This window comes from Sprattus sprattus, assembly GCF_963457725.1.
Source record: "Sprattus sprattus genome assembly, chromosome: 4".
Classification (NCBI taxonomy): Eukaryota; Metazoa; Chordata; class Actinopteri; order Clupeiformes; family Clupeidae; genus Sprattus; species Sprattus sprattus.
The window spans coordinates 26304840-26376539 of NC_137923.1; the positions used below are offsets into that span (position 1 = coordinate 26304840).

A 71700-nucleotide genomic window follows, 5' to 3' on the forward strand; every position below is an offset into this window, starting at 1 on the left:
CTGAATTGCTTAAACTGTGAGATGTAATTGCATGTTTACTGTAAGATTTGATTGCATGTTATCGAGTAATATTTTTCTGAATACTTTAACATGATGACTGCTGAAAATACAGCAGACATTTTTTTTTGTTATGATTTTCTGAGATCTTGCTTGAGTAAAGTTCGCGCCTTCAGCAGGAAAATAATAACTAGGCGAACCAGTTAGCCCAGCAGGGAAATTTTCCCACCTGCAAATTAACGACAAATGCAATGTTTCCCCCCGGGCGTTGGACAGACCATGACATTTTTTATGCTGTGGCAAAATCCACCCGCGGTAAACAATAAGAGGCACCCAGGCACACTCGCTATCAGCCACGAACACAACGCGCGACATTCTCGTGAACAACATGTCAACTAAACTACGCCCAAGACACACTGAACTTCTTTGCCAGTGACCACCGACATACATATGTCATCCTAAAAACAAGTGACATTTAGGCCACTAACATGCGAGGAGACAATGCGTGGCCTACGCTACAGGCTTAAACCACACCGCACAAACAACCGTTAAAAAACGCCATAAGGAAAAAAACACACAGTATTACGTCACCTATCAGTTTGATATGCTTTTTTGTGAAGATTAGGATTGTGAGGAATAGGACTGAACAGGCTAGTGAATGCACAGATTTACACCAGCTGACTGTCACCCTGCAGAGTAGCCAATACTCTCCATTTTGCAGGTCCCCGATATAGTATCAAAATCAGATTTGTATTTATTGCCAAGGAGGTTTACACCTACCTGGAATTTGCTCTGGTGTATAGGTGCATACAGTAAACATAAAAACCTACAAACACAATAAGTACTACACATAAGATAACTACTTTAGATAAAACACAGTACATAGGATACAAATATATAAAAATTGTATGTAAAAAAGTTAAGTAGAAGGTAAAATGCAAAATGCAGGGCAGGAGTGCAAAAGTGAGTGTGCAATGTGCACTGTGCAATGTAGTGTGTGTTAACGTAACACGTAACGTTTAGCGTACAGGCGGCCCACTTATGTACTTTAGCCACTCACACAGAAGAACCCCCGGAAAGGTGATCCTCTCTCTCTCTCTGTCTCTCTCTCTCTCACACACACACACACACACACACACACACACACACACACACACACACATACACAAGCACGCACACAAAGGGGGAGAGTAGAAAATGGGAGAGCAATGTGCAGTGCCCTCTTATGGCCAATATGATGACTGTCGTGAACGCCCAGATAGAGAGAAAACAAGAAATGCACAAGCTTCCTCATTTCTGTATGACTGCATAGATCCAACAACATGATAGGAAATGACGACTGAGATGTGACAAGATAGTGGGTTTATTGGATGGGTCTAGCAGGCCACAGCCTATTTATCTCACCTCAGTAGGCTGAACCTGTAGCTCAATCTTACCATGACTCATTGCTTCTTCTCTGTAGTTGCGTAGACAATGTTTCTAAACAGAGTACAGTCAAAGGACAGCAGTCACAATATTAGCCCATATCGCCACCACACAAATGCCTCAATGCCTAAAATACAATTTGTTGCCAATCTTTTTCTGAAATCTAGGACGATTCAGTCCACAGTTAAGAGCCACATCTGTGGATGACCAAATCTGCATTTATAAATCGGAGAAAACAGCCGTGCCATACAGAGTCCCACAATGATTCATTCTTTGGGCCCGTTCTGTTTAACCTATACATGCTTACTGTTAGCCAAATCTTTCAAGAGCACAAGTTGGTTTATCATAGCTATGTAGACGACACCCTGATCCATTGAGCTCTCCCACTGAATGGCTTGAACCCATTGAGTCATCCTGTCTGTGCCAACGAAAAAGTGGATGGCTGGATGCAACACAATTTCCTTCAATTTAATAAAGACTGAAATTGTTCTGTTTGGGAACAAAGAAGGAAAGTTGGAAAGTAGTGCCTACCTGGAATCTTGGGCACTTAAGACAGCAACCCATGTCAATCATCAAAGGGTCAGAGATTTTGTGCTTAAGGAAGATTTTATTTTTTTAAAGAAACGTATTCATGCCTTTGTACCCTGCAGGGTTGACTACTGCAAATCTCTCCCCACTGGCCTTTCCAAAAAAGTTTCCTTATTCACTTCCTACAGCTAATTCAGAATGCTGCAGCTAGAATTTTAACCAAAACTAAAGAGAGCATATTACTCCAATTATCAGGAGCACTGACCGTTACATACAGAACTGAATTATTAATATTACCTATTTAAGTCACTAAATGGTCTGGGCCCTAAATATATCTCTGAAATTTTTGCTGAATATAAATCTGGTAGGTCTCTTAGATTTGCAGGAGCTGGTTAGTTGTGGTGCCCAGAGTTATGCTGCCCACTGCTGGAACCAGCTTCCCATGGGGGATCAGATCTGTCCGCACTCTAAGTTTAAGTAACTTTATGTGTAAGTCTATGGTTTTTATTGCCCTTTGGTTTTTACACTGTTGCATTTCTTATCCTAGCACTGCTATTTATTTTATATTTCCTATCGCTAAAGTTTTACGTCCAGCTTAAAGTGTAAAGCACATTGGATGACCTCTGTGTATGATGATGTACTATAAAAATAAACATGAACTTGAACAGATTATTCTTGATACCATTCTTAGGTTGAGTATTCACATCATTAACCTTTATTACAAAAATATGAATGCACAAGTACATTTCAATGCAGAGTTTATGATACAGTATACAGATAGCATTAAAAGGTCTATTGTGTGTCAAACTGTGTGTGTGTGTGTGTGTGCGTGCCAGTATGTGTGCCTGTGTGTGAGTGTGTGTGTGTGCCTGTGTGTGAGTGTGTGTGTGTGCCTGTGTGTGTGTGTGTGTGTGTGTGTGTGTGTGTGTGTGTGTGTGTGTGTGTGTGTGTGTGTGTGTGTGTGTGTGTGTGTTTTATTTGTGCTCTGCTAGTCAAGAAAAATGTTTAATCTTGCTGACATCTACACACATGATTACCGGCATAATCTTCTCCTTTCCTGAACCTTTCACACAGAGCAAACTAACAAACAGATACTGAAGTCATCATCAAGCAATACATGAGTCAGCTTCATAGTCTAAACAGGGGCAAGTGACTCTTGTTTCAAACAGAAATAACAAAACCATATACTAAGCTTAATACTATTAAATATATACTACTTATACTACTTAATACTAAGCTGAATTTGGGGGTAAAGATGTTGCAAATCCGAAGAGGATTCACCAGGACACCAGAAGCGTTTCCATGTGTTCTGTGAGGTCCAGTCTCAGCCTAGAATTGGTCTAGATGGGGTTCAGATCTGCTATCTGGTCCTGATGAGTCCATCTCACACCTTCGGCTTCTTCACCTGGATGGTCTCATAGGTGTCCTGAGCACGGGGGGTCAATCCCTAGAAGGACAGGATAGTGAAACCGAGACAGAGAGAGAAAGAGAGAGGGAGAGAGAGAAAAGCAGAGTGAGGGCGAGAATGAGGGAGGGAGTGAGAGAGGGAGTGAGAGAAAAAAAAAGATAAAGTTAGAGAGAGAGAGAGAGAAAGAGAGAGGGAAGGTGAGAGGGAGTGAGAGAGAAGGAGAAGTACAGTCACACTGTCATACTGAAAATAAAAATTGTAACAGTCCTGCCAAAACATTAGACTGAAGCGAAAGGGTGAAGAATCCTCTGGCGTACCTGGTAGATGCCCTCCCCTGTTGCAGCCTGGCCCTTGAAGAAAACACAGACAATACAGTGGTCAACATCCAGAGACCAGAGGTCAACATCCAGAGACCAGAGATCAACATCCAGGGAGCAGCTCGTATTGTCGTATTGTCATCTGGGCCAGATCAGGGCCAGATCTGGACTCACATGCATTGCACAGCTGTAGTTCAACTGCTAGAGCAAGGTGCTTACACGACCTAGGCCATGGGAGAGATACCCAGGAAGCACCTATACTAATGTACATCTGCACTGCAATCACATGAACATAAATTTGAGGGTGTGATTGAATGTGACCACATTCGGTAAATCTGTGTTATGTGGACTACATTTATTTGTGAATCGCATGAAATGTATTTGTGAATTTTGAAACTCTATACACAACATTCCCTCACAAGATCCTGGTGGGACTGGTAAGTGGCATTGGATAAAAGTATCTACTACATGAATAATTATAATAATGAATAATAATAATACAAATTCTAAAGTATAAATGTTAATGTGAGGTTAGCCGCTGAGGAAGCTATTCAAAAACCACAGGGGCTTAAAGAAAGGGGAAGATGAACATGGCCGACCTGCGATGCTCTTCCGCCTTAGTTATTTCTAAACAGCCTGAACAACAAGTTCCTCTTTTTTTCTGCAAAGCTCAGCAGTCACCTCCCAAAACACACAGACATAGGCTCACAGTAGTTGTGCAACTCGAACATTTTCATCTTCAGTCTACCATTGCACATTGCCCAAATATGAAGTAGAGCTCTTATTTAGTGTGCTGACCAGCTTCAGCGATTCTACATTTTTCATTAGGTTTTCTTAAGGTCATTTGATAGCGTGTAGATTATTTGAAAGTGACCAGCTATCTTGTTGTTTTGGCATTGACCCTGGTGAAAAGGCGGCTACTGCTGTTTTTTAAGGTGGGGGTACTGCATATATGTGCATGTGTTTCCTGTGCCCCCGTATATAGTGGAGTTTAGCTTTGTATGCATGTGTGCACAAATGTGGATGTTATGAATATGAAAATGATCATCTCAGAATATGGCCTATTGCTGTTGTCAAAAGGAGTGTACAAGGTTTAGTACCCACACAATAGTCACAGACATACACACACACGCACACACACACACAGACACACACACACACACACTGGTTACATACCTCTGATTTTCCACCTGCTGCAGCGCGCATCTGTTGATAGAACAAGGTAATTTTACAAACGCACACACACGCATGTATTTATGCATGTTGATGCATACACTGGCATACAGATTAGACTGCAACACATCACAGCACACTCACTCATACACCCTTGCATGCATGCCACCACTCACACACACATGCATGCAACCACGCACCACACACATGCATGCAACTGTGCGCACACACACATGCATCATGCACACTACCACCTCCACCTGGGGAGCGCATCGATGTGGTCACATGCCCGCCACACACACAAACAAGGTGTAAACATACCCTGAGTCGACAGTAGAGGACTGTCAGCACAATCCCATAGATGACCAGGATGGCGTCCAGAATGTAACATAGTTTACCATCCACAACATTGGCTAGGAAAACACACACACACATGCATGCACAATTGAGCACACAAACACATACACACAGGTAAACACGTACGAACGATGAACTGAATGAATATAAACCGTAAACACATCATACAACACACTCTGCATACTACCCAAACATTGTCACATAAACACATAGTCACAACCAGGGACGTGCAGTCATAGGAGGCAGGGGAGGCAGAGCCTCACCTGTCATTTTGAAAAGTAAAAAAAAAAAATATTAAAAAAATATATTTTTTTTTGTATAATAATCATATATATTTATGTATTATAAAATAAATATTCATATGTCTCTAGTTATCTGTGTTACGAGTGTCATTTCTGCATGATTCCGATCATTTCGAGCATTTTTATTATCAAAATCGCTGAATTTGAGCATTTCCGGTTCCCAGTGATCAGCCAATGAACATTGGACGTGCGGTCAAGGGAGGCAGATGCATTGCAGTCTATGGGCAGGGTAGGCAGTGCCTCCCCTAGCATAGATATCTATAATAAAGGCTAGATATCCTGCCTGCGTTTCTGGCCGACGGAGCCGAATGTCCGCACATTTCGGCCATTTTGAGGACAGTATAGCTCACTCCCCCTTAACATTGTGTTGGTAGTGGTACTTTTTAAGTAACCAGAACTTGCTCAATTTTCAACCGATTTTCAAACGGGTTGGTTTGTTATAAACGTAAGATATTTCTTATGGCACTACATACTTATGAAGAATTACAAACATGGGGTTTCATATGAAAATAACATTGACAGGTCTCTGACAGGTCTCGTTTCAAGGGAGTGTTCAATAGAGCAGGTTGCACAAAATTCTGGCATCTTCATTGGCAATAAAGTCAGCAATTTCCTGTCGAAATCATAATGTAAGATGTTTAACAAACCAACCCGATTGGAAATCATGTGCAACTTCAGTTTTATTATGTGAAACTTAAGTTATATTGAAAAGAAAGAACAATTACTCGCCAATTGATGTAAAATGACTGATACACAATAGCCGTGATACACAATTAAGCTGCACATTTCAACATGTTCAAGCATCCAGAATTATTACCAAGGTAATGACGATTGTAAATCAAGTAATTTGTAAATCCGTCAAAAATGTTCGCGAGATAAACGATTGTGAAGATCTGACGTTACCTAACGTACCACTGATCCCTACCGGAAGCATACTGTCCTCAAAATGGCATCCTGTGCGGACATTCAAGAGTCCGCCATAATCCATCTAGCCTTTATCTAAGATATCTATGTCCCCTAGGATTGCGAAAGCACTCCAAACTGGGTTTTACGCATGCGTGCGCAAGCGTAGAACCTTTTGAGTTGAGCTGAAAACGCATTGAAAAATATTGCAAGGGAGGCACGCACTACCACGGATTCAAGAAGGGTGGCGAGCGAGAGGGCACTTGTTGGGTATATAATCTGACGTTGGATTTTCTTCTTCACTTCTCTACTTGAGTTTGACAGCGAAAATGGAAGATTGAATTGCTAACCTGAAGCTTTTCTCAAAACTGAACTTTCAGTCCAAACAAGACTGGAGGCATGTTGAATTAACTAAGAACGTTTAAGTATTTTAAGTTAACACAGTAGTATTACACATTTGCATTGGAGTATTTCACGTTTCCCAACGGGACTACATATTCATGCGCAACACGAACCTAAAGAAGCTAAAGGCTGTTGATGCAGGAAAGTTGCCTTGAAGTTGTGAGCAGACTAGGTAGGTGCTAATCCTGAGCTAAACTAGCCACTGACTGCATTCACTCAAGAAGAGGATTTCCACTGATCTATACTGATAATCGTGAGTGGATTAATTTTGTTTCACCTCAAACTGACGGTTATGAGCTCCAACGAAAGTGCACCAACTTTAAATTATACTGGCCAGTAGAACATTTTGGTATTGTGTGCTATGTATGCGGTGTTTAACTGTTTACATGTTAATATGTTGTTTAAATAAATATGGAATTGTTTTTTCGAAGCTGTCTGAGTTGGTTAAATGGTCATTTAAATTAGCATCCCACCACCGTAGTTATATTTTCTCCAGACAAAATTAAATGAGCCATATCATTGGTGGGAGGGCTACATACACTAGCTTGCAACTATTAATATCTTATTAATAACTCATCATAATACAATAAAAAAACAATCGTTTGAAAATAATGGTATTAGACAATAAAACAACGTTTTTTCAGTTCTGATCAGATGACAATTTTAAAACCATAGACATATATACATGTATATATTATATATATAGTTTAAACTAGAGCTCAAAATGACGTAATCACTTCCGGTTTCTGTGCCTCACCAGCTCCGAACCTCACTGCACGTCCCTGGTCACAACACACAAACTTGCAAAAACATACATGTTGCTCATGCATAGATAAGAGCACAGGTACAGACAACACACGCAGTGATCAGTCATCAAAGGCACTGTGCTATCCACACATATGACTGCAGTCTTTAAGCACACTGTGCTATCCACACATATGACTGCACACTACTCCATTCAATTTGAAACTGCTGTAAGCTAAGCTAAATAAGGTAGCTAGCTTCATGCTCTGACAACCACAGAGTGAATGCACACGCTCTGAAAAGTTCTAAAAGACACAGGCCTTACTACACCGCAGTCGTTTTGGGTGTGAACTGCATACTAATACATAACATAATGGGAGACGATGGCTGCTGCAGTGGCTCCTGAGTCTGTATGAACCTCAAAGTTTGCTTAAAGCAGCTTTGAAATGTAGCTGTGTATTGCCATGTTGCAAATACAGACATTCGTACCTCTTAAAATAGTTATTCAGTGTTTATGAATATGTTATAAAATCTTTAGGTAGATAACCCTGAACTGTGGTGATATTCATTGAACACTAACACACTGTTTCGCAAAGATCTGGTGCCTTTAAAACAGGAACTATATAGAGATGTAGTCAAACCAGATATCTGGCACTTCTACATATCTCTGCAATTGCAACTGAAATGTTCTTCTCAGAAATATCTGAAAAGTAACATTGAGTGACCTTAATGAGAAAATAATGAGAGAAATAATGTGTTGGTCATGTTTCCAGAGAAACTCAGGATGTTTTTAAATATGCATGTGTCTTGTTGTAAGATCATATCATCGCTACATTTATATCTATGTTTGTTGAAGCCCTATCTACTGTGACACACTCTCTTTTTCCCTCTCTTTCATACAAACACACACACAAACACACACACACACACACACACACACACACACACACACACACACACACACACACACACACACCTACATTAGCATTCAAAACTACCTTAAGTTACACATCATTTTTGGTACCACACTAAATGTATTACATGTGATATGACACAACAACACTTTACATAGGATATAATTAAAACACTAGTTCTTTAGTTAACCAAGGGTACACATACAACACGATAATGACAAACCGAATGTTTCAACAGCAGGGCTCCATCAACATTAGAAGACAGTTAAATAAAGAAACCCAAAACCCAGTGGTTTGTGTAACATGAGAAATAAATTACAACATTTTTAGGAACAGTCTCATGAGACACTGACCAGGAAATGTATTCATCCTTCCACTACCTCTCTGACTGAAGAAAGAGGAAACTCTTACCAGAGACGCCATGGATGTAGAGGGATAAAACCAGGATTACTTCTGACAACTTCATCCCTTTCTCAGCTGAAGGACAGAGATGAGAAGTACGGATGGATGGCGGTACAGAAGGAAAGAAATGAGAAGTACAGAGGATGGAGGAACAGAAGAATATTGTGACAGCAGATGATGGTCTGCGTTACACTGACAGTGTGTGTGTGTGTGTGTGCATGTGTCAAAAATCCTCTGCTTCCAGGAAGCTGTGGTCTGCATTAAACTGCCCTTTCAGTGAGACTTCAACACACCCCTCCTTACGTCACTGTCACACCAGAACACCACACACGCACACACACACGCAAAAAGACACAGACACACACGAAAAGTAACATACACAAGCACACACACACACACACGAAAAGTAACAGACACAAGCACACACACACAAAAAGACACACAGAAGCACTTATGTTTACACACAAGCAGGAACATACGCAACATGGTAAAGTTCACATACACATACGACACATAAACATTCATGCGCACAAACACACACAAACACTCACTTGTGTACAAATTCACTAATAAAAATCCAGACATACACACCAGCCAACCCACACAGGTATGATGATAGCACAGGGCTCTAATGGAAAATATGAATTGGGTTATGGTCACTCATAAGCATCTGTGTGTGGTGTGTGTGTGGTGTGTATTTGCGTGTATCTGTGTGTGTGTGAAAGAAAAAAAGAGGAACTCCACAGGAACGCGAAAGGACGGAAAAATTCACTCACTTTTTTATTTCCGCTTTTAAAATAAAAATTGCGACTTGCAATTCTGTATTCTGTACAAAGTTCATCCAATACAAAAAGACCACGTCACTGTGTCAGCCGGCATATAAAAGGTGTTTACATGAAAATTAATGTTGTTTTTTTTAAAGCACATACATACACAATAACAGAAGCTTAATGGCCTGAGCAGGATTCATTTGGTGTTTGATTTCCTGAAGTAGAAAGACACGGTATCAAAAACACACACACACACACACACTGAGAGAGAGAGAGAGAGAGAGAGAGGGAGAGAGAGAGAGAGAGAGAGAGAGAGAGAGAAAGAGAGAGAGAGAGATACGAACAAAATATTTAACCAACACAACCACACACACACACACACATAAGGTCATCAGATATCTTCTAATAATAAAATACTGGCTTAGAGGTACATCGTGTGGTTGTAAGTATACATCATTCTTCTCCTCCTCTTCCTACACATGAAAACACACAAAAAAAAATGTTTTATCCGAGCCCTGGAAAAAGGCAGGTCCTGGGTCAGATTCAGCACGCATCTGTCCTGCAGCTCAGAGGGAGCACTGTTCTCAGGACAGTCTTTAGGTCCGTGGTGGGGGTGGTGATGATGAGGAAGTTGGTGCTGGGCAAGAGGTGATGTCATTAGTTCTTCAGGGGTCACATGACCCCCTGTGTGGGAGGCCATTGATCAGACGTGAGCACAGAGCTGAGTGAGACAGGAGGATGACCACTTCCTTCAAACATAAATACCCATCTCTCTCTCTCTTTCAGTGTCTCTCTCTCTCTCTTTCTGTCTGTCACTGTCTCTGTTTCTTTCTCTTACAGTCTCTCTCTCTCTCCTTTTCTGTGTGTCTGTCTCTCTGTCTCTCTTTTTTGTCTCTTGAAGTCTTTCTCTCTCCCTTTCTGTCTGTCTGTCTGTCTCTCTTCTCTGCTCTATAATTTTTTTTATCAGTTTTTAGCACTGCATTTTCATCCCTATCATTATCTTTCCTTATTTCTCTTCTTTCCTTCTGTTTTCAGTCTCACTTGTATTAACTCTCTTCTTCTCCTTCTCCTCCTCCTCCTCATCCTCTCTCTCTCTCCTTCTCAAACAGAGGTCTCTGACTGCACTCTCAGTACGAAGCGATGGCTTTTCGGGCTCACAAACTCTTCCCTCAGCTGCAGGAAAGGGAGGGGCGTCACTGTGACAACTAGGGCAAACTGTGGGCGGTGCAAAGAAAAGCCCATGCCCCCGTGGAGGGAGGAGGTGACGGACAGCTCACTCTGAAGCTTCCACTCACACTCCTGCCTCCTGCTGGACTCCACTTGGTACTGCAGCGTAGGGCCTGATCTGAGGTAGCGCTCCATAAAGGCCTGAGAGGGGAACACAAGAAAGAGAAGGAGAGCGAGGGGGACACAAGAAAGAGATGGAGAAAGAGGGAGTGGGGAACAGATAGATGGAGGGGGAAATGAGCAAAGAGGGACAGAGAGAAACGGAGAATGGATTGACAGGGTGAAGAGAAGAAAAAAGCAAGAAGAAAATGTTGATAAAAGAGAGAACAAGAAGGATAGATAGTTAAGAGACAGAGAGATGGAGTGATAGAAAGAGAGAATAGGAGTGATAATTAGTGACAGTTTAGTGTGTTTGTGCGTGTGTGTGTGTGTGTGTGTGTGTGTGCATGCATGTATGCGTGAATGTATAAGTGTGTGTGTGTCCTTTAGGCTCACCTGCGGGCTGAGATTGTGTGTGAGGCAGAACTGCAGGTGTGTGAGGATGGCCTCCATGGTGTGGCAGTGCTGCTGCCTAGTGGTGCGGAGGTACTTCTGCAGCGCTCGGGCCATTGGGGCAAAGATGGCCTGGGCTGCCTCTCGCGGGTCCAGCGCCCCCTGCTGACGCTTGTGGGGCGCACCCAATGTGTTGCCCTCCTCTGCACGCTTCAGCTGGGAGAACGCCTGCTCTACCGCCACCACTAGCCTAGGGGGACACACAACACATCCAGTTCAGCCAGGATAAAAAGTCACAACACCCACCACAGCTAGCACTACTATTGCTAATGACAAACACCATTTGTTTTTACTGGCACCTTCAGTCTGGGACACAGATCACACAGATCATTCGCATCAAGGGATTGACATATAATTACATAAATATCTATATTTAAATACATGTCACACATATTCTATATCTTATGTATATACCACTTACTACAGGTAGCACTTTGACATAATCACAATTTTTACAACTGATACCAGTCTATGAAGATAACCTTGATGAGCAGTCAACTGTAGTCGTATGACTTATTCAGGTTCACTACAACAGAGAACTACTCCTGCTACTACTACTACTACTACTACTACAACTACAACTACAACTACTACTGCTACTGTTACTGCTGCTACTACTCCTGCTACTGCTACGGCTACTACTACGGCTACTCCTGCTGCTGCTACTACTACTACTACTACTACTACTACTGCTGCTGCTACTACTCCTGCTACTGGTACTACTCCTGCTACTGCTACTGCTACTACTACTACTGCTACTACTATGCACAAAGTGGTTGCTGTGATCCCACTGTCTGCTTTACACTTCCATCAGCTCTTTCTTTCTTCCTGGCATTCCTTTCTATCCACCTATCTCTCTCCCTCTGTCTCTCTCTCTCCAAGAATCTTTCTATCTGCCTGTCAGATTGGTAAAATCTGTTCCTGCCACACCTTCAGCTTGTGAACTCTGTACCCTGACTCAGAGCCACACGCTCCATTTAATATGAAGTGGAATTTTAAAATCTTACAATGTTTATTAGAACACACACACACACACACACACACACACACACACACACACACACACACACACACACACACACACACACACACACACACACACACACACACACACACACACCTGGCCTTGCGTTTGCGGACGCGGTGCTCGTAGTCGGCCTGTTCGTAGTAGAGCTCACTGTGGCAGTTTCTCCTCCACTGGGCGGAGGCCATCAGTTGTGGAGGAGGACTCGTGCAGTTTCCCATGCTGCTGTTCTCTGCAATCAATCATCCATCAATACATCATCCAATCACCAATCAATCAATCAATCAATCACAAAACAAATCAGCCAAGTCAAATAATCCATCACTTTATGCATGAATAGAATAATAGATGAATGAAATATTATTTTAATGAAAGCCTGCGGAATACTGCATTTGGGTGTGTACGTGTCTGTGTGCACAGTGTGTGTATGTGTGTGTGTGTGTGTGTGTGTGTGTGTGTGTGTGTGTGTGTGTGTGTGTGTGTGTGTGTGTGTGTGTGTGTGTGTGTGTGTGTGTGTGTGTGTGTGTGTGTGTGTGTGTGTGTGTTCTAATAAACATTGTAAGATTTTAAAATTCCACTTCATATTAAATGGAGCGTGTGGCTCTGTCCTCACCCTCCTCCAGAGAGTAAAGCTTGAAGCCGGTCATCTTGCGTGAGAGGATGGCTTTGGGCAAGTTAGGCAGGTTTGGGTTGTGGATGGGGAAGTCTCTGTAGTAGTGCTCCAGGACCCACAAGGCTGCACTCTGGATACTGCACAACAAGATCATCATCATCATCACCACCACCTTAAACATCATCATCATGCAGCAGCATACCAGTCTTATAATTATTGCACTGGTTACCTGTTCGTTTCAAAACAGATTTCAAGATTGTTTTTGTAGCCTATAAATCTCTCCATAGTTATTCACCTTAATATATAGAATATAAGTAATTTGGGAGCTTGTATTTGACTAGTAAGAAAAGATCATTTTCCCGACGCTTATCCAGTAACCCAGCTGATCTCCATGGATACAGTCAACCACAGTTTTGTCTTCTGCTGATATCGTAGTTGTATGTGATTATATGGGAATGCACAAACACTCTATATCTGTCTCTACCATTCTTGCTCCATCTTTTGTTGAATATGCTCTCTCACATTCTCACACTCACAAACACACACACCCACAAACACACTTACCTGAGGTGTCCCACATTGTAACAGTGGCTCTCTCCGTCAGTGCTGCGCGTGACCTTGAGGCAAAAGGTGCGTTGGTTCAAGGTCGACATCTCCAGCAGCAGCAGGCCCGCGTACTGTGTCCAGAGCAGGGCATCCGTGCATGCTGTCGCCAATCCCACAATGCCTTGCGGCTCTGCCTCCGCCCTCCACACCCCCCTGATGCCGTAGAGCAGCCAATGGCAGCCAGCGCAGAGCAGCACAAGGGCACGGAGCAGCCAGCGCGGCCTGGAGGGGCGTGGTAGCCTGGCGCCCCCCAGAGGCTCCCTCAGGAACAGCACCCAGCTGGAGGGCAGCAGTAGCAGCAGCTTCATAGCCAGAGCCAGGTGGGCCCCATCACAGAGCTGTGTGCAGAGGCCCTCCACCGACTCCTCCGAGGGGGCAGGGGTGGCTGATCCATCGCCTGGTGCCCCCTTCATCCATAGCACGCGGGGGAGCAGGATGAAGGCAGGGGGCGTGAGGAGGGGGGGCAGACCCAGGGCACAGCCTAACATCACCTGACAGAAGGCGGCCAGGCGCCTGCGACCGCTCTTACCACTAGGGGGAGCTGTGTGGAGCTCTTCGATCTCGTCACCGCCGCCGATGGCGCTGTGGTTGTCGTCGCGGGAGACGCTGTGCTCTGATGTGGCCGTGATGATGGTGGCGTTGTCGGCCCAATGATCATCCTGCGAAGGGAGAAACAGAGGGAGAAAGAGATGGAAAGAGAAGAAGAGAAGAAAGTGATGAACAAACAGAAGGCATCAAAGGAACAAAATCAGAAGGAATGAAGGTTGAGAGGGTGTGGAGTGTGGAAAGGGGGAAGCGGTAGAGGACAGAGAGAGGAAGCAAATAAAAGAGAGGAGGAAAGAAAGTGATGGTCAAACAGAAAGAAAGAAAATAAGACAAAAGATAAGAAAAGAGGGAAGGAGAGTTAAATGGAGAAAGCGCAATGGATAATTTGAGAAGACAGATAGACAAAGAAAAAAGGAAGTGAGACAAAAAGAGAAGATAGAGAGACAAAGAAAAAAATAGAGAGACAAAGAGAAGACAGAGAGACCAAGAAAGAAGGAAATGAGACAAAAAATAGGGAAGATCGAAAGACAAAGGGTGAAGAAGGAATAAAATAGAAATGGAGAAGGAATGACAAGTGACAATGTCAAAGAGAATGAAAGAGATAAAGACAGACACACACACACACAGAAGCGGTGTGTGTGATAAATCAGTGTGAATTAAACAGGTCAGTCCCACAAATAGGTCATCAATCCACTCTGGCTCTGAATGTGTGTGACAGAGCTGGTGCAGAGGTTTGTACGTCACTATATGAGGGAATGTGTGTGTGCGTGGGTAATCATGTGCAAATGTGCATGACTATTTGCGTGTATAAGTGGAAGTGTTTGTGTGTATCTGTATGTGTGTGTGTGTACCTTACCAGAAGTGTGTATCTGTGTGTGTGTATGTGTGTGTGTGTGTGTGTGTACCTTACCAGAAGTGTGTATCTGTGTGTGTGTGTGTGTGTGTGTGTGTGTACCTCACCAGAAGTGTGTATCTGTGTGTGTGTACCTTACCAGAAGTGGGGCACCCTGACTTTGTCCATTCTTTGTTCTGTGTCTCCTGTTGCTCTCTCTACTCTTTGACCGCTGATGTCTGTCCCTTCGGTCTCTATAATGCAGAACGCAGAACGCAGAACACACACACACACACACAGACACACACACACACACACAGACACACACACACACACACACACACACACACACACACACACACACACACATACACACACATGTCTTGGATGACCTGAAGCCTTCTGTAAGAGGGAACATTCAACACTGGATTTGTGTGTGTGTCTTACCTATGCTTTCTGGAGCTGTGTGAATGGGAGGACTTATGGGAGTAACCAGAGTATTGAGACTCGTTGTCCATATTTGGAGTGGGTGGGTTCTACATGCTCTGGAAGAGAGAGGAAGACAAAATGATGGTGATGATGAAGATGATTCGTTACACATCTACAGTGGGGAAAATAAGTATTTGAAGCCCTACCATTTTTGCAAGTTTGGCCACTAGCAAAGAAATGTGTGATCTAGAATTGTAATGGTAGGTGTATTTTAACAGTGAGAAACAGAATATCATCAAAAAAATCTAGAAAACTGCATTTTATAACATTTATGACTTTATTTGCATTTGATGCAGAAAATAAGTATTTGAACCCCCAAGCAAACAGCAATAATTCTGGCTCCCAATGACCAGTTATGTGCCCAAGAAGCACACAGATTAGTCCTCATTAGGTCAAGGTACACCTGATCTCAACTGGAGACGTTTATAAAAGAAACCTGTCCAAAGAATCACACTTCACACTTTCAACCTCACCCCCATGGGCAAGACCAAAGAGTTGTCCAAGGACGTCAGAGATAATACTGTAGACCTGCACAAGGCTGGAATGGGCTACAAAAACATTGGCAAGCAGCTTGGTGAGAAGCAGACAACTATTGGTGCGATTATTCGTAAATGGAAGCAACACCAAACAACTGTCAATCGCTCTAGGGGCCCTATTTTAACGATCAGAAACGCAAGTAGGACAGCGCCAAACGCAAGTAGCTGTGTCGGCGGCTCTATGGCACATTTGCTATTATAACGGCGGAAAAAACACACTTGCGCCCAGCGCAAATGTCAAATGGGTTGGTCCAAAGGAGGTTACTCAGCCATAGGTGTGGTTTGGGCGTAATATGCAATAAACCAATCAGAGCGTCATCTCACATTCCCTTTAAGAGCGAGGAGCGCATATTCCATAGCGGCTTGTTATTATAATGGCGGAATTACCTGGAGGAAGACCGTGAGGCCACCAGAACGTGTGTTACCAGAAACAATCACGGCAATATTTTCCCATGCTTGTTTGGAGAAATGTTTCTACTTTTCATTTCTCGTTTGCAACATATTTGAAATAAAAGTCACAAAAACATACTTTCCGATGTATTGGGTTCACCCTCACTGAATCACTAGGTTATGTATGCATGGTAATAGTATTGCACCCATCGGCACATGCAGTTCAACCTCACGTCTTCTCAAGTCCTCTAATCTATCCTCATTTATGTCATTGACACATCCATGATTCATGGCAATGTTGTGTAAAACACTGGGGGGGCACGTATGTGAATATGGGCGCAGTCTATAGCGCCAAGGACGCCAGGGAACCCATACTTCTCCCAGAACGCCTGCTTAGCCCTCTCTTGGCTGTCGGGTGTTACGGGAAATTTTATGAATTCCCCAGCATGTCGGACTAGACCTGACGTAACTGCATGTATAGCCGAACTTATTGCAGACTGTGATAGGGACAGTGTGCGTCTGTCCCCAGCTCATCTGCGAGAGAGTGAGTGAACGAGTGAACGAGTGAGCGAGCGAGCGAGCGTGCGTGCGTGCGTGCGTGCGTGCGGCCAGCCACTGATCAGGCTCTCCTCTCTTCCGATCTCTCCCTCTCCCTCCCTTTTCTCCTTATCTCGCCGCAGACTGTGATAGGGACAGTGTGCGTCTGTCCCCAGCTCATCTGCCAGGAGATGGCAGACATCAGAACCGCCATTACAATTTACCTTAATCATTTGGGTCAGTGTGTACGCTAGATGTATGCCTATTTTTAAAATATCTTGGATATGGATATCACAATGATTTCCTCATGTGGTAAATACTTTATTTTCCTTGTAATTATATATGGCTTGCCAAAAAATTGGTGTAAATCTCTCGTGTAGACGAGAGAAGTAAAGTGTAGCCTACTGTGCAGCCAAGCACGCGTCCTTAAAATAGCGTCTGAATACGCGCTAGGCGCTACAGACTCTACACAATGCGCCTCTGACATTAGACTAGGTTTATTCTGGTCAACGGCGCAGTGTTGTTTTGAAACTGCAAAATACCACTTGCGCCTGAAAAACGCCTTCTCTGTTCCGCCCCGCCCATGTCGGCGCAAGTTCATTTCGACGCGCGCCTCTGGAGGGAAAATCCCGCTGTGCGCCGGGTGCAAGATAGGAATGATACATGTGTTGGTGACAATGTCAATTGCGCTGGGTGCAAGATAGGGCCCTAGCTCTCATCCGAAAGGTGCAGAATAACCCCAGAACTACAGAGGGGGAGCTTGTGAATGATTTCAAGGCAGCTGGGACCACAGTCACCAAGAAAACCATTGGCAACACACTACGCCGTCATTTTTTGAAGTACTGCAGCACTCGCAAGGTCCCCCCGCTCAAGGAAGCACATGTACAGGGCCCTCTGAAGTTTGCCAATGCACACTTGAATGATTCTAAGGAGGATTGGGAGATAGGATGTGGTCAGATGAGACCAAAATCAAGCTCTTTGGCATCAACTCGACTTGCCGTGTTTGAAAGGGGGAAGAATGCTGAATATGACCCCAACAACACCATACCCACCATCAAGCATGGAGGTGGAAACATTATGCTTTGGGGCTGTTTCTCTGTCAAGGGTACAGGACGACTCCACCGCATCATTACATGGATGGGGCCATATAACAAGGAATATTGGGCTTAACCCTCATTCCCTCCCATTGAAAACGCAACCTTAAGGATTTGGAGAGGATCTGAAAAAAGGAGTGGACCAAAATCCCTCCTGAGATGTGTGTAAACCTGGTGACCAACTACAAGAAACGTCTGACGTCTGTGCTTGCCAACAAGGGTTATTCCACCAAGTACTAACTCATGTTTTGCTAGGGGTTCAAATACTTATTTTCTGCATCAAATGCAAATAAAGTCATAAATGTTATAAAATGCATTTTTCTGGATTTTTTTTGTTGATATTCTGTTTCTCACTGTTAATATACACCTACCATTACAATTCTAGATCACACATTTCTTTGCAAGTGGCCAAACTTGCCAAATCGACAGGGGTTCAAATACTTATTTTCCCCACTGTAGTGCACAGCATGTAAATCTTGACATGAATTGATACCTCATGAATTGATAGCTCTGTCTCCTAGTGCTGGGGCTTCCTGCTGGAGCTACTCTTGCCAGGTTACAGATATAGGGAGAGGCAGGGTAGGAGGCCAGGCTGCCATATACTTCAAAAATATGACTGTAAATGCTGACTAACACACACACAAACACAAACACACACACACAGCAAGTGCGGAGAAAAGAAGGGGCGGGTCTGAGATGCACTTGGCATCTACTGTTACACTTTTCTCTCCTCTTTCGTTCTTCTGAGTACTGAGTTACTGCAGTATATGGCCCACTCCACTCAAAGGATAAGGTTACCCATTCAAGTTAAAATGTGTACTTATGACACTCACTCACACACACACCCTCACAAAGCTAGGACAATTATAACCACATAACAAAATAATTCTCCAGATTGCTCAACTCTCAAGCCTCAAAACTCCAACTCTGCCACAGGGGGTACAGGTGTGTGTATGTGTGGATGTTCACAGGTGAGTGAGTGCTTGTCTGTGAGTGGGGAGAAGAGGGGGGGGAGAAAGACTGAAAATGTAGGATAAAATGCATAGATCTTCAGATCAGAAAAGCCATTCATCTGTTGTCATTAACGGGGTCTGCTGTGTCTCCATGTTGTTTGAGCCGGCTGTGTTTACACTGTTAAATGACCCGAGACAGCTGACACAATACGCGGCATCGCACGCCACCCTCTCGCCTACATAATGGGACTCGGGTGACATGTGACGCGATGCGACCGTATGGCGTCCACAGCTCTCACGTTTACGTTTACACTAACGGCAAAGGAGCTGCTGAAGATCTCAACGTGTTATCGGCGTGACAATCTAGTTTTCACTGGTTTATCCCCATGGCAATTCTAGGCTGTGGTCTAGTATATGTATCACTCTGTCTAGGGTGGAACTGGCTATTCCTCAACTTAGTCTATGTAAAGGTATTTCAGATGCGTTGTTGTGCTGTCAACGCAATAAGGGCGTAATCTCGAATCAAATTAAGAGATCTTGAGTTAGAGCATTCATTTTACTGTTTTGTTTGAGACCTTCCTTGAACCTAATTTTAAATATGTTCAGAGTAGCCTACTGCTAGGCCAACTGGCGGAGTATTTTACTCACACAGAAGAAATAAAAAAAATTGTTTGTAACAAACCATCCCACACTTCCCCCCCCTCAATCATCCGGTCTGCAATCAAATAAATAAACTGCATGTGCTGAAAAATGTGAATAGTTGTGTCGGAGTTGTTTCAGTTTCAGTTGTTTGTGTTGTTGCGATGGATAACATTGCCCATTGCCTAACTTACCTTCTCACAAATCTGGTGTCCAAATGGCTCTAGTCAAGCAGTCGGCTCTGTCCAAGGCGACCGTTACTAATGACTACGTTTTCGCCAAACTCTTTGCAGTAACATAAAATCGAAAAACTTCTTCAGAGATATTGCAGGAGAACCCCAAACATTTCTCCTCGGGGCGCAGCGACAAGATACTTCACCAGTCGTTTCGGAGGACGTAGCTCTTAACAATAGGCTGATATAAAGTAAGTCACATCCGACTGTAGCTGAATAACTGAGGACTACAGTAGACCCTTCATTTAAACTATGCTGATATTATGAATGTGCACGTATCGCCTTCTTACTCCGCGTTAAAATGCCGCAGTCGCTCAATGAAATTTCGCTGGATACCATAGTGCTTTGTTGGAAATAATGCAAAAGTCAACAGGTAGGCTTGTTGTAGCCTACTTTTTCTTTCCCCTAGACTCGAAGACCCCCCGCCTCCCCGGTATCTGCAAGACACGCCCCCATTCCCCCTCCCCCCGCGACATATCTCCTTTTCCTTTACCCCCCTTCTCCGGGGCACCGGAGATGTAGGTCCAGAAGTAGGTGCGTTGTTGGCAAGTCGCGTTACCTGCATTCGTGATATCCGTAAAAGCATGCACACCTCCACCTACGTAAAGTAGCCTACGTCGGTCGAGGGTTTTTCTCGATATAATGGATTTGAAGGATATCATTTACTGAAACAAAATTATAAGACACGTGCGAAAACTCTGAAAGCTCCTAAAGATATACTTAGAAACATTTTAGGTTGGTTGGTCGTTATTTCGACGAGCGTGGTTGACCTCAAAATGACGGAGGCATTAAAACATTACTTTAATTGATAATAATGTATTCAGACAGTTTCTGGTAGCCTATATCGCAACTTGCCTCGTGTTTGTCTGAAAATCGTTGCAGCTCTTTTCTTCCACTTGGTGTTATGAAAACATGCAGTCTTCAAGTTTAAGTAGTGAAGCATATCTTTCTAAGTCAGGTGTCCCTGTGTCTGATTACCTTTATTACCATCATCATACCCTGAGAGGTTTGCTTGAGATCTGCAAATAACCCAGAACACACACAAATTCAAAGTATCTTTGAGAAAAACATCCAAACACACACCATCTAGAAAAGAAGCTGTTTTATTTGTTTGTCCGGGCATCAATCCTCTTCTTCCTATTTAACCCTTAACCCCTCCCTACCCATCACTGGATTCTGAAATGCCCCACAATTCATGAAAATGAATTAATGGCAATCAAATCATGCCCCCCCCCCCCCCCCCCCCTCAAACACCCTACAAAAGAGCAATCAAAAGAAAACAAATTATTCCATCACATTTGGTTCTGCCAGAAAAAAAGAAAAAAACTAGAAATCAATCTCAGACACTGATTTCTACATATAAAAAAAGCAATCAGAATAGGGTTTGTAGTGGTCATTCTGCCATTTCTTCCATTGTCTCATTCTTCCTTGAGCGTCCGGTTCTAGGACTGATCCGGCCTGGAGGTGGCCCGGTTCCGTTTCAGAGCTGTCTGCTCCTTGGGATCGAGCATCACTGTACTGACTAAAACAATGCATCTGTTCACTCCACCATTCCGCCCTTACCCCTGCCTCTCTCCCAACCTTTCGGTCAGGACCGACCGATTGACACAGCAGCCTTCTATGGAGTAGATCCGGCCCTGATCAGGGCCAAATTCATTCCGGAATAATCCTCACAAGGGAGAGCGGAAGGCTGCTCTTGCTAATGCTAATCCTGCGTAGTCAATGAAGCGAAGCCACTGCATTTCAATAATTCCTGCCCGTTGCCAGGGATCTCCCAATGCCCTCTGTGCTGTTTGACCTCTCAGTCATAAGCACTTTCTGCCTCTTCTTGTCTGCTTCTTTAATGATCTCCCAAAGCCTGCTATATTTAACGGTTGCTTTGACATCTCACTGATGATGGGAGGTTTCCGCAGTACATTTCTCCACCTCACAAATCCTCCCCTTCCTGCGTCAACCTTGGCCCCCTAGTGGCCAGATGACGGATGACCACCTCTACAGCAGATCCACCTCTTATATGAACCAACTACATCACAGTCAGCCTCCTAGGAACTCTGTCTCTGTCTCTCCTTTTTCATCCTGCCTTTCAATCTCTCCTTTCATCATCATCATCATCATCCTCATCCTCCTCCTCCTCCTCCTCCTCCTCTCTCTTTCTGATGAAGATGCAGAGGTACAGGTCTTGACTGTCTGAGTTGTCAGTAAGCCAATCAGCCCAATGTCTGCTCCACCAAGCAGGGTTGGGATCAGGAGAGACTTCAGGCGAAATCAAAATGGCGGAATGTGTTGAAAGGTTAGCCGCTTAATTGTACAAAGATCAATCATCAATGATCACTCTACATGTGGAGTAAACTATTGCACATACTCAAACACACAAACAAACACTCATTCTGTTAGCCCTACCACACACAAACATGCGTACATACACATCCATGTCAGCTCACTAACATTCCCACTATTTACGTTAAACATATAAAATCAATCCAATTTCTTGGGCTTGACCCACAAGGGAAAACAAAGCCACAACTGTGTGATTTTAAAACATAAAAAAAGAAAGAATATTAACATCTATTAGCCAGCTGGTTTCTGGCTTGCCAATACCAAACCAGTTGTCCAGCCAGAGTCCACCCAAGGGGCAAGGCCACTACAACTGTCTCTGTGAATGTGGTCTGTAATGATGGGTGTGTTTTCCTACGTGTGGGAGAGTAGGTGTCTGTGTGTGTATGACTGTGTGTCCTTTGAACATGCACGCATATCTCCAACAGTGCATGTGAGCATGCTTGTGTGCATGCTTGTGTGCATGCTTGTGTGCGTGCGTGCGTGTGTGTGTGTGCCTGTGTGTGTGAGTGGGTGTGTGTGTGTGTGTGCGTCCATCTCTGCGTTTGTGGTCCACACTCTCAGCTGTCAGTAGGCAGTGCTTGGGGATTCCTGGGCGGGGGCAAACAGAAGCTCCGCCTTACTGCTTAGGAAGTAGGTGATTAGGAGGGAGAGCAGCAGCACGGCGATCCCCACTCCCAATGTCAGCATCTGCAGTAGGGCAAGAGAGAGGGAGAAAAAGGTAGGGGGAAACAGGCAAAGCTCATTTAACAAGACATTACAGAGTTTTTGTGTAAAACTAGTCAGCTAAAAAGCTAACACATATCACACTTGCCTTGCGAAACACCACTGCCTTGGCAAAAAGCTAATTAAGTAGCTTGCTATGTGCTAAGCATTTCAGTTAAAGCGGATGGTTGTTTGGTTACCTCGAGGTCGTGACTGGCCACCAGGAAGATGCGGGCGCGGATGAGCTTCCAACGGGACTCGGTCCATGTGGAGTAGGTTTGGGAATCGTACTGCTTGAGTTCAAAGGCCGGCGAGATGGCTTGTGTCCTCCGCACCGTCGAGCGACAGCAGTACTGAGATGCCTCTGAGCCATTTGAGCCCCGCACCCACATGTAAGTGTAGAGCTGTGGGAGGAAGGGAGAGATTAATGGAGGAGAGACAAAGGGATAAAGAGAAGGGAGGGATAGAGAATGTGTGTGTGGGGTGGAGTGAAGGGAGGGTTGCAAAGAGGGAAGGAGAGAGGGTAATATGGAGGGATGCAGACACAGGATGAATGGAAAGAAAAGAGGAGAGGGATGAGTAATGGAGAGAATGCGGGATGGACTGACACAGACAGACATTCCCTCACCTCCTTGCTCTCCCCAGGCAGGCCTGAGGGGTCCTGGCACTTGGACTGGTTGAGGCTGGTGGGGTTGCCTGTGTAGTTGGCCAGTAGGTACTGCACCATACGTGTTGAGCGCTTAACAGGAGGAAGTGGCACTCCCACATAGTACTGTGGAGCCGTAGACGCTGTGGACACACACACACACACACACACACACACACACACACACACACACACACACACACACACACACACACACACACACACACACACACACACACACACACACACACACACACACACACACACACACACACACACACACACACACACACACACACACACACACACACACAGATTATCAAAACAGGGTTTCTCTTCCTGTAGGATATCAGGGTGTATGTACTACTACTACTACTACTACTATGTACTACTACTACTACTACTACTACTACTACTACTACTACTTAACTGAATGCAGCATGTGCGTTAATATCAGAATCATAATATATATAATAGTGTCTTTGAATATATATGTACTTATGTGTGTGCATATGTTATTTGGACATATATGTAATTAAGTGGGTGTGCATAGTATGTTTTTTGGATATATAAGTGTGTGTGCATGTTATTTTGGAATGTCTGCAGGTGGTGTGTGTGCACTGTGCATGTGTCTGAGCATTCATGTGTGTGTCTGTGTCTGTGTCTTTGTGTGTGTGTGTGTGTGTGTGTGTGTGTGTGTGTGTGTGTGTGTGTGTGTGTTTGGAACACTCACCCAGAAGTGAGTTATCCTCAGGGTTGATCAGCGACCTAAAGTAGCTGTTATTATACTGGAACAGAAACCCATACAGCATCTGGGTCACCTGAGGGGGGGGGGGGATAAAGAAGAAAAAGGAATGAAAGGTAAACAAAAGAGAAAAAGTGATAAAAAAGAAGAGGAAGATGAGAGAAGGAAAGGGGTAGAGAGAACAGAGAGAGATGATGAACAACAGAGAGACAGAGTGTGTGTGTGTGTGTGTGTGTGTGTGTGAGAGAGAGAGAGACACATGTGTTCATTAGAGGTGAACACAGAGCTGATTGGTCATGTAAATGGTCGTGTGACTAGTCTTGTGATCTTACTATCTTCGGGTCAGCGGTGATGTTCGGGATCTGAGACTCCTCCCCTCCTGCCTGAAGATAGAGAGAACGAGCCACCAGTGTCGCCACGTCTGCCAAAGCCTAAGAGGGATAGATATAGATAGATAGATAGATAGATAGATAGATAGAGAGAGAGAGGGAAATAGAGAGAGGGATAGGGGGTCAGCATGAGAAAGAAGTTGTGTGAATGTGTGGCAGTCTGGGAGTAAGGGGTAGCCAAGGCCTGTTGCTGGGGCGTTGCCCTGGAAACCGTACCCTAGCGGTGTCTGTGACGTGCTCTAGCTGCTCCTCTGGGGTGAGGTCAGGTGGGTAGCTGACGTTCAGGTAGGCGGCATTATCATACACACTCTCATAGTACCTGTGTGAGAGAGACATCAGCATCATTATCATACACACTCTCATAGTACCTGTGTGAGAGAGACATCAGCATCAGCAACACAGCAATCCAGCCAGCCATCCATTAATACATTTGCACTATCCCACCACCCTCCCATTCACACACAACGCAGCCACAGTCCATCTATCACTCCAACCAGCCATCCGTCCATCCATCAACATATCCATCCATCCATCCATCTTCAAACCTATCCATCTATCCATCCACAAACCTATTTATCCATCAACCCATCAATCCATCGATCCACCAACCTATCAATCCATCCATCCATTTACTTACCTATTCATGCATCCATTCATCTTAGTACCAGTTTAAGGACCACAGCAGCAACACAACCACAATCCAGCCAACCATCTATTTATACATACATTCACCCATTTAACCATTCATCCATCCATCAACCAGCCTATCCATCCATGCATTCATTCATTCATTCATCTATCTATCTACCTATTAATCCACCCATTTTAGTACTTATGTTTCTAGTGTTCAGATCTACACAAATACAATTCAATGAATCATTCAATGAAATGCACTTTTTAAGTGAATTACTCCTCACGGTCCTCTAGCTGGCAATTCAGTGTTTGCGCTTTAAAAAACTCCAGTGTTTGTACACAGTCCTTGCTCTGTGATTTGGAACCAAACACAGTGGCTCAGATTGAGACATGAACGATCACAGCCAATCAACATTGTGCTTTAGGAGCATGGATGGGTGGACTGTAATTTGATTTGTGTTTTGGGGTTGTTGGTATTTGAGCTCAACAACCATTCGCAAAACCAATCACGGACTCCACCTTTAATCCATTCATTTATACATACATGTTAACACAATACTAACTTGTTGTTGAAAGCCGATTGGTGGTCTGCCAAGACTACGCCTGGGATTTGCCGAGATCGGAGAAAGCGCTGGAAGGAGGAGGGCGGGAGTGGCTGAGTGGCAGTGGGCTGGGCCAATGAGAGGCCAAGCCCCAGACCAACCGAAGTCATATTTTCCAACAATCTCTCAACCTGGGAAAGACATGCAGATTGTTGTTTTTATTGCCTTGGTGTTTTTATTCTGTTTCTATTATCCATATTTATGCATTTATGTTTAATTATTTTCTTATCCATCTCTATTTCCACTTTATCTCTATAAGATTTGTCTTATGTTTGTCTTAACCATTTCCTTTGCACTTATACATATTAGTTTTAGTTTTTGTTTATCTATGTCTTAACTTCACATTTATTGTTTTTTATGTAATGTGTATATAGTATATATATATATATTAGGGCTGTCAGCGTTAACGTGTTAATCTATGAGATTAATGTGACCGCGATTAACGCGTTAAGATATTTTAACGCCGTTAACGCAACTTTGTTTACTTCCGGTGTGCGGAATTAATCACCATAATACAGATAGCGCCGCAACAGCTAACTCCCGATTGTACAATCAACACTTTGTATTTTCCTGCACCACTATCCATGGAGATGTTGATTTTGTGTTCAGAGCCTGGGAGTGACTGACATGTTAAGTGAAATGCAGCACGTTACTACAATCGTGAACAATTGCTGTGCCTTATCAGAGCTAAACTCTCCTGACTAAGCTAGTGTGCTAATAGTTAGCATGCAGAAATAATAATTATAATAGAGCTATCTGTTGACATTACACTGTATGAATACTAATTTTTAAGAAAATCAAGATTCAACACAGCAAAACTGACACCTAGCTGGCTCCATGCACCATCGAATTACCTTTAAAAAGAGCCCAGATTTAAGAAATTTGAACTTACATGAGAGAAACCAGAGCATTAAGCATTACATGTATATCGCTGGATTCAAATATACTGGCGGCGCCGTCTTTATTCAAAATTCGCCGTGCATATGTAAACTATAGCGTTTTTGCCGGTTTTCAGGGTCAAATTCAAAACTGACACCTAGCTGGCTCCATGCACCATCGAATTACCTTTATGCTCTCATCAACATGGAAAAGTGGATTGGCTTGCTTTATGCAATGGTTTATTTGATTGAAAAACAACATTGCCAAACCGGGCGGTACAAAATACAATTAGAAAGTGCACATTTCAGATAAACAAGGACTCAGCCTATAGTGCAGTTAAACCATGGCTTAAAGTTTCCTGTGAACATAGAAGTCAGGCATCTTATTTCAAAAACAATGAACCGTAACAGTTAGGTTACCAATAAAAGGTAAGCCTTCTGTGCTTTCAGCCAGCTGCCTGTTGACATTTTCAGACAACAGTGAAGCTCGCTTTTTTTGCACAACACAACTTTTAAAGGTAAACTTTCTATTCAGAAGCTTTTTATCATCCATTTCGCCGTATCGCACTCACCATTCACTCAAATGTAAGGTTAGCCTACTACACAGTTTGGGAGAGCAAAAAGAACGTTAATCTAAAACATTTTTTTTTAATTTTATTTATTTTTTACAACGCGTTAATCGCGCGATAAAAAAATTAACGGCGTTAAAATGGGCTTGCGTTAACGCCGTTAATAACGTGTTAAACTGACAGCACTAATATATATATATATATATATATATATATATATATATATATATATATATATATATGTTATGTGGGTAGTCTGTTAAATCTTTTATTCTATTGTTTATTTGTGTTTTTTGATAAACCTCGACTGGAAAGCACTTTGGTACACCCTTTTTTTTTTTTAAATGTGCTTTATAAATAAAGGTGACTTGACTTTCTGTCTTACCCCCTCGTCGATGCTGCTGTCGTTCCTCCGCGAGATGGGGTCAGTGTGCATATACAGGTCTGAACCTCTCCTCAGACCCACCTACACACACACACACACACACACACGCACACGCACACGCACACGCACACGCACACGCACACGCACACGCACACGCACACGCACACACACAATCTTGCTCAGGTCTGAGTATCTGGAAGTTTATCGTTACAACTATGGTACACAAGTATTATACGTAGTACTACTGAGCATGTGTTTTTATGTGTGTGTGAATACCTGTCCTATCTCCAGTACTGAGTGGATGTTGTCCAAGTCAACCACAAAATCCTTATTCTCCATGTCATACACCATTCTGGAGCTACCAATGTAGTCAAAGGCCTCCTACCAACAAACGCAAGAAAGGATTACACACACACACACAGGCGAGCTCACACACACACACACACACACACACACACACACACACACACACACACACACACAGACACTAAGGGTGGAAGAAAAAAATCGATTAATCGATTTTTCTCGATTCGCTCTAAAACGATTCGGTCTCGATTCAGAAAATTTTTTTCACATCCATTTTATGTTGGAATGCAAGCTGCATCGATTATTGCTCATACAAAGTCAAAATTGTGACAAGAAAAGGTAATTCATCTGTTGATTTTCTTTAATTATCAAACACAAAGTAGGAAGTGATATTAGACTCTGAGTTGCAAACTCAAAATATTTAAAAGTCGGAATGCATCGATAATCGTTTTATTGGTTTAGAATTGATAATTGAAAATTGGTTCAAAATCGATAATCGGTTTAAAATCGATAATCGGTTTAGAATCGATAATCGGTTTAGAATCGTTGACCTCTGAATCGGAATCAAATCGTGAGGCACTTGCACACAAACACACAGGCACTTGCACACAAACACACAGGCACTTGTACACACACACACACATGAAAGCAGACAGACATAGACTTTCACAAACATGCACACAGATGGTCTAGAGTGCACATGCACTCATTCACACACCGGTGCACAAACACGCACACACACACACACACACACTGTTGCACACAAACAGGTGAACACACACACAGGTACACACACACAGGTGCGTGCACACACATACAAACCGGTGCATGCACGCACACACACACACACACACACACACACACACTCTGTTGTTCATCATCTCTCTCTGTTCTCTCTACCCCTTTCCTTCTCTCATCTTCCTCTTCTTTTTTAATCACTTTTTCTCTTTTGTTTACCTTTCATTCCTTTTCCTTCTTTATCCCCCCCTCAGGTGACCCAGATGCTGTATGGGTTTCTGTTCCAGTATAATAACAGCTACTTTAGGTCGCTGATCAACCCTGAGGATAACTCACTTCTGGGTGAGTGTTCCAGACACACACACACACACACACACACACACACACACACACACACACACACACACACACACACAAACACACACAAACACACAAACACACACACAGACCGGTGCACATACACACACAGGTGCACACATACCCCTTGGAAGAAGGTGAAGAGGATGTTGCGAGGGGGTGGGGCTTGCTGGGCCATAGGTTTCAATGCTTGGGATGCGGCTAACAGAGTGACAAATCCGCCGACGGTCCCCTCTGCCCCTGTGGCAATCTCCCAGAAAAAAGACCTGCCATCCAGCTGATGGAGAGAGAGGGACAGTTTAACACTTGGAGGGTTTAGTTCAACACTGGGTTGTATACGTTCAAATTCTATTTTATTCTTGCTGGTTTCCCCAGCCCGCCTACCCTACTTTTAAAACACATAATGCATTAGGAAGTCCAACGTAAAGAGAACGAGAGTGGGCTTGATGGGAGAGCGAGGGAGAGAAAAAAATGACTCTGGTGAAGAAAATGGGCCAGTTCTAAACATAGGCAAAGGTACAACTTTAGCTTAAAGGTTTACAGGAGGAAAAATGTAACTATTTTCACTTTAACATTTTTTACAGAGGGAGGGAGAGTTCCAAGGGTTCCCACCCACTTACAGCATCTCATGGACCTTTAATGAAATTTCCATGACCTTTCACATCTCACAAAGTTGCGTACTTTACTCAACCGGCTGGGCCTAATTATTTAATGAAAATTACACAACAACCCTTTCCATGCCTTTTCTAATATGCTATCTAGGCTGTCAAGTAAAAAGTCATGCTTCAGAAATGTGCTTAAGTATTCATCATCCATGGAAGAGGACAATAACATTAATAATTTAATTTCAACTACACACGACAAAATCTTAGAAAATGGGATATTAAATATTAAATATTCCGTGAATTATCCAGGAGTCCCATTGCCTATTGTCTGCACAAAACACATGGCTTAATATTATACAATTTCTGGAATGTTCTTAAATGATTTCTTTACATCTGAATTTTCATCTGAATACAAAAGAGCATCTCCAGTCCTGAGGGCGGGACCTCTGGCTGTCACTTACCCTGGTTGCTGCAACTACCACACTCTCATTGGCCTTGTGTCCCTTCTCTGTGACATTGATTGGGCGGAGAGGAGCCCAAACATTGTAATCCCCCAGGGGATCACAGAAGACCTCTGGAAGACAGAGAGAGAGAGAGAGAGAGAAAGAGAGAAAGAAAGAGAGGGAGGAAGGAGGGAGACAGAGGGAGACAGAGAGAGAGAGAAAGTCAGAGAGACGTTAAGAAGCAGAAGTTCACATACAATGATGGCACTAGTGGTAACGACTAGGAATGTCTGTGTGCATGTGTGTTTGTGTTTGTGTGTGTTTAAGTGTGACTGTCTGTATGTGCCATTAAGGTAAGTGTGTGTGGGTGTATGAGAGAGAGTGAGAATGAGTGTGAATGTATGCATGAAGGGGTGGGTGTGTGTGTGTGTGTGTGTATGTACCTGGGTTGAGGCTGTAGGAGCTGATGTCGTTACGTCTCATACAGGTGGCTGTGCTGGTGACAGCGTGCATGTGGGAGAAGAGCTGGATGGCACACAGGGGGTACGCCGGCACGCTACCATTCACGCCCATGTTATGGTCCATAATACACTACACACACACAAGGAAAACAATTCAACACACACCTGATTAGGGTACTTCCATTCACACAACTGAAGAAAACAGATAGGACACAGATAGGACACAGACAGACAGACAGACAGAACCACACACCTTGCGGATTACTTCAGTCTGGTTGTCGTCCTTCATGGAGAATATGGGGAACTTGAAGTCCTCAAAGGACAGCCCATTACCCAGAGGATTCCACACAGTCCCATTACAGTCGGCCAGCCGAGGACCATAGGTGTCCGAGTACACGCCTAACAGAAAAGGGCATTCAATACAATTTAATTTCATCAACATAACCCCAACCATAACATCCTTCAAGAGTTGGCTAGATTTTGATGTGTGGTATAAAGAGAAAGATATACAAACAAAAAGCATACGGCATACGGCATACGGCACACACACACACACACACACACACACACACAGCTAGAACAAATCACATAATGTACACATTATCACATAAATCACATCACACATGTACACACCTATGTCATCTGTGGACAATCCAAGCTATTTCTCACTCACACACACCAACCTGTGTTCTGATTGGGGCATTTGCTGTGTGGGGAGAACCCCTGGGGAGGGCCTGAGTTGGGGATCACCACGGCAACTCCTGCCACTCGGGTGGAGTTCTTCATTCGCATCATGATGGCGCTGCCGTAATAAAACACACCCTCACGTTAACACAGGTCACATCTTGATTGTCAGAAAAGAGCTGTCAGCTTTTACACCTACGTCAGAGCAGGGTTCACAATACTAAACTTGTACATGGAGAAAGTAGTCCATAATTGCACACCAACATTAACTTCTAAACATCTAATGGAAGCAACTTTTTGGTCCGCTATTTTCATTAAGCAAAAATGATTGTTAGGAATCAGCTCCACTGTGCAAATATATTCTCTTGTAGCTAAATACTCTTACACACTACAAGCACATTATGTTCAAAAACTCCCAAAAATAAGCAAGCTTGTGAGGCAATGGGTGAGAAGCAGACATATTCAACATCATCATCATCATCTTGGTGTGTGTGTGTGTGTGTACCTGTTGAAGAACACAGCATCCATGAGTACCATGTAGGGTGAGTGGGGGCCTGTGTTCAGTATTATTTCCAAGTCTGACTCCGTCTCAAGCAAATGGAGAACCCCAGTGTTCCCTGACATAGAGGCTACAAACACAAGACGGCGCTGGTACATCCTCAAGGTTTCATACTGATGAACATGAATAGCTGCACAGAACTGAGTTGCTTTGAAAAAGTGTATAAAACTGTGCTTAATTATATAAATTAATGTAAATAAACAGCACTGAACATACAACTGCCTGCATGTCCACAGAGTGGCATTGGCGAGCTCCATGACTAAGTGTGTAAGTGTGTCAGGGAGGGAGAGACAGACGCCATTTACTCACACTGGCAACCCATCTGATGAGTCGCGTTGAGCAGGCGAACGCATGGCACCGTGTTATTCAACTCTACATAGATCTTCTGCTCCACCGAGTTACCCCTTGCAACTGAGAGATAGGAACAAAATACTGTTTTTATCATCCTGCAAATTATATAACGTAGAAATATTTACATCACACAGTCTTTTTGAATGTTTAACATTGGCAGTGTCGGACATAACTATCCGGCGATAACATTACTATGACTATACAGAAATGGTTCCTTAAGCTGACACTAAGCTTTGTTATTATATGCGCTCTTATTCTCAATGGCTTTCCACCCCAATCTTACCATTTACAGAACGAATGTTAACTAACAATATTGAGTTCATAAGACACAAACTCAGAAGACCATTTACTCTAACTTCGCTTTAGTGACTTCTTCATTTGCTTTACGAGTGGAGCTATAGGCGCCGTGGGGCGCAGTCACGGGTTATCAGGATGACTGGTGCGGATTTGTGTGTGTGAGAGAGAAAGAATGGACACAGCAAGGGGAAAATACTCTGCAATACGTCCAGTTATCTTTACTGCGGCGATGCCACAACGGTTTAAACAACGCTCTGTTCATTAAACTGCTTCAAATAAATCATCAGGATAACCAACGTTTGATGACTAGCTAGGTCTAGTAGTGGCTTGCATTGCAAATTCGATAAGCAACCTTCAAGCTAACCGGTAATCAAAACAGGGCGGCGTCAAAGGACTATGTCCAGACACTACTGCACCGTCTGAATTTCCATGAAACTACAAAACTTACTTTGAACGAGCCAGCAAAATACCACTGTTATAATCCATTTAGCATAACCGGGGCCCATCTTCCTGGTTTGAAAACACAACTGGAAAAGCACAGGAAGTTACTCTTTTCCGGTTCCGCTCTCTCATAGTCGGCTTCTGTAGTCTCGTTGTACCCACAGGAATAGAGCTTTACTGCCCCCTTTCTGCAGAGTTTCGCAGTATATGTCAAACGAGGCCGTTAGTGTGTTAGGGTCCGGGAATTTGGAAGAGGAATATAATAAAGAAACTTTTGCCAACGTGTCGTCTGAATCTAGTCCGAAACCAGGCTTATTGCATTGCATTTCATGACAGGCTATTATGTTATGCAGCTGCCATTTTTAGTCACAGCCCTTTCAAAAAAATAAAAAATTGACAAATATTTGTTGATCTGAAGTGTTGAGTTAAGTTTCGTTTTGCTGTAACTCCACCCTCTCTAGATTTTAGCCCTGTGTCCAACGCTTGATGCGTGTTCTCAGCAACTTTCTTCAAGTGCTTCGCAACTGGATAAGCGAAAACATGGAAAGAAGAAACATAAAAGTTGATTACCAAGATGGTATGTGTAGGCTACTTATGGACCACAATGTAAAGTGGTCTATAAGGGTGTGGGGTGCGTATGGTGCAAAGCTTAATTTAATTCTCAGGCATCTGTCCACTCTGTGGGTAAAATCGAGGCCTACAGTGCATGAAATGACCTGTATTGTTATCCGGTGGCTTTTTATTACAGTGCATGAAATTACCTTGTTATCCTGTGGCTTGTAGCCTACTTATTAGCCTACAGTGCATGAAATGTCCTGTATTGTTATTTCTAGACTTCTTCTTCTTCCCACTTGTTCTTCTTCTTCTTATTCTTTGTACCGATTTCTGCAATTAATTCAGCTCGAACCGCTTAACGTAGAAACTTCGTTCAAACTTTGTTGCGTAGGTCTTGTAAAGGACATTTCAGCTATTTTTGTAAACTTTCTACTTTTTAAAATATTAAAGAAAAACGTATCAAATTTCTCACATAGACTTACATTGTGCCGTCATAATAGGGTCATTAAACTTGTTTGCAAATTAGACATACATGTATGTCTTTGGGTTTGCTCCTGTGCGAATGCAGTGGCACTCCTTTTCGCCACTAGGAATGTAGTGGCAGTCATTTTCGCTTCCATTTCAGAGTCTTCTATACCACAGTTTTGAAGTCAGTCTAGCACAAGGGTGTCAAACTCAAAAACACAGAGGGCCGAAATTAAAAACTGTATCCAAGTCGAGGGCCAGACATATTCAATATTTATATATACAGTCAGGGCCGGAGTGGGGCCACTTTTCAGCCCGGGAATTTCAGGCCCATGACCGGCCCACTTTTTCCATGGTAGCGGAAATTGAATAAATGAAGCAACAGTTCAGCTCTTACTATTCTGATTTTTTTTTATTAATACCATGGTTCAACAAATAATGTAAAGGTTAAATAATAATCCACTTAAACTGAGAGGTCAACAAAAAATATTCCGCTATTCCACAAGGATATTGATAATTAACAAAAGCAGAAATAAATAAATAAAGCATTTGAAACCTATCCCACTCTTCAACAACGAGGATATTTATCTAATGTTTACAGTTCAACTCACAGTACAGTAAACAGTTACATTGGGAATATCACCAACAGCATCTACAGCATCAGTAACCGCCTAAGCATTGCACTGGTTTCAGCCACTTTATCTATAACTGTGTCACTGCTTCTAGACATGAGGATTTCCTTTTCTGTGCACATTAACATTAAATCCATCAAGTTCTCCTGACTCAATGAGCTTCGAAGCCTATTCTTCACAAATGTTAGGGTTTGGAAAGCTTCTCTCACATGCAACCTGTGTGATGGACAAAGTCAACCCAAACTTATATGCTTACCTAATGACATGACAAGCATCTGTGAGGAGGTTGTACAGTGAGAGTATTAAATGGGCACAAATGGCAAATGGAACAGGTCCTGCTTTCAAGCTCCATCTCTGGTTCTTCCATATATGGTAGTCCGCCACTATCCTCCTGACCTTCCTGTGCCATCTCACTAGCCTACATGCCCTGACAGTACAACCTTCAAGAGAGGACTTTTTCAGTCTCTCCCACTGGTATGCCAGGCTAGACAGCTCAGTTTGTAATGTGCTAACAATAACTCTGTAATCAAATGTAAGCAGACATTTGCTGATTTCCTGGAGTGCTGAGTTAGGGAGCCCATCTATCTTTATTTCAGGAATGTTTTTAGGGTCAAGACAAACTAAATCTGAGGCAAGTTTTGCATTTGCTGAAAACCTCCTATCCATGCTACCTGCCACAGTGTCCAGAATAACATTATGGACATTCACTTCGAAAGCAACATCAGATGAGACAACTGGTTCATCATCTAAAATCTCCCCTGGCATTCTTTTCTTTCATCAAGCACTGTCATATAGCCTACTGCTCTTTCTTACATTAAATAACTTTAATTCATATTGTTTATTTGGTTAACCTCTCTACCTGTCCCTGTAGTCATGGCCTCCTCATTGCACATTTCGTGCTCATCATTTTCAGCAGGAGTCATTTTACCATATATTGGGTGATATAAAAAGGCTAATATTTCAATTAAATGTAATATTTTGCTTGCGAATAGGTTTACAACGCTACAACAATATTAACCAACGCTACAATGCTAGCCGAATATTTACGTTGCTAATCATTAGGCCTATGTCTCTCTTTACCAGTTGCCACTTGTGTTTTTACCTCTTGAAAATAAATCGGTAAACTTGGCACATTTGGCAGCATCCTCCTCCAATGCCTTTCTTTATTTCAAACTGGCTTTTTCAGCCCCTCCTGGCCTTTTCCTCCCATCCATCCTCCCTGCCTCGTATCGATGCGTTTGGGCCGGCCCAGCAGCAGTCTAATGAGAAAACTTTTTGGAAAAGACGGGCTGTGGACCCAACCAACTCTATTTGGGAGGGGAGAACTTCCTCGCATGGTACAACCCATGCCGAGGCTGCGGTGTCAGAATGTGAAACGTGTTTAGCCTACTTTAAGAGAAGATGAACGAACGTGACAAATGTCAAAAAATTAAATTCTCGACCGGCCCAGAAGTGAAGTGGCCCACCGGGAAAGCTCCCGATTCTCCCGATTACCCACCCCGGGCCTGTCATGGACAAAAATATTGGCACCCCTGCACTTCTGTCAGATAATGCACCACTACTCCCAGAAAAGTGTTGCAATTACAAATGTTTTTGTATTCACATGTTTATTTACTTAGTTTGCATTGGAAAAACACAAAAAATCTGAGAAATAATGCCAAATCTGACTCTATTCCACATAAAACTCAAAAAAGGGCCGGACAAAATTATTGGCACCCTCAACTTTATAATGGGTAGAACACCCTTAAAAATAAATAAATACAAATATCTTAAATCAATTGCTTCCTGTAACCATTAATGAGGTGTCTTACACCTCTCTACTGGAATTTCGGACCACTCTTCTTTTGCCAACTGCTCTAGGTCTCTCACATTTGAAGGGTGCCTTCTCCCAACTACTGATTTGAGATCATGACCCAGTTGTGCTATGGGATTAAGATCTTGACTCATCTCGGACACTTCTGAACTCTCCAGTGCTTTGTCTTAACCATTTCTGGGTACTTTTTGAAGTGTGCTATGGGTCATTGTCCTGCTGGAAGACCCATGTCCTCTGACGGAGACCCAGCTTTCTGACACTGGGCCCTACATTGCGCCCAAAAATGATTTGGTAGTCCTAAGATTTCCTGATGCTATGCACACAGTCAAGGCATCAGGTTCCAGAAGCAGCAAAGCAACCCAAAAAACATCGGTCCAGCTCCACCATATTAGCCTGTAGGGACCGTGTTCTTTTCTTTGAAGGCCTCATTTCGTGGTCTGTAAACTACTTTACCAAAAAGCTCTACTTTGGTCTCATCTATCTACAGGACGTTCTCCCAGAATGATTTTGGCTTCCCCAAGAAAGTTTTGTCAAACTCAAGTCTGGCTTTTTTAGGTCTCGGTGTCAGCAGTGGGGTCCTTTGGGTCTCCTACCATAGCATCCCATTTCATTCAAATGGCGACGGATAGTGCAAGCTGACACCGTTGTACCCTTTGTCTGCAGGGTAGCTTGAATTTATTTGGAAGTTGTTCTAGGTTATTTATCCACCATTCAAACAATCTTTTGTTGCATTCTGTCATCAATTTTTCTCATTTTCATCTGTCATCAATTTTTCTCCACATCCAGGGAGGTTAGTGACAATGCCATGGGCTGTAAACTTGTTGATGACACTGCGCACAGTGGACACAGGAACATTAAGATCTCTGGAGATGGACTTGTAGCCTTGAGATTGTCCATGCTTTTCTACAATTTTGGTTCTCAAATCCTCAGACAATTCTTTGCTCTTCTTTCTTTTCCCCATGCTCAGCGCGGTATACACAGACACACAACACAAAGGTTGAGTCAACTTTGCTCCATTTTAACTGGTTGCAAATGTGATTTCTATATTACCAGCATCTGTGGCTCGCCACAGGTGAGTTTAAATAAAGATTAAAGGAGAATTACATGCTAAAAATACAATTATTTCTTAAGGGTGCCAATAATTTTGTCCAGCCCTTATTTGAGTTTTATGTGGAATAAAGTCAGATTTGGCATTATTTGTCAGATTTTTTGTGTTTTTCCAATGCAAACTAAGTAAATAAACATTTCAATACAAAAGCATTAATTTGTAATTGCAACACTTTTCTGGGAGTATTGGTGCATTATCTGACAGAAGTGCAGGGGTGCCAATATTTTTGTCCATGACTGTATATAAAAAAAGATATATTGTATTTTTTTCTAAACATGAACTTGAGTTTAATATAGGCCTATTGAATCTGGGACAAGCAGCCTAGAGCTTAGGCTATTAGTTATTGCCTATACACACAGATAACAAATTTCAAAATAAAATAAACATCAGTGGCAATCATTTCTTATGCCTCTCTTTTCTGCACATCGCAGGCGTTACATTTGTGGTCAGTCCCACAAGTTTGTCCCAAGGCCGTCCCATTTAATTTACACATTTGGATACCTCTTCAAAGAGATCTTTCCCCCTTAGTTGTGCCATGAATTGATTTAAATCCCAAAAGTTAATCTATAACGCACAGAGTCTAGTCCACTCCACGGATGAATATTGACTGCCGGGCAGTATCAGATGTGTTACTGCCCTCATCCACAGCAAGGGAGAATGCAATGAAGCTCTGATAGACATAACATATTATCTGGCGGGCCGAATAAAATGTTACTGTGGACCATTCAAATTATTGGAACTTTTTGCAACATTCTGAGAAACGTCTCTGACAACAAATCTAAACGTCCCATGCGCAGGTGTTACACTGACGTAGCGCTACCTGCTTGGAAGCTAACATTCTGAAGTTCAGATTTAAAACACAATCCTAAATGATGCATTTTAACCTATGCATTCTTTCAAATCATAATGACATTATTTATCTTCAGTAGGCCCATATACATGTGTCAATGTGAACCGATCAGTTTATCGTATCGTATTCGCGTGTAGGTGTGGACATTTTTAAGGGAATCGGCTCTTGTCGTTACGTGTCTACATGTGCAAAATGTTATCCGGTTACCTTGCCTGAGTCCTCTCTGTCTCTATCACACACACACACACACACACACACACACACACACACACACACACACACACACACACACACACACACACACACTAACGGAAACAAAAAAGGTTTAAATTAAGTGACGATCCCTCAAATATCGCGTCTCCTTGCAGCGCCGCAAACCTGCAAGCTATGAGTCAGCTGTCAGTATTGGAAGAAGCCTTAACGTCTCGTAGATGAAACTGCCTGGGTTATTTTGTTTCGTTAGGCTATTAGTTATATATTAAAACAGCCAGTCATTGTAGCCTACCACTCGTGGAATAAGGAATTTCAAAGAGATGATGGAGTGATTTGACTCAGAAGTGACATTGGGCATTGGCAGCGCGAGATGTTCAGAACAAGTTAAACTTCTAACTCAGTAACATCAACAGCTAAGAAAGAAGGTAAGAGAAATAGTCGGAAAACTTTGATTTGCAAGGGAAGCAGGCAAGTGTTGGGGTTGTTACAGTATATAGCCTACAATGTGGTGAAATTTCGGAATTAATAGGCTTGAGTTGGCGTTTCCTTAATATGCTTTCTTTCATTTTGCAAAAAACAGTAGGCTATATTACCATATTAAAATGGTGTACCAAATTGCGTTTTATTACAATGATAAAAAATTGTAGGTCTACTAGCCTATTGGATCAGTCTCCTTTCAAGAACAGGCAAGAACTTTCCAGCCTCGAACTTTCTAGCCTCCTGTCACGGCCTCCCCCATGGCACATCGGCCTGACTTGACACGCCCTTTTCTGAGCTGAACGATTGGTGTAAACCACCTCTCTTGAAAGGCTCCGACATCGGCGGAAAAACGATCAGATCACATCTAGGCCAGTGCTACATGAGGCAATTGTAACCGTATCGCGAGTTTCTATCGGAACAGACGCGATGTGATCGATCACATTGACACATGTATAAGGGGCTACTGTTACCTTTTTTAATCCTTTTTAACTAAACTATTATAACACATGAAAACATGAATTTGGCTCTTACAGGAAATATCAAGAGACACCTTCCATACTCCACTTGTTTTTCTTTCAATCTCTCCATCTTTCTATCTATCCCTCTCAGGCTACTCTCTCATACTCCATCTCACAGCTTCACTCCATTTTCTCTCCTTCTTTCAGTATTTTCCCTCTTCACTCTCTCTTTATTTTATTATCCATAGTCACTCCTGATCACTCTTCTTTCCATAGCCACTCGTTTTCACTCTATTACACCTCATGGTAATATATAATATTCTCCTCTCTTTTTACAGATGAGAGGAGGTGCGAGAAAGCCAGAGACCAAGGATTGGATCAAACCCCAACTGGCCAGCGACCTAGAACCTACAGTAACCGACGACCTAGGTTTTCCCAAATGCAAAGAAATTCTCAGACATCTACTAGTCGCGATTGGAACACTGAAGAATTTCTACCTAACGATGGGTTGTCTCTCAGGCCAGGAGGAGGAACAAGCTACCAAAAACAACCAACCCACATTTTCCATGCATGCCAAAGCTCTCCCACTTCTCTGACCGGCCAGAATCCAGCTTCTCAGACTGGTCATACTACTGAAATAGGTAAAGATCCGCAAATCCCCATTGTCTCTCAACTCAGCCATAGCCAGCAGACCTCACAGGATGACCAGAATCAGAGCCAAGGTAAAGGAATGGAGAGAACTTCGCTGTCATTGGACTCATCCACACCAACAGATCGCTCACCTGCCGAACTGAGACTGGTGTTGGTAGGCAGGACAGGGGCAGGCAAGAGTGCAACAGGAAACACCATACTGGGGAAAAAGTGTTTCCGCTCACAGCTGGGTACGAGCTCAGTGACCAAAGAATGTGAGAAAGCACATGCCACTGTGCGAGGGCGAAATCTCCTTGTGGTGGACACACCGGGTTTCTCTAATGCCATGCTACCCCAGGATGCCGTGCAGCAGGAAGTGCAGAGGTGCCGTGATCTGTGTTCACCAGGTCCCCATGCGGTGCTGCTGATCATTCCTCTGGGGCGCTTCACAGAAGAGGAAAGACAGGGAGTCGACGCAATCCAGCAACTCTTCAATAAGGAAGTGCCCAGTCGCTCCATACTTATCTTCACCCATGCTGACATGCTAAAGGGAATGTCCATCCAAGACTTCATTTCCAAACAGAGTCAAAATATTCAGGAGGTGGTAAAGAAGTTCAGTCATCGCTTCCTAGCCATCAACAACAGAGACCCAGGAGACGAAAGCCAAGTGGACCAGCTACTAGAGATGACTGATAATCTACGCATGCTGCATCTTGCCAACCATGCCAGCCCGTTGCGACTGGTCCTTGTGGGCAGAGCTGGTGCGGGCAAGAGTGCAACAGGAAACACCATCCTGGGGAAAAAGTGTTTCCGCTCACAGCTGAGTACGAGCTCCGTGACCAAAGAATGTGAGAAAGCACATGCCACTGTGCGAGGGCGAAATCTCCTTGTGGTGGACACACCGGGTTTCTCTAATGCCATGCTACCCCAGGATGCCGTGCAGCAGGAAGTGCAGAGGTGCCGTGATATGTGTTCACCAGGTCCCCATGCGGTGCTGCTGATCATTCCTCTGGGACGCTTCACAGAAGAGGAAAGCCAGGGAGTCGACACAATCCAGCAACTCTTCAGTTATGAAGTGCCCAGTCGCACCATACTTGTCTTCACCCATGCCGACATGCTAAAGGGAATGTCCATCCAAGATGTCATTTCCAAACAGAGTCAAAAAATTCAGGAGCTGGTAGAGAGGTTCAGTCATCGTTTCCTAGCCATCAACAACAGAGACCCAGGAGATGGACGGCAAGTCGACCAGCTCCTTGAGATGGCTGATAATCTACGTAATGTGCGCAAGCTGCATCTTGCCAACCATGCCAGCGCCCTGCGAATGGTCCTTGTGGGCAGAACTGGTACGGGGAAGAGTGCAACTGGAAATACCATCCTGGGCAGGGAGAGTTTTCCCTCAGAGCTCAGCATGAGTTCTGTAACACAAGTATGCCAGAGAGAGAAGAGCATGCAAGGGCGTGATCTGGTTCTGATTGACACACCTGGCCTGTTTGACACATCGCTTGCCGGGGAAGTTGTGCAACGCGAGATAATCCGGTGCCTTACCTTTTCCTACCCGGGGCCACATGCAGTGCTGCTAACAGTGCGTCTTGGAAGCTCCACTGAAGAGGAATGGCGTAGCATTGACATTATTGAGGAAATGTTCCAGGCCGAAGTCAGGCGCTACATTATTTTAGTCTTCACCCATGCAGACCATCTGGAGGGAAATCAAATCCAGGACTTCATCAGGCAAGACCCGGGACTCCAGAAGCTTGTGAAGCGGTTTGACGGCCGTTATGTAGCCTTTAACAATATGGACTCTGAAGACCGCCGTCAGGTGACCCAGCTGCTGGAGATGGTTGACAGCCTTCTGGTACGCAATGAGAACCAGTACTTCACCAACCGCCTCACGCAGGAGATAGAGGGGGCTGTGGCTGAGCTGCTGTCAGAAGCTGGAGCTAAGGGGAAAGGGAGTGGTGGTAGGTTCCAGACCTTTTACAGATGGTGCCAAAGTCATCCTCTTCTCGCCGCCTCTCTTGTAGTAGGGGTCAGTGGGCTTGCAATGGGGGCACCTTTAGTGCTGGGTGCCATGGCCCCTGCAGCAGTCACAACAGAAGTTGGACTAGTAGGATATCTGGCAAATATGATGATAACAATCGGTCTGGAGGATGTAGCTGTAAATGCAATATTGATGAAGCTAGCAGCTAAAGGTATACTGGGCGGTGCAGGGGTGGCAGGTGGGGCAGGTGGGGCAACAGGGGCAGCAGCGGCAGTATGGGCAGCAGCAGGGGCAGCAGGGGCAGCAGCGGCAGCAGCTGCTACACAGTGTTGTATACAGTAATCTTGTGGATTCACACTACGTGAACATATGATTTTTGTGTATACTAAATTTACTTTTGTGTATACTAAATTAAAATACATACAAATACAGCACACAGAAAACAATGACAATTAATATACAGTAATGACAATCCATAAATGACATACAAATCACAATACTATATTCATGAATTCATATGAATCTTCACATTATACTGACCCATTATTCTGAATTATACATACATACATAAGTTTTTTATATATTTATGCACACGTTAATAGAAAGGTGTAGAGGAACTTTTGCAGTCATCAAACTTTCTTGATAGAATGGCCCTTGATTGTATTATTTTAATTTGGAGTGTAAAATGCTGCCTCTGTTTTAGTGATGAAGATAATAATTTAAATCTAATTCCAGTCTATTCAATTGTCTTTATTATTTCCCAATTTTTTCCCCACAAAAATCATAGTAATGCATACTCAAGACACCATGATTGTCCACAAAACTGTATTCACTATTATATTCACAACTGTTAATAAAATGAAATAAATAAAATATAAACAGTCCTCATATTTCTCCCTTGGGGGTTTCAGTCTTGTTTTGTTTGTTTTTATTAGGCTAAATAGTAGAAAAGAGTTGTTCCAAGGTGTCCCTTTACAAGGCGGAAGCAAAGAACTCCACAACTCAAACCTAAATCGTAGAAGAAAGATTTAGTTTTTTTTATAAATATCATCTCAACAAGCCATTTTGAGATTTGGAGCCTAGTTGCACAATAATGCACCAAATGTAGGGTCATTCTAATAACATCATTTAGGCCTCCTTAATTCTGCACAAAGGAGACTAATTCAGAGACGTGTGCTTACAAATTAATTTTCATAAATGCTTTCAAATCTGTCCGGTCATTTTAAAGTAACATGCAACAATTCCCACTAGCCATCCTGGATGCCCTGTGTAGTTCTGTGTACTGGGCCTGAATACCCTGCAAAAATGCAAGAAAAGCTTTCACAGCATGACATTGCAGCTATACTGCCAAAAGACATTCGTGTTGGCAAGCTTCTCATTACTCATAGCATAAAATGTCAATAAATCACACATTTCACATTCATTTACGTTTATAATGTGTAGATATGTCCACCATCATCTGTCAGCCTTTTGTTCCTGTCTTTACGGTAAAATGATTGTCGTCACTTCCATACCATGTGACCTTAATAAAAACATATTACTTGAATATAATAATTGTCTTCCTCTGTCACTTAACCAAGAGGGATGGTTAAGATGGAAAGGCTTGAATTCGAGTGAGTTTGAGCATATTAATGCGAACCATTTTAGTTGTGCGTGAGAGACGTTTGGATTCAGCCTGGTATGCCGGAAGTAATCAGTGTTTACAACCTCACCATTTAAGTCACTTGAGCTCCACGTCGGGAATATATCAGTTTTGCAAATCACCATGGCATTCTTTTGGTTATAAAAGATTGAAATCACAACAACCATAAGGGAAAAGTGGAGAAAATCATCAAGAGCCCGAAAAGTTATTGCAAAATCGTTGGAAAATGTCAAACTGTGGTACTTATAAGACGCAAATAGCATCTATTATGGACGTGCTCGCTAAAGCAGCTGTAGCCGAAATCGGTAAAGTGGTTGAGGATGCCGTCGTCGTTTTACGGCTAGAAACGTGCCAACGGCAAAACGAAATCGAGTCCTTGAAGAGAAACTTGGAAGTTGTGTCCAACGAGCTGCGAGCAACACGAAGAGCTCTCGTGCGGGAGTGTATCAACGGGAGATCGGTAGATTTTCAAGTACGCGATCAACCTGTCATCAACAGAGGTTAGTTCGCCATTAATGCTATATGCACTCAGATTTTTTTTTCTTTTTCTATTTGACTGGTGTATAGCTAAAAGTCATTCGCTTACGTATTATAGTAAGAATGGCAGCTGCTGTAATCAAAACAAGACGTGCACTATCAGGATCCGTTTACTTTGAGTTCATCTTAATTTAAATATTTGTGTTTCTAACAGCCATTTGAGGATCATCATTTGAAACCCATTTGGAGCCCAAAGCCTATTTTGTGAGCAGGATGTTGGTTGTGTTTAAGTGAGCATTCCTGAGATTACAAATGAAGGGTTGTAGCACTGTACTTCACTTAGTTGGGTTTTGGCAAAGGGAGAGATTGAGAACAGTGCAGTGTATGTGTCCCATGGCCACAGGGACTGATTGAGACACTTTTGAGGAGATTCATTTAAATTCTCACTGTTCCCTTACAGGTTGTGGGCGGAAAGGTGTGAGAGTGGAAGAGAGCAGGTGTTGCGAGAAGGAGTGCCAGAGTGAGGGTCAGACTGAGGAGAACGCCACGATCAGGGTGAAGGTGAAGATCGAGAGACAGGAGGGACATGAAAAGCAGGGGACCCATGATGGCACAGCAGATGGGGCAACGCAGAACGGCGAGCTTGCCGCAATGGATGAAGAATGTGGCCACAGCTGGCCGGCGAATGAGGATGAAGACACACACACGCATGCCATGGGTGACCCCTCACCGCCTCAGACTCACGCTGACGCCCTCCGTGTATCCATTTCCACGGAAACTCGGGCTCAACCCCAGAGACCACGCCTAAGGAGGTATTGGCCAGACAAGCAGCTCACACTCTTGAACCCCGGCACACTCTTGAGCACACACTCACACCGTCCTCATGTTCCGCCTTCGGAGAAGACTCTCGGGGCACTGAGGGGAGGCTTCCCCAGCCTGGGGTTCAGGGGGTTTCATGGGGGTCTGTGGGGTCACCACAGGGCACGAGGGGGTCAGAGGTCGACACATCAGGTGTGGGGACGAGGCAAGCGTCGCTTCCCATGTGGGTTCTGTGAGAAGAGCTTTGACCGGCTGAGCCACCTCGACCGCCACCGCCGCATCCACACAGGTGAACGACCCTACGGCTGCCCCGTGTGCGGGCGGCGCTTCACCCAGAAGAGCAGCCTGAAGGGGCACCTGCGCACGCACAGAGGTCAGCTGAGGGATTTGAAATTCCATAGTGTGTGTGTGTGTGTGTGTGTGTGTGTGTGTGTGTGTGTGTGTGTGTGTGTGTGTGTGTGTGTGTGTGAGTGTGTGCGTGTGTGAGTGACACAGACAATTAAAACAAAAATACATGGCCTATCCTTATTTTACTGTTTTTGCTGATGTATTGTCTCACCTTGACTTGTTGAATGCACTATGTGTTATATTTGCTATTGCCATATATTATTGCTTTTAGTCCCCATGATTGGCATGATATTCAAATGCAATGTTTGAATACACATTAAAACCTTCTGCTGCTATGTGGGAATCAAATAGGTTAATTTATCAGTGGGTTTAAAGATGCCTGTGCTCGTTGAATTTTACCACAACATTTGGGGAAACAGACCATTCATCTCGCTGACCATTCAAAATGACAATTCTTGGCCGGCTTTACTACATCTTCAGACCAACTGCATTTGCCTCATGTTAAGGCTCAAAATCACTCTGTGTGTAATCCTAGCTACATTCCCCAGTGTCATTAAATATAAGACAGTAATTATTAATGTATTAACATTTGAACATAACATTTGAAATAATTAGTTTTACTATATGTTTGCTTCCATTATTCATTTATTAACATTTGAACATAAAATGTTTTGTACAAACAAGCTTGAAAGATCATTGGTGACACACTGGTTGTTGTCTATCTTGTTTCTCTGTAGGATGCTCTGTGGATGCTTCGCACAGCAGTCCTTCCCTGGAGTGCCGGCAGTCTGAGGAAGACTGGGACTCCCAGTACCCTAACCAAGCAGAGAACCACACACACTTGCCTACACTCTCAGAAGACAACACACACGCCACCCCCACAGGAGACACTCATATGCTCTTCAGACATGGCCACGAACTCAACACACACCTCGCTGAGGCAGCCGGCGCTGAAATGCACACACACGTGAGAGATCAACTTGGAGGGCAAGGCGAGGAGCAGATAGTGACACCGATGGAGCCAGAGATGCTACTCACACACACTGAAGACAACGACTCGCACCACCTCGCCCAGAGAGACGAACTTAACGTGAACGATTTACTTAATGATGAAGTGAACTCGCATCGCTTCAGACACACGCAGCGTCTGACACACACTCAGGATTCTCCCTCTCCGCTCACACACACCCATCTAACACACCCTCAGGACTCTGCCTCTCTGCTCACACACACACACACACATGAGCCGGTGGGGTTTGGTGAGCTGCAGCTACAGCTGAAGGCTGAGCAGGAGGAGGAGCAGGTGGGTCAGAACCTCCACAAGGAGGGGGGTGAGTACAGAACAAGAGACCAGGAGCAGATAGAGTCCGAGGTATCAGAACTGGAGTTTGCAGCAGCGGAACAGAGTGACTCACTGCTGTGGGCTGACAGCGGGGTGGAATCACACTGTGCAAATTCCAAGGGGGTGGAGCCAGTTAGCTCCCATAGTAACATGCAACTGGGCCTGTCAGCAGTACAGCCCTCCTGGCCCCACCCCCTCAGCCCTTCCAACATAAAACAGGAAGAGGAAGCGTGTCATCTTTCAGACCCACTTCTGGATTTGCTGGCCAATCCTAAGGCTTTTGGGGCTGCACACACTACAGCGCAACAGGGAATGACATCACAACTTCATGCACACACCTTCGATGTGAAAGGGGCTGGAGAACTGGAGGGGAGTGCTGGGGGGGGCAACCGCCCAGATCACCAAACAGATGCTGCTGTAACCACCAGAGAATCTCCACCTTCGTTGTCACTAGCAACTGAGCAGGCATCGCTGTCCTCGCTGTCGTCTCCACGGGACAAGCGTCGCTTCCCATGTATGCACTGCGGGAAGAGCTTTGACCGGCTGAGCCACCTGGAGCGCCACCAGCGTATCCACACGGGTGAACGTCCCTATGGCTGCTCGGTCTGCGGACGCTGCTTCACCCAGAAGAGCAGCCTCAAGGGCCACCAGCGCACGCACACCGGGGAGAGGCCCTACCGCTGCCACCGCTGCCCGTTGGCCTTTGCCACCTCCAGCGCCCGCAACAGGCACCAGTGCACCCCCCCGCAGACCAGGCTGGCATACGCCTGGTAACACTCCACACTCAAACAACCCCACAGAGATCAGACTCCAGTTATCCAGTTATATCACTCTGAGGCCTGTTTTGGTGTTTGTTAGGGGTGTCTGCAGTGGTCATTTTTACATTCTGCCAGTCATTCATTTCTTATTTGTTGTGTGGAGCACATGAATCTGGTCTCTGGGAGCGATCAAGACTCATTAACTAAGGAGAAAAAACAAACAACAGACACTGAAGCAGCTGGGACAATATTCTCCCTTTTAAATCATGTGTCCTCACCAACGCTGTAAAGTTATGGTGTGTGTTATGGTGTGTGTTATGGTGTGTGTGTGTGTGTGTGTGTGTGTGTGTGTGTGTGTGTGTGTGTGTGTGTGTGTGTGTGTGTGTGTGTGTGTGTGTGTGTGTGTGTGTGTGTGTGTGTGTGTGTGTGTGTGTGTGTGTGTGTGTGTCTGTGTCTGTGTGTCTTTGGGGAGGGCACGAAAGTTGTTTTCGTTTGGTTGTTGCGCTTAAAAATAGCCATCATCTAGGAAAGGTTCTGACTCTACCTGTCATTGTATGATCATGATAAACAGTTCCAAGTTCCTCAAAATGTATACATTTCTTTATTCACTATTCTGTGCCAGAGATACTAGGGCACTCCAACAGATGCTTAAGCAATCCACTTTAGGGAGCAGGCTTGAAACTCCTTTAAAAGTATAAATTATAACGGAGCCAAGAAGATGTTGAAAAACAGAATTCACCAAATTTACTGTATCATCATTAACGTCATTTGCCCTCACGCAAGTCATAAAAAAATGCTTGTTTGTGTTTATGAATTGTATGATTATGCTCTACATTGATGTCTGTCCAGTTGTCCTTTATGCTTTTACAGCAGGTCTTTAGTGTATCATGTGCTCAGAAAGACTGCATCACTGTAATGTCTCAAAGATGCATTCCGTGATTCTAATCCAATACACTTTAGGAAACAAACATAGTAGTTTGGGCTGAGACATAAACAATTCCAACCAATCAACACATTGCCAGAATCGCGTACTGTGCCTTTGATACTGGTCACATGCATTTTAGTATTTCAGCAGTATTACCTGTCACAGATTTTCTAATGAGACAAATCAGCAGAACGGAGATGGATGATAGAGCGATGAAACCCTGCTCATTTTGTCCATTGGAAAGAGACAGGACAACAAAGTCAGATATGCTGCAAAGCACACCATTACCTCTGTGTTTGGGATCAGTTGAGCAATTTAAATAAAGACTTCAGTGGTTCAGCATTTTGACTTTCAGTTTTTTAAGATTGGATAAACACTAAATTCAAAAGTATTACACAATTTTCAAAACCTTCGCTCGAGCAAAACATCGGCCCAGATTTGCACCACTAAGCACATGTCAACCTCACACTTTTTGCAAAACAATACACACAGTAATTTCCAAAACCCTAAACACATACATAAGACACTGAAGTATATCAAGATGTCACTCCCTTGCAATTCCAAAGCACTGTCAAATTACCACACATATGAGCCAATGGTTAAACACAGCCATCAAGTGGGCAAACACATAATTGCTAAATTGTAGACACACCAAACAGGTTTAAGCACTATAGAAATGCAGCAGGTGAGTAAATCTGTCTTCAACAAAAATGGAAGGAGTCAGAAGAAGAAGAGTGAGGGTGAGAGGGGGAATCCACGGAGGGAAAAAGGAAGAGGCTGAGGTGGAAGTGGAGGAAGAGGAAGACCTGAAGCAGGAACAAAAGGGAGGGGGCCCATATGCATGCAAGAACAAGAGAGAGATCATAAACATGGTTTTGCCCAATGATGCTATGAGGTTCAGAAAAATTAAAGCCAACATTATCGGCAACCATGCCATTTTCAATATCTCTCAGTCAACACTGGAACACAACCTGAAAATACATCAGGTTCAAATGAAACAACTTTATCTATACTGTATTTTCAGCTTTTTTTTTTTTACTATAATTGTAACCTGGAAATGCTATCCATAAAGTTAATAGGCTAGAAGCTCCCCCAAATAAATCCATTCAGTTTTTCATTGATGTATTTATGTAGTAGTTTGCTTATAAGCACGTATTAATAAGCACGTTTTACAACAGCTACTGTCTGCATCACCTTGATATATGTATTCACTTGATATGACCAGGTCATCTGAAAACATACACTTGTTCTGTTCAGGGCTAACAGAATGCAGCACATTGATGGACACCAAACCACAAGATGAGGATGTTGTTTGAGCTGATTGTGAAAGTTGAAGTTGAGGAGGAGCATGGAATCCAGGGGACCAATCAGAGTCAGGAGAGGACCCAGCCATGGGTTGCTCAGTACCAGGGGGCAGTTTTCCTCAGTTGCGTCTTCACAACAGGGCGCCGCAGGCTGTAGCAACGAAGAGTGCCGCTTCAATAACCTAACCCTTTTTTCCCAGCCATCTACATACCTCCACTGAACCATGCCCGGGACCTCACAGGGCCAACAGTAGTGCTTTGCTTCCTGCAGCCTTAGGCCCTGTCAAGGAAGAGGTGGAAGGGGAGGGTGTGGATGCCCTGTCCTCAGTGACGTCTCCACAGGACAAGCTTCCCTTCCAGTGTGTGCTGTGCGGGAAGAGCTTCGACCGATTTAGCTGGAACGCCACCACCACCACCGGCTGCCCTGTGTGCGGACCCTTCTTCACCCAGAAGAGTACCCTGAAGGGCCACCAGTGCACGCACACTGGGGAGAGGCCCTACCGCTGCCCCTGCTGCCCCCGCTGCCCCTGCACCTTTGTCACCTCCAGCGCCCACAACAGGCAGAAGTTTTGTGTTCATGAATTGTATGATTATGTTCTACATTCATGTCTGTCCAGTTGTCCTTTGAACTTGTTCAGCAGGGATGTAGTGCATAACATGTGTTCAGAAAGACTTCAACACTTTTGTAATGTCTTAAAGGTGCAGTCTGCATTTCTAAACCAATATATTTTTGGTCATATGGAATGAAATTCTGGTGTATGTACACAGACTTGACTCTGTAAATGGGAAACAAACATAGTTGTTTGGGCCAAGCCATAAACAAGTCCAACCAATCAACACATTGCTTCAAGAACATGGAAGGGAGGCATGCAATTTGATCGGTTGTTGAGCTCCAATGTTGACAGCCTTTTGGCAGAATCCATACTCTGCCTTTAAAACTGGTCACATGCATTTCATCAGTATTCAGCAGGATTACCTGTCAAAGATTTTCTGAGGAGATAGGTGAACAGAGATTGAGATAAAGCACTGCTTATTTTGTGCATTGGAAAGAGAGAGGACAACAAAGTCAGATATGCTGCACAGCACAAAATTACCTGTGTTTAGGTTGGGTTGAGCTCTTTAAATAAAGTCTTCAGTTCAGTGAACTCTTACAGTCATCGGCACGCTTCTGAGTTTGAGGGCCAAATTTAGGAAGGCTACATTTTGACCCTAAATAGGTTCTGGCTGGAAAACATCTACTACTCTTTAAGTTCTGCTTATTGAACTCACTGAAAGCTTTTGCAGTATTTATAAGTAAGAATTAATGCCTGATGTCAGGCTGTGCCTGTCTTAAACTCTTAAAGTCACCGGCACGCAATTGAGTTTGATGTCATTCAGACAAAACATCAGAATGCAAAGCAAATAAAATTTCAGTAAACTAACATTACATCTGCGGTGTGGGTATTTGGTATGGTAGGCCTACCTCACATTACAAAGTCACTGCTGAAGTCTTTGTCAAGTGTTTTCCATATTGCTTTAGATTGGCCTTAATGGGGAATGTAGGGGATAACAAACTTGGTATGACAAGTCAAGTCAGGGTGAATAAACATGGCAACATTTTAATTATGGGTTTCTTTTCAGTCACTGTCTGTGCACCAATTAGAGCGAGCGGCCCAGATAAATATGTTGCCACCAATATGTTCAGGCCGAAAAGGGACGGAATAGCCTACATCATGTTGCTTGCTTGCCTCAACTCTGAATACACAGAAAGTGAATTAAAGTTAACGTTACAGCTCTAGCTCTGAAAACATTTGGTTTATTTTATTCAACAGATTGTGATTATCAAATCCTTAGCTTTATCAACATGTTTAATTAAATTGAAGATTTGTAATCTCTGATCTATGCTTCTGCTCGCCTTGTGAAACTGGTGACGTATAAACTAGGGAGTGACTTGCCTTGTAGTCTGTTATTTTTCGCTGGTTAGCCCTCTGATAGCAACGCATATTTTAGAGATATAATTGATCTACGGACTACACAGAGACGAGACGGCATACACGTGCATTTGAATGGACATAATCGAATGCGGGGTCTCTCAAGCAGTGTGTTTTAACTGCCATGGGTGACATTTTATCGTTTTTCCAAAACCCCATTCATTTTCTCATAGGGATTTTTATCTTGAGGGACGTGCAAAAATGCTAATCCACCGCATACAAAATGACGACGGTCACTCCCACACTTTATTTCCGGTGTTTTTACTCTCCGCGATACCACCTCCATGAGACGGAAGTACCATGGTAGCACAGAATGACCAGCTGTGAGAAGTGTCTCTTTCAGCTTTACTATTAACTTTACTGTCTGGTATGCGCCCATATTTTTCCGGAGTGTTGAATTGTATGTGGCATTAAACAGTTATTGCATATTATTTTAAGGCAAACTGCGACTGAAGCCTTTTAAAATTGGTCAAAATGCCGAACCGTAAGACCCTTGAAACTCAGATCGCGTCTGTGATGGAGATCTTGGCAAACACTGCAGTAGCAGAGATATGTAAAATTGTAGACAGTGGTTGCGTGGAGTTTAGGTTAGAACTGTGTCGCAGACAAAAGGAGATTGAAGCTCTGCGTAAGAGAGTCCACTGTCTGACAAGCGAACGAACATCTACTCGAGAAGCTCGGCTGGATTCGGTTGCTCTTCAGCAGCGCACAGTTGGTGTTCAGATCGACATGGAACAAGGTAGGCTGTAAGTAAATGATTCAAATGAGAAAAAAAATGAAACATCTGCCATTGCATTTCATCACAATTCCACGCCTTACTGTCTTTGTTCTGTCCTGAAACATCCAGAAAGTGTTTCACTGTGTGCGCGTGTGGTTTTTGAAGTCAGTATGTCTGCACAACCACAACAAGTGCTCCACTAATTCCTAGTAATTGTTCTGGTTGAGTTTTATTATTATAAACTCTAATATAATTATCATGGTTTATAATAATATAACAATATTTTATGTTTGTCCTTTAAGGGCTACTGTAGAAACATGGCAGGGCAACACAGGGGACTCCGTGGAAGGGGACCCACTCCCTATGATATCTAAGCTAATGAAAACACAATTATTTAAAATCACAGGTGATTAAACACGATTGAAAACATTATTATGAATACTATATACCATTTTAGCTAACAGCTGGTTCTAGCAGCTTAAATATGTCACTACTTTGAGTCTAAAATATTTCTTGTATGCATAAGAAATCTGAATTCTATTATGTGACATGGCACGTTGTGATGATGTGAATTCGTTTTCTTTTGTGCATTCAGTGATTCAGCTAACTCCTTTTCTGTGAAACAATGGGCAGTTATGGACTAAAACATTTTTGGTTTTCTAAAACATTTCAAGTAAAACTTCAACAAAAGTTAACAGCAGCCTGAGCCTATCAGCCAACTGCAGCCAATAGAATGTGAAGACACACTGAAGAGACAAGTTGCAATATAATTAATCGTTGCAAGTAGTTTGAAGCCGTCTGATGCAGTTGCAAAAGATTTGTTGTGTCGAATTGAAGTTGCAAAGGTTTTCTAGAACACTTGTACCTCATGCCTTTTGTTGTCACTCAATTAGTCAAGACACATCATGGCAGAGTTTTGGGCAGAGGAGAGACGGAGGAGGACTACTTATTAACTTGTTTTAAAGAACAACAGTGTCTGTAAAAAAGCAGTGAAAAAGTGTTATCTAACAATGTAGCAAAAACAAACGCAATTCCACTGCTGGCTTATCAACTATTTTGTTAAGTTTGCTGGTAAACTGACCAGCTAGCTAGTTCATTCATGGCTACAACAAGTCTTGTATCAAAGGCAGTATTATAATAATAATTCATTGTTACACACTTTTGTCAATTACAACTCAAGCCAGATATCAAATTGTATTTGTCTTTCACTGTCGTTTTGGTTTGTAATCAATAAACAGCCCAAATAGTCACATTGCATTTGTTGTGGATAATTTCTTTAACTAGGTAAAAAAAAGTTTCTTCAAGAAGAGTCCAGAGATGCGTTTAGTAGTAATGCCTTTATTAAAGATCAATAAAGTGAGTTGGTCCATGAGGTGTCTGCTGTTACAAGGAAGTATCAGAATTATTATAGTCCTAACCCTTCTGCTCTATTAACTCCCACTTTCCTTATGACACACTAAGTATGGCCTATCATTAAGGAACAGTGTCCCCTTGGCAACTTGCTACTGTTATGTTGGGTTCCCGTTTCTTCCTTCTTCAACAAATTATGATGTGATGTTATCTAGGTTAATGGTGGTGCTCACGGCTACCATTATGTGTAATGCTTTGTTTACAGTTGGCACTGGCTGACTTCTGCTGTGGCTCAATAATATTGGCATTTTCTGGCAGAAATGCATCTCTTGTATGGAAGTGATCAATTTTACACCAGAACTGATAAATCCATTAGTCCTGCGGCATCCTCACATTTTATCTAACCACCCATTTCCTTTTCATTTACCTTCTTTCTTGTGTGTGAGTGTGTCGATATACGTATACTTGTCTGTGTATGACAGACACCATGGTATTACTAACGTATGTATTGTGTCCCGGTGTCATTTAAATGTATTTATTCTAAAATGAATTTAGTAATTGTTATTTATTATTTAACTTGCTCAGTAAAATCCTGGAAATGATTTGTAATAATTACCTGTTGAAATTATTTGTTTGACACACAACTTCGAAAGATAAGTGATGACTCTGTTGTCGTTTTTTCTCTGTAGGGTTCTCTGGGGACAGTAGTCCTTCCCTGGAGTGCCGTCAGTCTGTGGAAGACTGGGACTCCCAGTACACTAACCCAGAAGAGAACCACACACACTTGCCTACACTCTCAGAAGACAACACACACGCCACCCCCACAGGAGACACTCATATGCTCTTCAGACATGGCCACGAACTCAACACACACCTCGCTGAAGCAGATGAAGCTGAGGTGCACATACAGACCTCTCAGCACACACACTCTTCCCCACACAAACACATGAGAGTTCAACTCGGACGACAGGGCAAGAAGCAAAGAGTGACACCGATGGAGCGGGAAATGCAGATCACACACACTAAAGACAGCAACACACGCTACCTCAACCACATAAACGATCTTAATGTTAATGATTTTCTTAACGATGAAGTTAACTTGCATCGCCTCACACACAGGCAGCATCTGACACACCCTCAGGACCCTACCTCTACGCTCACACACACACATCTGACACACGCACATAGCCCTACCTCTACGCTCACACACACACATCTGACACACCCTCAGGACTCTCCCTCTCTGCTCACACACACACAGGAGCCTGTAGAGTTTGGTGAGCTGCAGCTGGAGCTGAAGGCTGAGCAGGAGGAGGAGCTGGTGGATCAGACCCTCCACCAGGCACAAATAGAGACTGGGGTATCAGAACTGGAGTCTGGGGAAGTAATACAGATTGACTCCAAGCTTTGGGCAAATAGCGGGGTGGAATCACACTCTGCAAATTCAAAGGGGGCGGAGCCTGTTGAGTCCCATACCAGCATGCAACTGGGCCTGTCAGCAGTACAGCCCTCCTGGTCCCTCCCACTAAGCCCAGTCCACATCAAAGAAGAAGAGGAAACGTGTCATCTTTCAGACCCCCTTTTGGACTTGCTGGCCAATCCCAATGCTTCTGGGGCTGGACATGCGACAGCGCAACAGGAAATGACATCACCACTTCATGCATACAGCTTTGGTGTGAGAGAGGCTGTAGAACTGGAGGAGAGCACTGGACATGGCAACAGCCCTGCTCACCGATCAGGCACTGCTGTTACCACTAGAGAGGCTCCACCCTCTTCACTAGCAACCGAACAGGCATCGTTTTCATCTCCCCGCGACAAGCGTCGCTACCCGTGTATGCACTGCGGGAAGAGCTTTGACCGACTGAGCCACCTGGAGCGCCACCAGCGTATCCACACGGGTGAACGACCCTACGGCTGCTCAGTCTGCGGACGTCGCTTCACCCAGAAGAGCAACCTCAAGGGCCACCAGCGCATCCACGCCGGAGAGAAGCCCTACCGTTTCCCCCATGTCCTCCCCACCTCCAGCAACCACAACAGGCACCAGTGCACCCCCCCGCGCAGCAGGCTGGCATACGCCTGGTAACACTCCACACTCAAACAACCCCACAGAGATCAGACTCCAGTTATCCAGTTATCACTCTGAGGCCTGTTTTGGTGTTTGTTAGGGGTGTCTGCAGTGGTCATTTTTACATTCTGCCAGTCATCAATTACTTGATGTGTGTGTGTGTGTGTGTGTGTGTGTGTGTGTGTGTGTGTGTGTGTGTGTGTGTGTGTGTGTGTGTGTGTCTTTTGAGAGAGAACTACAGTTGTGTGTGTTTGGTTGTTGTGAATAAAGACAGCAAACATCTTGGAAAAGTTCTGACTCTACCTGTCATTGTATGATCATGATAAACAGTTCCAAGTTTTTCATAATGGATTTCTTAATTCACTGTGGTGTCAATGACACTTAGAGCTCTCCAACAGATGCTAAAGCCAAGCCGCTTTAGGATGCAGGTTTGAAACTTGTTTTAGTTATATTTCTTATAACGGTGCCAAAATGATGTAACAAATGAAATTTTCCTTCAGTGAGGTCCAATATTTTTTTTTTGTCTTTATGATTTGTTTGTATGATTGTCTTTCCAGTTGTCCTTTCTGCATTTTCAGCAGCTCTTTAGTGTTTAACATGTGTTCAGAAAGACTGCATCGCTGTAATGTCTTAAAGGCACAGTCTGCGAGTCTAAACCAATATACTTTTTGTACGCTACAAACAATTCCAACCAATCAATACATCAACACAGAACATGGAAGGGAGGGATACAATTTGATTGGTTGTTGAGCTCAAATGTCACCAACCTTCGGCAGACTCTTTCAGGACAATTTCAGCAGTATTACCTGTCACAGATTTTCTGATGGGAGAGATCAGGAGAACAGAGATTGAGATGAAGCCATGCTCATTTTGACCGTTGGTAAGAGACAGGAAAAACAAAGTCTGATATGCTGCAAAGTACACCATTACCTCTGTTTTTAGGCTGAGTTGAGCTCTTGAAACAAAGTCTTCAGTGGTTCAGCAAGCTGTTAAAGTCACCTGCACGCTTATGAGTTTGAAGGGCCAAATTGAGGAAGGCTGCATTTTGACTTAGAGAGATTCTTGCTGGAAAACATCTACTACCCTGTGTAAGTGCCCGTTTTGAATATTGAAACAATGCGAAGCAAATGACATTTCTTTCATGATGAACATCCTACCTGAAGTCTGTCAAGTATTGTCCTTATTGTGTTGGACTTGACCTTAGTGGGGAAAGACTTTCGTTTGAGTTTTCAATTTCTAATGTAAAGAGTGGGCTCCTTAGTGTTTTGATATGCGGTAGCCTAGTTTGGTGTTGGGACCTCCTGCCATAATTCTTTTTAGCATGCTGTGGAAAGGATATGAAATGTAGGCTACACAAACTAAGGTTAGAATAAAGGATACATGATTTAATACCGTTGCTATTATTCTTAATACTATTCTATAAAATTCTAAGTGGCTATATGTCGTGTCTTTTGTGTGTGTAATACATGAAAAAGGAAACGCCCCCTTTTACAGTTCTGATATTTCGAGATCATGTATTTTCATATATACACTCCAGCCCAATAGGTGGCGGTATAGGAGATGCTATTTCTAAACTGGCAAAGTGCCCTCAGATAATGCAGATGCAGAACAAACACTGTGGAAGTTGTATACAGATCCATGGACATGGTTTGAGTCTGTTCCATTGCCTCCTGCCACTTTATTAGTGATATATGATTTGTTTGTGGCGATATTGTGTGACCACACCTTGAAATATTTTAACCGAGTTTTACTCCAAAGGAGAGACCAATTGTCAAGATGTTAACCGCGGAGCTTCTTGAGGAACAGGTCGCATCAGTGATGGCGACTTTGACGAAAACAGCGGTTACGGAGATCTGTAAAGTTATAGACAGTGGGTTCGCTGAGGTAAGACGAGAGGTGAGCCTCAGGCAAAGTGAATTAGAAGCTCTCCGAACCAAATTCCGAAGTCTGACAAGCGAAAGGAGAGGTACAACAGCATCCGTGGAATGGAGCACTGTTAACAAAACCCCTCCTCGCCGCTCAGTCGCTGTTCAGGTCTCATATGGACAAGGTGAGTGCTTTCCTCTCTAGCTAGATAGGCTATCCATAAAGTGAATAGGCTAGGTGATTCCCCCAAACAAATGAATTCACCCATACACTTGATATTACCAGATTGTAAAACATACACTTGTTCTGTCCATCCACAGGGGTAGCGGAATGCAGCACATTAATGGACACCCAAGCACAAGGTGAGGCTGTTGTTGAGCTGATTGTGAAAGTTGAAGGCAGGGAGGAACATGGAACCCAGGGGACCAATCAGAGTCTACGAGAAGACCCAGCTTTCGGTTGCTCAGCGTCAGGGGGCAGTTTTCCTCAGTGGGGAGCTGGATCTTCACATGAAGGCGCCACTGGCTGTAGCTACAGAGAGTACCCTTTCGATGGCCGAACGTTTCATCCCAGCCAATCAGATACCTCCACTGAACCACTTCCCGGACCTCATAGGGCCAGTCAGCTTCATGCACAAGCAGCCCCGCTGCACAGACACAGTAGTGCTTTGCTTCCTGCAGCCTTAGGCCCTGTCAAGAAAGAGGAGGAAGGGGAGGGTGTGGATGCCCCTGGGGAAGAGGGAGCTGATACAACAGGACAGACACACGGACACACACCCCTACAGAGCCATCTGTCAGAGCTTGATGCACACACACACACTCCCACACTTGTCCAGAAACATGAGGAGCAGCTACGAATGGAGCGTGGTCAGGGAGGAGGACAAGAAGGTGAGAAGGAGAGGGGACTGTGCCGGGGCACCATCCATGGAGAGGGTTTTCTCCGTTACCAGCAGCTGCAGGCTCATGGAGAAGAACGTGCTGGAGAGAGTGGCACCAAATGTGCCACCAAATGTGGCACAATACCTGCTAATGCAGTCATTCATAGGAAATGTCCTGCTAAAGAATACCTTAACTGCTCGGGTAAGACTTTGTCATTATTGACAGCTTAATAAAGATGAAGTAGAGATGAAACGTAATCTGTTTTTGAGGATTATTGAAAGGCATGAAATGTTATATGGGACATACTTACTTTTTAAGAGTGTCATACAGTTTGTATTGTCTATTATTTAATTTCTGTACATTTTAAGAATCTTTATGTTGTGTTTGGTCTTTGTAGGAGAAAAGCACTGGCATTCTGAGATGGAGGCATTCTCAGAGCAAAACACACATCTCACACACACCTGGGACTCTTCCTCTCCGGTCACACACACACATCCAGCATACACTTGGGGCTCTTTGTCTTCTCACACACACATACATCTGACACACACTCAGGACTCTACCTCTGCGCTCACACACACACAGGAACCTGAGGGGTTTGGTGACTTACAGCTGGAGCTGAAGGCTGAGCAGGAGGATGAGGGGGAGGATGAGGTGGATCCGAACCTCCATACAATCCCATCATGCCCTCCCCCAAAGCCAGCACTATCCTCTCCTGACTCACAGCTGCCATTGTCCTCCAGCACATTCTCTGAACCTTCTTCCTCTTCTACTCACACGCTGGCTCCCAGCCTCTTATTCGTAACCACAACGGAAGCCATGACAACCACTGAGACACCAACGGCTTCCCCGACACATCTCTTCCACTGCTCGTCCTGTCCCAAGAGCTTCCCTCAGGAGGCAGCATTGAAGCGGCACGAGCGCTCCCATTCAGACGACCGTCAGTTCGGCTGCGATGTTTGCGGCAAGAGCTTTAAGATGCGCTGCACCCTTCAGCAACACAAACTCCTGCACAGCGGCAGCAAGCCTTTTGCCTGCCATTACTGCGGAAAACGCTTTGCCCAGGCGTCCAATATGAAGACCCACCAGCGCATCCACACGGGAGAGAGGCCCTACCTGTGCCCCTTGTGTGGGCAGACTTTCAATCAGCACAGCCACCTCACCACTCACCAGAACCGGATGCACCAGATACTGCACAACAGGAACACAGCTCATGAGCTCCTACAGAGAGACTCGCCACCCTTATTACCACTGGCAACCGAGCAGGCATCGCTGTCCTCACTATCGTCTCCACGGGACAAGTGTAGCTTCCTGTGCGTATAATGCAGGAATAGCTTCAACCACCTGTGCTACCTGGACCGCCAGCGCCGCATCCACATGGGCGAACGTCCCTACGGCTGCCCCGTGTGCGGACGCTGTTTCGCACAGAAGAGCAGCCTCAAGGGGCACCAGCGCACGCCCGCCGGGGAAAGGCCCTACCGCTGCCAACACTGCCCGCTGGCCTTTGCCATCTCCAGCGCCCACAACAGGCACCAGTACCTAAAGTGTCATGCAAGATCAGTCTAGGGGGATCACAAACAAAAGACAACGGAGAACCAAAATCAAAATGCCGGGAGAACCAGAACAGCCTCGACTGCCGCCTGGTCAGGGCTTTTATTGGCCGGCCAGTCAGGCACACACCTGTCCCCAATCACCTGCTGCAGAGTCAGAGACAGATTGAGAAAGTCAGGGTGAGAGAACAGGCATGCTAACATCACGGGGCAGGGCCTTGACCCGCCAGTGTTGTAACACACTCCACACTCAAACAACCCCACAGAGATCAGACTCCAGTTATCCAGTTATCACTCTGAGGCCTGTTTTGGTGTTTGTTAGGGGTGTCTGCAGTGGTAATTTTTACATTCTGCCAGTCATCAATTACTTATGTGTTATGTGAAACACATACACCTGGGAGTGATCCAGGCCCATTAACTAAGGGGGGAAAAACTAACAACTTTGTCCTCTGCTAAAGCAGGCCTGATAGAATGAGATAAATAAGCAGATTGGACAATATTCTCCCTTTCAATCACATGTCCTCACCAAGGGTATAACGATTGTGTGTGTGTGTGTGTGTGTGTGTGTGTGTGTGAGAGAGTGTGAGAGAGAGAGAGAGAAAGAATGAGTCTTTGGAGAGAGCGTAAAGTTGTGTGTGGTTGATTATTGTGAATAAAGACAGCAAACATCTGGGAAAAGTTCTGACTCTACCTGTCATTGTATGATCATGATGAACAGTTCCAAGTTCTTCATAATGGATTTCTAAATTCAGTGTGGTGTCAATGACACTAGAGAAACTCCAACAGATGCTAAAGCCAAGCCGCTTTTGGAAGCAGGTTTGAAACCTGTTATAGTTATATTTATTATAACGGTGCCAAGATTTTGCTGTATCATCATGTGCATACTGTCATTTTTCTTCAGTGAAGTCACAGAAAATGTATTTCTTTTTTGGTCTGTATGACTAGTATGATTATGTTCTACATTCATGTCTGTCTAGTTGTCCTTTATGCTTTTTCAGCAGGTCTTTAGTGTTTAACATGTGTTCAGAAAGACTGCATCACTGTATTGTCTTAAAGGTACAGTCTGTGATTCTAATCTAATAGAGATGTTGTTAGATTAAGCAAATTACTCCTCACAGTCCACTGTCGGTCAGTTTCATGTGTCTGCTTAAAAATCCCTCTGGTGTTTCGTACACAGTCCTTACTATGTAAATGGGAAACAAACATAGTGGTTCGGGCCAAGCCATAAACAAGTCCAACCAATCAACACCTTGCTTCAAGAACATGGAAGGGAGGGATGCAATTTGATCGGTTGTTGAGCTCCAATGTTTACAACCTTTTACTAGAATTGTGGAGTGTGCCTAATACTGGTCACATGGATTTCAGCTGTATTCAGCAGTATAACCTGTATAACAGATTTTCTGATGGGATGGATCGGGAGAGCAGAGATTGAGATAAAGCACTGCTCATTTTGTCCATTCAAAAGAGAGGACAAAGTGATATGCTGCAAAGCACATCATTACCACTGTGTTAAGACTGAGTTGAGCTCTTTAAATAAAGTATTCAGTCTTCAGCAAACTCTTAAAGTCACCGGCACGCTTCTGAGTTTGAGGGCCAATTTGAGGAAGGCTGCATTTTGACCTAAAGAAGTTCTGGCTGGAAAACATCTACTACTAAAACCTCTACAGCCTAAAGGCTGCCCTCTGCCCCTGGGGTCCTGGAGGAAGGACAGTCCGGGATTCGATAAATGCAGTAGATAAGTTCACAAACGACCTCAGGCCTGCGTGTGCGTGTGTGTGTATATGTGTCCTGTGTCGCCTCCATGTATTCACGTGTGCAGTGTGTCGCTTGTGCGATTTAAGTCTGACAATTATTATATACAATTATACAAGACAGTACAAGTGCTGTTGTAGACTCCAGAAAAAGAAAAAAAAGTTAAATTAAGGTTAGGGAAGCCTCTCCAAATTTTTACTAGTAAATTCACTGTAACTTGAAGTCAGCAAGAAAGTTGCTACACAACGCCTTAAACCTAATGCACCTTTGCTTGTATAATTTGACAACAGCGGTGGTGAGTGCACGCTTGAGAAGTTAGTAAAGAGATTTGCATTGTGAACTTATATGGCAGTGTATCAATGCAAATCTAAGAATCTATATCCTCCCTAGTTTGTTGAACTGTAAATAACCCCTATTAAATGCTCACTTAAATATTTTTATTACATAATAAAATATTAAGGCTTGGCTCATTTGTTTTACATTTAGTCATTTAGCAGACGCTTTTATCCGAAGCGACGTTCCTTGTGAGCAATATCTTTATCACTCTATTTTTCACAGAGAATGACATTTCTAGCTGCGTGGTCGTAGTTGCAACAAAGTTTATTGAATGCTAGACTCACATTGATATGACCATGTTTCGTCAGGGGGTCCAAGCTAACTGTTTACATCGGATATTACGGTATTTTACTGTCCGCGATACCACGCCCACCACCTCCATAAAACGGAAGTACCGTGGTGCTACAGAATAAACAGCTGTGGGAAGTCTCTTTCAGCTTTACTATTTACATTACTTTACTGTCTGGTATGCTCCCATGTAGCTATGTAGCATTAAACATTTCTTGAATATTGTTGTAAACAGTGCAGCAGATGCCTTTTCAATTTGTCAGAATGCCGAACCGTAAGACCCTTGAAATTCAGATCGCGTCTGTGATGGAGATTTTGGCAAAAACTGCAGTAGCAGAGATATGTAAAGTTGTAGACAGTGGTTGCGTTGAGTTTAGGTTAGAAATGTGTCGCAGACAAAAGGAAATTGAGGCTCTGCGTAAGAAAGTCCACTGTCTGACAAGGGAACGAACATCTACTCGAGAAGCTCGGCTGGATTCGGTTGCTCCTCGGCAGCGCACAGTCGGTGTTCAGGTCGACACTGAACAAGGTAGGCCGTGAGTAGATGACATCTTAGCCATTGCCTTCCATTAGAAATGGACGCATTCCAGTCTTTGTTCTCTGCCCGACATGCAGAATGTGTGTTTGTGTATGTAATTTCTTCCCAAACACCACAGTAGTCAGTGGTTTGGCTGCACAACCACTCCAAGTGTCCCACTTACTGCTAATTTGTAAGACATCATTTTTACACCATAGCTGATGTAGCCAGTAGTTCTTCAGCATCCTCACATTTTATCTTACCACCTATTTCCTTTTAATTTATAGTGTTTCTTGTGTGTGTATGTGTACATATAGGCCTAGACACCTTGGCATTACAAACCTATAAAAAAAGGGTCCAGCACTTGGCCTTCAGCAGGGTAGCAAATATACCAAAAGAGAGATAGTAACTTTGCTGTGTACCCTGACCACCCTCTACTCCCACCCCCAACCCCCAGGTGTTGCAGAAAGCCAGGGGATGACAAAGCTACTAAGTCAGGATGAACCCAAAGGCCGAGCTGCTCCTGGACTGGTCGTGAAAGTCGAGCGAGGGCAAAAGAATACTACTCCGGGCACCAGTCAGAGCCCTGGGGAGGAATTTGCGGTAGATTTCTCTGTGTCTGAGGTGGACTTCCCTCTGTGGGCACCAGAGATGTTGGGTTCAGGTGGCCCAGACTGTGACCTCAGTGAAACCCCGCTACATTCACCTGGCCACACAGATGCCTCCACTGAGCCACACCCAGGCATCCGAGTGGAAGCTGATCCTCAGTTCGGTCCGTCTCCACTAGAGAAACACAGCTGTGGTGTCCTTCCTGCGCTGCGGTTAGTGCCCATCAAAATGGAGCACAGACACCAGTGTGTGTCCACCCCTGGATCAGGGTCAACTGAAACAACAAGCCTAAATGGGCACAAAGCCTGGCATGCCCACCCAACAGGGGCGAATGTTGGGAAACAGACACTCGCTCAGGTACACGGCAGCCAGAAGGGGGAGCAAGAGCAAGCGCAAGAGCAGGGAGGAGAGGGTGTGGGCCCTGACTGGGGGTTAGGGGGAGCCCTGGAGGAGAGACTGTACCTGTGCTCGAGGTGTGGGCAGGGCTTTCCCTGCTACCAGCAGCTGGAGGTGCACAGTGAGAGACACACTTTTGAGGGGGGCACCAAATGTGGCACGACACCTGTTAACGGAGCCACACAAAGAGGCAGTGCTGACAAACAGCCCAAGTGCTTAGGTGAGTGACATCAGCAAATAGCTTGCATAATCCACAGGAACATGCAAGAAGAATGCATTGACATGATGTGAACACTGATTTATTGTGCCAGTGTTGTGCTCATTCCCTTCATTTCAGTTTGGATGTGATAAAAAAAAAAAAAACCTATAAAGCTCTATTAGTAACATCTCTGAATAAACACTGTAAATGTATAAAGTAATTGAATTTTGTACACCATTTTGTCTTTCCTACAGAAGATGAAGATTGGAATTCTGAGGTTGAGAGAAAACTTCAGCTAGAGCTTCAGCGTTTACAGGATTCCTTTTCCACACAGGACACAGAACACGTGGACTCAAGCACACATCTGACACACCCTCAGGACTCTCCCGCTCTGCTCACACACACAAAGGAGCCTGTAGAGTTTGGTGAGCTGCTGCTGGAGCTGAAGGCTGAGCAGGAGGAGGAGCTGGTGGATCAGAACCTCCACCAGGGGGGGTGTGAGTACAGAACAAGAGACCAGGGGCAGATAGTGTCTGAGTTTGGACTGGGCATCCAGAGAGAAGCTTCTGGAAGCAGACCACTACACCGAGGCCTGAAACACCCAGCCTGGTACTGTGCAGACTCCCTAAAAGAAGGCCCTGCGTTCCCCTCTCCTTGGAGTGAGGGGTCGGGGTCGGGTTCAGGTGATGACCCTCTCCACCAGAGGATGCTCACAGATCGGCCTGGTGTGAGTGGGAGGAGCCTCGTCCCAACAATTCCACAAGGCCTCTTGCCAATTCCAACTCGGATGAGAGAATCTGCCTTTTCTTCAGGCTCCTGTCTTGTCAGCACTGTGCCATCTTCCTCCTTTTCTTCTTACTCATCTTCCTCCTCTTCACTAGTCCACCGGCGGCTCCTCGCCACATCAACAGGAACCACGACAACCGCAATGCCTTCCCTGCACCCCCAGCGCATGTTCCGCTGTCCTTCCTGTCCGAAGACCTTCGGGCGTTCGACGGACTTGGAGCGGCACCAGCGCATCCACACGGGCGAGCGCCCATTTGGCTGTAGCGTGTGCGGCAAGCGCTTCAGCCTGCGCTGCAACCTGGTGACCCACGAGCGCGTGCACAGCGGCAGCAAACCCTTCGCCTGCCGCCACTGCGGTAAGCGCTTCGCCCAGGCCTCCAACATGAAGGCGCACCAGCGCATCCACACAGGAGAGAGACCCTTCCGCTGCTCGCTCTGCAGCCGCAGCTTCACTCAGCTCAGTAGCCTAAAGACCCATCAGCGGCTGCACAGCAGGGCCACCCACTACTGAAGATACCACAGGGAAAAATAAAAACGTCTTAATTATTTCATACTGGTATTGCTGTTGTCTTGAGGAATGCTCTTTGAGTCAGGATCCGCTGATTGTACACTCCTAGAAAAAGATTATTTGCTGGTTCAGTATAAAGCTAAGGAAATATCAAGAAGCCTTTCCATATGAAGTAACATTGTTGGTGAAAAGGATTCTAGCGGAAAGATTACGCCCAGAGTCTTCATGAAGCTTTTTGTCATGAGTTTATTTATAGGAATGACGTTTGTGGGTGTGGGGAGACAACACAAAGAATAGATGACACCCTTCCAATGTGAGGAGGTGTGTTCAGGCTACCCATACTGTCTCTGCTAAAGAGTATGGTGCGTCTGTGACCATAAAGGTACGGAATGTAGGATTGAGGGTGATGTATCAGCAGAAACATAAAGTATGATTATGTTTTCATTAGTGTACACTCACCTGTAGCTATGAATTGTTGTTGATTCTTTAGCTTCGTATCTACTTAGGCTGTGGGTCCTTGTCCACAGACTGTGCCATGTTGCGCCACCATGTTTCCACCGTACACTAGAACGTCAAAACATTGGCACTAGACATGGCAACATTAGCTTCTCATTCACACTTGGAAAGGGAGAAGTATTCAGTTGGTTGCAATCTGCAGGCTCAGCGCTGGATGCCACTAAATCCTACATACAGTACCTCTAATTGACGCTGATTACCACTAAAATGAGATATAATGGTACAGCATGAAGGAATACCAGACATTCAATACAGTACCGGACAAGAGCAAAAAACACCATTGGATTTCTGGAGCCGTTGCAGAAAAGGACTCTGTATTATCCAACTTATACCACATATTAAGTACATTGAACCATATGTCAAATAAAATGTTTATTCAATTTGTCAGTGAATTAAGATGGTGCTGTGTTATGTCCTGTTGTCAAAGACCCTTTTGTAAAGGTACCTTCTCCCTCAATTTGACACCAGCTGGACATCTCTCAGAGGAATATGCGTTAATAAATAAATAAAGGTTAAGTGCTGCTTCCCTTGTATATTGATTGGTGTTTCTAATCTATGTAAGAGTGAGTGAGTGTCCATTATATGTTTATTACATAGGACGTATTTTTACGATATTTTTAAATTGTTGAGGGCGGACAACTTCGTGTTTTCATCCGATACAGTAACAGACACTTTGAGACATTTGTCGGCACACAAAAGTAAGTTTGAGCACTTATTTGAAAAACAGCACTCAACACAATATTTTGTTGATGGAGCCTATAGTATGTGGGTTACTTACACCTTTTTCAATAATGTAGCCTTTCTAAATATTTTTTTGCCCCTGGACCAGCGCAAAACATTTTCGGTAGAAGAAATAAATGCATATATATAGAAGTATGATGTGTCTGTCAGTGTCTGATTTACTACAACTTTAACTGAAAACATTTAAATGCTTGCTTCCTTCTTTTGAAAATATGAGTATTTCATATCAAATGTGGATTATAAAGCCTACATTTACATTTGTATTGAATAATTATTTTAGAAATCACGCATGACTTACTGTATCTTTATAATTAACATTAAAAAAATAATTCTCATATATCCCCTGCAGTACTCCAATGTAACCCTAAGTGTACTAGAATCCCCATTTGAGAGACACTGACTTTCCATTCAGCTGTAAACATTACCCCTGGGCCACTGAAAACAGTTGAGCTCTTGCATTGGTCAGACGCACCCTGTATGAACATCATGGGGGAGACACCTCAGGAATCTTTAGTCAAATAAATAAAGGATGTAAATAAATAACACTAATCAATAGGATTGTATCGGTGCTGTTTAAGACACAGTTTTAGTTTTAGCATGAACACACTACTTTTTTTAGTCTAAAAGGGTTTTTTGGCTTTTTTTTTAAATGATGGCGCTTTGCTTCAAAAGGGCCTTTATCAATTACAGTTGAGAGGTCCACAGGTGTCACGTGTACATCCAATCTTCTATCCATTCAATAGAGTTGGGTTATGTGTGCATTGTCCTAACATGTCTATTTTTCCTTTGATGAATGTTATCTCACATTAAAGTGTTGACTTTTATTTTGACGAGATTTTACAGCGCTGCTACCAAAATCGTAACCGGAACTTAACCATGCCACCGGTCCTGTGTGATTTTGTGTGGACGTTTTGTCGTGCTGTTTTGAATTAGAGTATTTACAAAGGAATTACTTTTCCCTCTAGTTTCCAGAAACATGGCGGTGACTGCCAGTGCACAGAAGAAGTTGGTTCAATATGTTGTTGTGCGATCGGACTTAATTCACACCATGTCTTGGCCATTAGGAGCGGTTATAACGCAAGCCTGCCACGCCACCACCGCTGCCATACATTTATTTTACAGTGACCCCGACACTCAGGAGTACTTAGCAGACCTGGACAACATGCACAAAGTGGTCCTAGAGGTAGTTCACACAAAAATCATCTCCTCAGATTCTGCAAGTGTGGCCAGATGGCCAATTTTCATTGTCCATGTAAGAAGGCACCCATCAGTGTTTACCAACTTAAAGTAAGACCATTTAATTATTTTTCCTCTTTTTCTGTTCTTCAGGCAAAGGACCAGGACTCTCTATCAAAGCTTGCGTTGACACTTAGTGAAAAGGGTGTTTCACATAAACTCTGGATGGAACAGCCGGAGAACATCCCCACCTGTCTGGCCCTGAAGCCCTACCCGAAAGAGACAGTGCAGCCATTTCTGCGCAAGTTCAAACTTTTCAAGTAAACGGACAGCATGGACAAATCCTCTATAGTCCTCAAATCCTCTATAGTCCTCAAATCCTCTTCAGTGATGTCTGATGTGGCCTACACCCACTGAGTTTACAAAGGTGACAGCTCAGTGGTAGGCCATCGGACCTTTTGGATCATTTGCAAGAGTCATTGCGTGCTACATCCATTATGTGTGTTTTTTTTTTATCTTTGTGCTGAAATAAAGAAATCACTGAATCTGCCTGGTAATCTTATCCATGGGACTCTGTGACAGATGCAGTCGTAAGGCTCTCTGTGCTGAATAGTAAGCATGAACTGTTACATCTCTTTTCACTTGCATTACCCCCCCCCCCCCCCCCCCCCCCCCCGTTGAAAAAAAAATCAACTACAGTTCGCCAAAAGGCATGTGGGAGTCTCCATGGTCAAGTGGAAGAAGGTTTTGTGGTCTGATTGATTTTTTTTAACAGTGGCTCTCTTCCATGAAGCTTTGATTGGTGAAGAACCCAGGCAACAGTTGTTGTATGCAGAGTCTCTCCCATACCAGCTGCTGAAGCTTGAAACTTTTTCAAAGTAGTCATAGGTGTCTTAGTAGCCTCTCTTACTAGTCTCCTCCTTACACGGTCACTGAGTTTGTAAGGACGGCCTGATCTAGGCAGATTTACACATGTGCCATATTCCTTCCATTTCTTGATGTTGGATTTAACAGCATTTCAGGGGATGTTTAGTGCCTTCGACATTTTTTTGTATCCTTCCTCTGACCTATACTTTTCAATAACCTTTTCTCTGAGTTGCTTAGAGTGATCTTTGGTCTTCATGGTGTAACAGTAGCCAGGAATACTGATTACTGAATACTGACCAGTGAATGGACCTTCCAGACACAGGTGTAGTTATACTACAATCACTTGAGACACATTCACTGAACACTCTTCCCCATTTCATTAATTGTGAGACTTCTAGCACCAATTGGCTGGACCTCTGTTGAATTAGGTCAGTCTATTTAAAGGGGGTATACTTATGCAATCACTTATTTTCATTACATATTGTTATTTAATTGACATAACTGTGTAGAAATCTGTTTTCACTTGACATCAAAGAAGGCTTTTTGTGTTTTTTTTGGACCAAAAGGCTAACTTATATTGACCATGACTGATTTATAAAAACGATAAAAGTGTAAAACATCCAAGGGGGTGAATACTTATGCAAGGCACTGTATTACATCCATGGAATCATCATCAATTGGAAAACCATAAGGTGTGTATGTTAGTGAGGGTACATGGTCAAGGACTGTGCCAGGGGTGCAGGGCTTAGCAAATCTTCTTAGTCTTTGTTTTTTTTTCTCTGCCATCCTTACATTTCAAAACAAGAATGTGTTTCTTTTTTTATGCAGAGGCACAATATGCACCAACAGAACAGTGAACCTGAAATGCTGCTATATGCGCCATTATGCTTTACACAGTTTTTTGTTTGTGATTACATAAAACCTTCCAATAAGGTATTGCAGGAGAAGTGTAGCAAATTGCATTAGTGTAGGAACTACATAAAGCCAATGTCACGCTTCTTCCCAGTGGAATGCGACGGAACCGGAAGTTTCCAGTGAACAGATGACGTAATGAAGAGTCTCCATTCCCAACCTAGGACAACACTGGGAGAACAAAACTTTGGCGAAGTCGGCTTTAGGATTACAGAAAGTTACTTAAAGTGTTTTGCCGCCTTCTTTGGTGATTTTAAGGTGCAATACGTGACCCAGATGTGGAATTATTGATGGATTCGCGGTATGACATTCAGCGAAGGGCCGGTGGAAGTGGCTTTAGCGGGGGCTCCACCAATGCATCCCCCGCTCTCACCGGAGCGCAGTCTCGGCGCAAGAAGATGCCGCCTAGACCGGCCGACTATAAACTTCAAATTATCATCATTGGCTCCAGGGGTGTTGGGAAGACCAGCCTAATGGAAAGGTTCACTGATGACACATTTTGTGAAGCATGCAAGTCAACTGTTGGTAAGAAAACACAAAAGGCTAACATAAACGTTAGTCCTGGCAATATGCATTCTAGCTAGCGAAGGTAGCGGCCATCGTCTTTATCTATGTGCAAGTTAGCTTGACAGTTAGCTAGCTAGATTGACGGGTCTTGTTGGCGACTTATAGAAGCTGATTGTAATCAGGCTTAAGTTTGATTTTAGCTGATGTTTTTAGATGTTCCGCCGTAACTTGTGTATTTGAAATAGTCTGGTAGCCTAAGTACACAACTTTCCAACTAATGTTTGCATTATGTTTACTGTCAAACACTAGAGTGCCTCAACAGCGATTTTTTTTTCAGACGCATGAGCAGTGTTTTCAAGTCAGAACGGAATCATTTAACCTAGAACTGTCAAGTTAGACATTCACTTGTAGAGTTGAGTTTGACCTTTCACAGTGTAATGCATGAGATTACGGTAAACAACAGCCGCGCGGCAGAGGGACGTTTACTCGCGTGTGTTCAAAACACTCATGGTAACCTGAGAGCTCGACAACAACAGAGGTCGACAGGTCATTCCGGCCCACCATCCTGGTCATGGATGTGTGTGCAGAGAAGACAGTTGCCTTCTGCACAAGATGTGGCCTTTATCAGGCTTGGATAGCTTTATATTCCCCTGTATTTACTAGTCTACACTGAGCAAGACATCATTTGTGGAACCAGAACATGGCAGTTAGAGCATTTAGGTTCAAGGAAATCTCTTCCCACCCCCCCCCCCCCACCCCCCACTGAATTTGCCTTCAATGCCCTTTTGAAAACAAGTGATCTCAAACCAGTTCTGCACGATGAAATTAATCCAATTAAGTGTTACTGCCGCCAACGTATTATGGGCTTGTCAGAGGCATGCCTGGAACCCTAACCTGTCAACATTTCCAACTCTGCTCAGCAAACAGCAGTCTACTGTTCATATGTAAACTAGGCCCATGTGGTCTAACTTGTGAGTTTCATTACCAGTCAATCCATGCATAATGGCAAAGATCAATGCATCAGTTAAATATGTACCAGTGTCAGGCCATTTAGTTAACACAGCTGAAACATGGCTGTGTGATTTACAACCTCTGTTCACGTAATCTGATTGTCACTAGACTATTATAACTGCAAACCTATTATCTCATAGATGTGTCATAGAGAACCCCAATCCATTTCTAGGTGCAGTTAGGCCTGTTACAAGAGGTTCTGTTATGCTCACACCTCAAAACTGCTATGGGCTGTCCTATGAGGAAAAGGCAAAGAACCCATTCCACACTGTTAAATGTTCTCCTATGAGGACTCAGGTATTTCTTGACAGCACTGTTATATATTGTGTATTATGCTACATTCC

The 71700-nt window shown here is 43.8% G+C and overlaps 7 protein-coding genes across 7 annotated transcripts in view; 4 read left to right on the top strand and 3 right to left on the bottom strand.

Moving 5' to 3' along the window:
• Nucleotides 1-2708: 2708 nt before the first annotated feature.
• LOC308363888 (high affinity immunoglobulin epsilon receptor subunit gamma-like) lies at nt 2709-9041 on the bottom strand. Its single transcript, XM_080836777.1, has 5 exons — nt 8882-9041; nt 5170-5261; nt 4852-4881; nt 3676-3708; nt 2709-3397 (listed from the first exon to the last, which is right to left on the bottom strand). Exons 1-5 carry the CDS (start codon nt 8934-8936, stop codon nt 3335-3337), a joined length of 273 nt encoding a protein of 90 aa, XP_080692903.1. The 5' UTR covers nt 8937-9041; the 3' UTR covers nt 2709-3334.
• Nucleotides 9042-10743: 1702 nt separating this feature from the next.
• Nucleotides 10744-15560, bottom strand: LOC308363562 (vang-like protein 2; the record flags this gene model as incomplete). The annotated part of the gene is made up of 7 exons (XM_080836366.1): nt 10744-11010; nt 11365-11611; nt 12542-12677; nt 13059-13195; nt 13623-14323; nt 15203-15296; nt 15490-15560. The coding sequence occupies 7 exons, from the start codon at nt 15558-15560 to the stop codon at nt 10744-10746; spliced, it is 1653 nt and encodes a 550-aa protein (XP_080692492.1).
• Nucleotides 15561-21182: 5622 nt separating this feature from the next.
• ncstn (nicastrin) lies at nt 21183-33133 on the bottom strand. Its single transcript, XM_080836845.1, has 17 exons — nt 33049-33133; nt 32262-32363; nt 31899-32022; nt 31393-31511; nt 30963-31108; nt 30692-30839; nt 30267-30379; nt 29325-29477; nt 28076-28180; nt 27800-27880; nt 25929-26098; nt 24949-25051; nt 24676-24774; nt 24332-24419; nt 23581-23741; nt 23153-23356; nt 21183-22937 (listed from the first exon to the last, which is right to left on the bottom strand). The coding sequence occupies exons 1-17, from the start codon at nt 33104-33106 to the stop codon at nt 22815-22817; spliced, it is 2097 nt and encodes a 698-aa protein (XP_080692971.1). The 5' UTR covers nt 33107-33133; the 3' UTR covers nt 21183-22814.
• A 391-nt stretch (nt 33134-33524) lies between these two features.
• LOC308363436 (GTPase IMAP family member 8-like) lies at nt 33525-42565 on the top strand (the record flags this gene model as incomplete). Its single annotated transcript, XM_080836246.1, has 2 exons — nt 33525-33618; nt 39954-42565. The coding sequence occupies exons 1-2, from the start codon at nt 33528-33530 to the stop codon at nt 42563-42565; spliced, it is 2703 nt and encodes a 900-aa protein (XP_080692372.1). The 5' UTR covers nt 33525-33527.
• Nucleotides 42566-44133: 1568 nt separating this feature from the next.
• LOC308363438 (uncharacterized protein) lies at nt 44134-47718 on the top strand (the record flags this gene model as incomplete). The annotated part of the gene is made up of 3 exons (XM_080836248.1): nt 44134-44365; nt 44803-45534; nt 46247-47718. 3 exons carry the CDS (start codon nt 44134-44136, stop codon nt 47623-47625), a joined length of 2343 nt encoding a protein of 780 aa, XP_080692374.1. The 3' UTR covers nt 47626-47718.
• A 20054-nt stretch (nt 47719-67772) lies between these two features.
• Nucleotides 67773-68600, top strand: ptrhd1 (peptidyl-tRNA hydrolase domain containing 1). The gene is made up of 2 exons (XM_080837793.1): nt 67773-68066; nt 68213-68600. The coding sequence occupies exons 1-2, from the start codon at nt 67860-67862 to the stop codon at nt 68381-68383; spliced, it is 378 nt and encodes a 125-aa protein (XP_080693919.1). The 5' UTR covers nt 67773-67859; the 3' UTR covers nt 68384-68600.
• A 1384-nt stretch (nt 68601-69984) lies between these two features.
• The window catches only part of rab12 (RAB12, member RAS oncogene family), a 12978-nt gene continuing 11262 nt past the window's right edge, over nt 69985-71700 (top strand). The window contains exon 1 of the mRNA XM_080837710.1: nt 69985-70363. Within this exon, the coding sequence (XP_080693836.1) occupies nt 70129-70363 (235 nt within the window). The 5' untranslated portion in view covers nt 69985-70128. The remainder of the gene's footprint in view (nt 70364-71700) is intronic.

What these genes read in the sequence shown, in the direction of transcription:
- LOC308363888 (XM_080836777.1), bottom strand. Translation starts at nt 8,936, where the DNA reads ATGAAGTTGTCAGAAGTAATCCTGGTTTTATCCCTCTACATCCATGGC. An exon ending in CAGCAGGTGGAAAATCAGAG is followed by an intron (nt 3,709 to 4,851) that starts GTATGTAACCAG and finishes GTTTTCTTCAAG; the next exon opens with GGCCAGGCTGCAACAGGGGA. An exon ending in CAGGGGAGGGCATCTACCAG is followed by an intron (nt 3,398 to 3,675) that starts GTACGCCAGAGG and finishes CTGTCCTTCTAG; the next exon opens with GGATTGACCCCCCGTGCTCA.
- ncstn (XM_080836845.1), bottom strand. Translation starts at nt 33,106, where the DNA reads ATGGGCCCCGGTTATGCTAAATGGATTATAACAGTGGTATTTTGCTGG. An exon ending in TGGTAGTTGCAGCAACCAGG is followed by an intron (nt 29,478 to 30,266) that starts GTAAGTGACAGC and finishes TCTCTCCATCAG; the next exon opens with CTGGATGGCAGGTCTTTTTT. An exon ending in TGAGGATAACTCACTTCTGG is followed by an intron (nt 23,742 to 24,331) that starts GTGAGTGTTCCA and finishes GTGTGTCCACAG; the next exon opens with CGTCTACGGCTCCACAGTAC.
- ptrhd1 (XM_080837793.1), top strand. Translation starts at nt 67,860, where the DNA reads ATGGCGGTGACTGCCAGTGCACAGAAGAAGTTGGTTCAATATGTTGTT. An exon ending in TGCACAAAGTGGTCCTAGAG is followed by an intron (nt 68,067 to 68,212) that starts GTAGTTCACACA and finishes TCTGTTCTTCAG; the next exon opens with GCAAAGGACCAGGACTCTCT.